Below are 72,089 nucleotides of genomic sequence, written 5' to 3'. Positions count from 1 at the left end.
CAGACCAGCCCCCACTCCTTCGTTTCCTTACCTCACCATCACGAGCCACCTAGTACCAAGTCTATATCATCCTTAGGAATAGGGCTTAAGTGGTCTGATTCTTGTGCTTTACCTTTGATGTTACATAACATCCTGGATTTATGAGAGAGGAAGGAACTTCTCTGTTGAGTACGATCTATGTTAGGTAGATACTATGATAATTTTGCATATGCCGAGTGAAGCCATGTAGTGTTTTACTGTTTAATCATTTCGTGTTTTAACTACATTAAATCAAACCTACACATAAATTAGACAAAAGCTTCATGTTCTTGATGTCCTTTTTCTTACTATATCTTGACAGTTTGGGAGACACAACTGACATTCTTTGGAGTTCTATGCCTTTTGTAAACATGACACAAACATTGGTGGCTCCAAATCTGACATATTTCAAAAATTCAGATTATCTCATATGAAGAAAACTTTAAGGAAATTAGGAAAATCATACGGCTAAAATAATAATGTAGAGTGCCTTTTGTACAAAATGCTAGGCCTTAATTTAAAAATATAGAGAAGTCATAATGTGAAAGACATTAAATCCTGAGCTGAGTATGGAGAAATGTATCAAATTCTATATTTCTTCCTCTTGTAGCTAGAAAATGGAATATTTGGAATAACCAAAAGGAACTCCATAAAGTTGCCATTTTTAATCCTAACATGTGTTTCATCTCATGTAATATTTATGTAGCAGATTCGGTCAACGTTCTGTCCATTTGCCCTGAGAACAGCTCACCCTATTTGTATGTGCCAGCTTCATTTGGAAGAGCCACTTCACCTAAGTGATGTGTCTGCCATTAACCTACACCCAGGGAGATTCCTTAACCAATGACTAATAGCTATGGGAGTGGACGTATTCCAATTCCCTTGACCAATAGTGTGTCCTAATCCCTTAGATTAAACTTCACTCACTACAATAGCTGTCTTAATAATTCACTCCAATTAGCTGCCTTTCCTTCCCTCTATTACCTGCTTACTAGCATCCCAGTATCCCTGTACCTCCAAATAAGCCATGTATGCAAATTCTTATATCAGATCTGCTTTCTCAGGACACCAAAAAGAATATTAAGGTTATGGTCCAATTTTGGAAGATCACAGTGAATACTTTTTTCTCCTTCATTTTACCATTTATGGTGGAAGACAGCATTCAATGAGAAGGGATACTGGAACACCATGCCAGTTCCAATGTCCTTCGAAGAAACATTTTGTCATAATGGAATTGTTCTTCTTGTTAGTAGTCACATTGAGAAATTACACATACTAAATTTAGACACCAAGTCCCAACTTCTGATGGGAGGTTTTGGATCTGGTTGGATTACATGTCACCATCTTTAGCTCTATAAGAGAAACATAACCAGCAAGACTGTCAAGTGATAGTCTTTATTAGTCACTCAGTCAGCCTTCCTCTTAGAAGTAAAAGCAAGTTATTTATTAAACATTCACTTGACCAATAATGGCTTAAGAAAAATATTCTTTGAAGGGGAAAAAGGTTTCATAAAACTCCAAAATTGTTTAAGATCAAAATCTTTTAAAAAAAACCCTCCAATTCTTTTTGCTCTTCCTTCTTCTGTTAATGAGAGCACTTCATCATAGAGTTTACTTGTGACAAAACATTGCCATTGTGAAAGTACTCTGTAGTGGGCTGCAGCTTATGTCTCTGCATATACACATTTATTTGTAATAAATAAATTTCTAAATGCCAGTAACAGTTACATTTGAAAAATGTGATGAAGCTAGCTAGCTATCGTACATCCCCCTCTTCTCTAGTCTCTTACATTTTTGTTTCAGGAGCAAATATTATACATAGTAATGATGGATGATGGACATCTTGGTGATATCTAGTGTTCTGTCTGTATTGTATTGTATCTAACTGTAGGGAAAAAAATAAGCATTACAGAGGAAGAGTGAACTTGATATAAAGAGAGAGAAAGAGAGAGAGAGAGAGAAATTATGCTTTGAAAAACATGAATGTCCTTTTTTGAGATGCACACTAGAATTCTCATACTCATCTAATGTGTGGAACTGTGTTGCTCAATATAGTAAATATTTCAACTGGTATTAATTTTTAAAAATCAAAAATTCAGCGAGTCAGTAGACTAGTTACATTTTAAGTGCTTGGTAGACATATGAGGCCAGTGGCTATGATATTGGACAGACCCCATATGTAGAATATTTCCATTGTGACAGAAAGCACTGTTGGACAGTGCTGATCTAGAAAGTGTAGCTCTTTGTTATCTTATGCCAACAGATGTAATTGCAAGTTATCATCTGATGAAGCATATGGAAATTCTTCTGTCCTCTACTTCCATTTCCTTTCTTTTGCAGTGACTTGAAATAGAAGGGGGAAAAATCCTATAAAACTACAAAAGAAGAGAGAAAAAAACAAAGGACCATTGTAAAAAATAAGATGCTTTGACGAATTTGAAGCAGATGTTATGCTGGGAGCAAGTGTGTGCTGTAGTACCACCTGTGCCCACTTAATTCCATCCAAAATCACTTCCTCCACTGTTACCATGAAAAAAGGCAGAGATTCAAAGATTTGAGAATATTTGGTGGGGAGCAAGGGTGGTAGGGAGAAAGTGAGAGGAAGGCCTCTTGTTCAGATGCAGATGCAATCTACAAATGGGGTAATGATTTATGACCAGTGGATGCTCTTGGATTGTGGTCTAAGACATGGTTTCTCTGTCCCAGAACCCACCATGCAAAGAGGTTCCATATGTACATGTTTCAAGTAAGAAATCGTATCAGCTACTTCTAATTTACATGCACACATGCACACGCACACAAAAGATTTGGTTAAAGTTATGCTATAGTAGCAACACCAGCTTTAAATGAAAATTCTTAAGGATCATTCCTTTATCCCTCCAATGTATACTTAATTGTCTCTCCATGGTTCTGGGTCCATCTCAGATGACATTGCTTAACCCTTTCTTTTCAAGGCTTGCTCGTTTTTCTAGCACAATTCTTACCTGATTATTCCAGGTAAACGCTGACAGTTTTAACTAAGTGGTTCTGAATACTATAGATATTCTATTTCTGAACCCATGGAGACAGTGAATTATCTGGTGAGGAATTTGAACTTTCTCTTCAAAAACAAATTGCCTGAAAAGGGATACATACCTCAGAATATGCCATCATTTTTCTTCTGGAAAAGTTACTAGCTCCCATTAATGGGTGTAAATCATAAAATCTAACTGCACCGAGAAAGAAACCATTTTGGAGTTGATGTGGATAACCCAGTATTTTACCAAGCTTCTGACAGAAGAATCTTTCTGGAAATTGACTAGGAAATGTCAGCTGACTGAAAACACAGCCCATCTAAAGGCTCAAATAGACAGTGAGTGCAGTCCCAGCTCTATGATTTGCTAGTGTCTTTGATTGTTCTCTTGGCTTGGCATAATTCTTCTCTCTTTGCAGAAGAGGGCTCATTTTTCACATTCTCTCAGCTCAAGTTTTCCCTTCTGACCCATCCAGAGAAACATGAGATCATTGGCTTCGTTTTCTATTTGATTCTGATAGAGAGAAAATGAACTCTTCATGTGAACATTTCAAGATGAACTTTTGAATATGAGGCATAGATTTTTTTTTTTAGTTCCTTCATTTATTCACTTAGTCTTCTGCTTATTCGTTCACAAATACGTGCCAGGTGCTTTGCTATAAATTGCTACAGGGAAAGATAGACATATTCTCTCTTTCTTAAAGATTACATTCTAGTAAAACCAGGGGTATTACACTCATATTAGTGTTGCAACAAATTGCCAGAAATTTAGTGGCTTCAAAGTACACAAGTTTATTATCTTACAATTCTGTAGTTTCAGAAGGCTGACATGATAACACTGGGCTGAAATCAAAATGTGTTTCTTCCTGGAGAAAATAATCAATTTATTCCTCTGGAATAAAAATGAAGAATAAAAGGAAAGGAAAAAAATCCTTTCCTTGCTTTTGCCAGCTTTAGAAGTCACCTGCATTCCTTCCTCCACCATCAAAGCCATCCTTCTTATGTCATCTCTCTCTCTGACCCTTTTTTTGTTATCACATCTCCCCCTGACCACAGCAGGGAAAGGACATCTGCTTTTGAGGACTTCTATGAATAGATTGGATCCACCATGTTACCGTTCTATCTCAAAATTCAATAAATAGCCTGGCTGGCACAGTGGCTCAAGTGGTAGAGCACCTGCCTGGCATGCCTGAGGCCCTAAGTTCAAACCCCACTACTGCCAAAGAAACCAAAAAAGTTTAATAAGCTTAATCATATTTGCAAAATTCCTTTCCACTACATGAGATAATTTATTCACAGGTTCTGAGGATTAGGCTATAGACATCTTTTGAGGACCATTATTCTGCCTTCTGTGTCAAGTAAAAAATATACATAAAATGAAGTTGATACATATTATGCATACTGCAAAAGAAATGAGGAAAGTACTGTGAGAGAAAATGGGAGTGGTGCACCACTCAGATGGTGTAGCCAGGAGGGTATATCTGAGAGGGTGACACTCACTGAGGAATGACAAAGAGGAATCTCCATTCATTCAGTCAGTGGGGTTTGACTTGGCGCCACTATCTTTTCATGGTTTGGTCTCTGCTTTTGGTTGATTAGCTCTGAATTAGGCATCTAATTTAGGCTGAACTGAGCAGAGTCTTTCCCTGAGATCTTTAAACTTGGTTTCTGAGGAAAGTATCTCCATTCCTCTATGTGTCAAAACCTGGAAATAGAAGTCTTGGAATAAATTTCTTGCTTTAGAGAGGACCTTGATAAAAAACAAAAAGAGGGCATAGAGTTAAACAGAGACAAAAGACAGCAATAGTCTTTGGCTAAAAGTAAAATTACTAATCGTATTATGGAGAATGATTTTAGTTGTTAGAAACCTATCATTCTTAAGCAAGAGTGAAATTTATTGGATGATTCATGATATCTTGAGAAGAGTAGGAAGGGAAGCAGCCAGCTTGGAGTTCAGGCTTCCACCACAGAGAACCAAAGAGCTCTATTTTACTTTTCTGCTTACGTCAGTTAGATTTTGGTATTACTAACAGGTAAAACCAAAAGAATCCTAAATCATACAATTAGAAACTTTATTTTGAGGAAACGTGGCATACTCAGGATCTCCATGGGAACAGATAAGCACTTTTTGAATTCGAGTATAATGTTATCACTGGAGTTTAATTTTAAATACCATTTCCTATCATAGTGCAAGAGTTGGTTTTTATCATTTGCCCAATGAAAATACATCTGTGATCTCTGCAAGCTAGCCGTTCACTTTTGCTTTTTAAAAAATATGAATTACAGCATACATATACTATATATTTGCAAATGTGTAATTTAAAGATTAGTAATGAATAATACTAAAGCAAGCACACTTACTTCTAGTGTAAGAACCAGAACAATTCCAGTGTCTTTGTACTCTTTACATGTATTTCCTTTCTCTGTTCCAAAAGTAACCACTCTCTGGTCTGCTAATCATAGTCTTATTTTTCTTTAAAATATTACTATATATATATATTTCTAAGAATTATGTTTTTTTAATTTTCCAGCTTTTTCAGCTTACATAAGTGGACTTTCAAGGAATAGATTCTTCTACTTGCTTTTGTTGTTCAAAATTGAATTTTGAGACTCATACACATTGCTCTGTATTGGCAAAATTTGTTCGTTTTTCACTACTTTATACTTGCCATTTATGCTAGTACAATAATTTACTTGTAAATTATTAAGAATTTTACTCTTGATAGAAAATTTCATAGTTTCTGAGTTTTTGATATTACAAACAATGTCACCTGAGGCACATGTATGAGCTTCTCTGGGGTCCATACCTGGGGATGCATTAGCTGGGTAGTAGGTAAAGAGTAACTTTAGTTTTAAAGGTAATTATAAGTGGATTTTTAAAGTAGCTCCACTATGTAATAATTCAACCACTGGTGCACAGAAGATAACATCATTTTTGCATGTTACTGGGAAAGGCATAATTTTTCTTCTGTAAAACATGTTCACATGAGTTCATTACATATTTGGGGAATTAAATTATTTTTTAATTTGTGTTGCAATATTTCACTGAAATAGTGAGTTACCTTTTCTTATTCTTAATTTTTAAAAAATAAACAGAAGTTCTTAATTTTAATGTAGTATAATTTGTTCCTTTTCTTTAGAGTTTGCACTTTTTGTGTTATGCTTAAGAAGTCATTTCTACACTAGTGTCATGGATTTGTTCTACTATATTTCACAAAAATGTTTTGAAGTTTTGCTTCACGTTAATCCAGTTGGAACTGATTTGAGGCGATGATGTAAGGTAGAGCTACAACTTAAATTTTCCAGTGGGCAGCCAGTTATTCTGCTGTCTGATGAGTTATTCGTTCTTTCTTCCCTGGTATGTACTGCAGTTCTGTGAAAGACTGGATCGCCACATAAGGGGAGTTCTGGAGCTACCTTTGTAATCTTCTGTCAGTTATCTGTGTTTCTTTCTCTGCACCACCACTTTGTCATGCCTGGAATTTTACAGAAAGTTTTGGCATCTTGTAGGACTGGTTTCTTTAATAGTGTCTCATTATTATTGGCCATTTGCCATCTCTTATAAACTTCAGAATTACTAGCCAAGTTCTATAGAAATTCCTCTTGAGATCCCAACTAAAACTGTACTGAATCTAGAGACTGATTTGGGGAGAATTGTCATAGTTAAAATGTTGTCTTCCTATCTATGAAGGTAATTGTTTCTTATATTTATTTGAACTTCTTTATGGCTTTAAGATTTTATTTTTTATTTTATTTTATTTTTTTTTCATTTTTCTTTTATTATTCATATGTGCATACAAGGCTTGGTTTATTTCTCCCCCCTGCCCCCACCCCCTCCCTTACCACCCACTCCACCCCCTCCCGCTCCCCCCCTCAATACCCAGCAGAAACTATTTTGCCCTTATCTCTAATTTTGTTGTAGAGAGAGTATAAGCAATAATAGGAAGGAACAAGGGGTTTTGCTGGTTGAGATAAGGATAGCTATACAGGGCATTGACTCACATTGATTTCCTGTGCGTGGGTGTTACCTTCTAGGTTAATTCTTTTTAATCTAACCTTTTCTCCAGTTCCCTCATAAAGGTCTTAGACATGTCATGTTCCATTTCTTTCCTGAACTTTACTTTTCTGTTGATATCTCAAATTGTATCTCCCTTAAATTATATGCTTTATGTTTGTTTTTAGTATATAAAATGTGATTGCTTTTTGTTTGTTAATCTTATATTTAGCAAATTTGGTTAATTCTTTTAAAATCTAATAAATTAGAGAATTTAAGTTTTTATTTGTACACTCTTAGAACACAAAAATAAAAAATAGATAAGAATTAGAAGAAACACAGTATTTAAAATTTTTTCTCAAATGGCTGTTTAGCGTATCATCTATTAAATAGAATAATTTTCTCCATTTCTAATCCTTATTCTTTTTTAAAAAATTATATATCTTACTGGATAATTCAATAAATTTTTTGAAATAAAATATTTTAATATTTTACTATTAAGTGGATGTTTGGTATAGGTTTATCATAGACATCTTTTGTCAGATTAGGAACCTTCCTGAAGGGGGTAGGGGATAGGGGACAGAGATGACCCAAACCATGAATGCACATATGAATAAATAAATAAATAAACCAAAAAAAAAAAGTCCTGAGAGACTTCTTTTTTTATAATTTTTTTCTTTTATTCATATGTGCATACAATGAAGCCTGAATTTGATTATTCTGCATCTATGTGATTTTTTTCTATTGTATTCATTTAATGCAATAAGCTTTGAAAATATAGTTTTCACTGTTGAGCTAAACTTGCATTCCTGGAATAAATCAAACTTAGTCATCAGGTATTGTCTCTTTAATAAAATGCTAGATTAAGTTTGACAATATGTTGCTTAGGTTTTTAATAAGTGTTTGTGTGTGAGATGATCTGTGTATTTTCTTTCATTTTTCTTTCTTGGTTTTGATGATAAGTTTGTGCATATCTTTATAATATAAGTCTGGGTTGTTTTACTCAACTATTGCTGAGGTAGTAACTCCAGTGCCTTGATAGCTTGCAGTATTATTGATTTTTTTCTTATGCTGCATGTAATATTGTAATTATTGTCTCTGCTCTGCTCAGTTTGGCTCTCTCCATGTGCTTGTTTCTTCTAGAACCCATGCAGAAGGGCAGGTCATATTTGGTACCTGCAGTTTTCATGACTGAGGATAGGAACCTGAGGAAGAATGAGATAACCCAAATGTGCCAAACATCATGTATTTCCATGGACTATGGCCCAAAACAAGTCACATGGACAAGTTCTACGTCAGTGAGACTGGGACATGACACACTGTCCCTCGGAAGCTTCCCAGTGATGAAGTAGGAATGAGTAACTGTTAACAGCCTATCATAGTTATCCTTGGTCACAATGTTTTCCTTGTACCTACTGACCAAGACATCCAAAACTCTCATTTAACTATGGCAGTAGTATCTAGAGATTCTACATCATATCTGGATTTAATGTCTCTTACTTCTGGGACCTGAGTTCAAACAGCTCAACTTATATGCTTCCATTCCCACCCCATGACCTATGATGTCAAAATAGAGTCAGTACAACCCAAACTCCTCCATTAGGAACGAGAAGAATGGGAAGTACATCATTGTTGCTAGCTCACAGCAATTCTGAAATTTCTCTGGGAAAATGTGGTAAGGCCTCCTACTCTGAGGGTAGCAAATATTTCTTGATTAATCTCTGGTCATGGTCCCATGGTTCTTTAACCCACTGTTCTCCTAGAATCTAAACTGTTCTCTTTGGATCATTCTTAACATCCCATCATTTCCCCAGCCATATTTAAAGAGGAATTTTTCAGTCTGCTTCCTGCCAATCAAATATTGACAGTCCAGCTGTATGGAACAGTCACAGTCTCTTTTAATTCAAGCTGTTGGCCCTTTTGGGAACAAATATCTCTAAAACACTTTTTAAAAAATGATTCTGTTCATTGTGAAAACAGCGCATACTATTTTCTTTTTGAGACCTAACTATAAATGTAACTATAGGTCCTTTAAGCTTATCAGGATCCTATTTTATTTTTCCTTAGTCTTAATTCCTGAACCATTTTGTCCATTTGATAAGGGCTTTTGGGGAGTCATCATAATCTAATCAGAGACCTTAACACAGCTGTCACAGCCAGGACTTCAATGGGGGTTTGTGTCCAAGCTGTAGTTTTAATGACTACAGTCTTTCCTCTTGGCTGTGTGCAAATTCTGGAGATGAATAATAGTTGTAACTTTCTACCCTTCAATTGTTGAAATTTTAGGATATTTTTTTCTCTATTCCACCCCTCCAAAAACTTGAAAAAACAAAATATACCTAATGAACTTGTGGCTTATACAGAAAAGTTTTGAGACAAAGAACCTTTAGTCCAGGGCGTATGTGTATATGTGTCTTTGTGTTTACTATTTATTCAGTTTAAATTTTAAACTTATTTTTGTAACATATAATGTATGTTCTATGCTACAATTCTAGTTTTTATGATAGTTAGGCTCCCCTTTCATTGCTAATAATACTTATTTGTGCTGCTTCTTTTTCTTAAAAGTCTTGGAGAAGTCTGTCAGTTTTAATAATCTTGCCTAAATATTAATTTTACATTTTACTTCTAATCTGTTTGTATAACTTTGCTTTCAGTTACATTAATGTTGTGCTTATTGTCACAATTTCCTTTCTTTTACTGTCTTTGAATTAATTTTCTTATCCTTATCTTATTTCTTAATTTGTATGGCTTGCATTTTCAATCTTTCTTTTTTATTAACATATACATAAGTGCCATCCTAGCTGCATCTCATTCTGTAATATGCAGTTTAAAAATCATTTAGTTTTTAAAAAATTTTTCATTAAGGTTTCTCCTTTAATCCATAAATTATTTAGACTTGTATGTAAATGTACAAATGTGTTTAAGTTATCTTTTTTATTGGCTTATATTTCAGTTGTGTTGTTCAGAGAATGTGTTTGTAATAGGTCCATTGAATTATGTTGAGTCTTGATTTGTGGCAAAGTACGAAATCAGTTTTTGTAAATGTTTCATTGTGAGCACATAAAGAACAAACACCCACAAAAGACGTGTTATAAAAATGTTTACTTTTTCCTTCTTAATTACCTTAAATTGGAAATAACTGGGTACAACAGGAAAACACATAAAGAGGAAAGAATATTTATACAAGGGAACACTAATAACACTCAGCAAATAATAAGGAATCACATATAATGCAACATCATGAATGAATCTCAAAAGCATGTTGCTGGAGGAGGCTCACTTGAGAGTGTGTAAAATGTGAGAAAAAGTAGGATTCCATTTGTGGGCAGTTCTAGAAGTGACAAAACCAGTGTGTCGTGGATACAAAGTCAGGGATGGGGAGGTGTGGATTGAGTGGAGAAGAGCATGACAGAATTTTCTAGAAAGATGTTCCATATCTTGATAGGAGTTTGAATTGTACTTGTAAAAGCCCATCAAATTGTTCACTTAGGATTCATACCTTCTTGCAGTATCTGAAAATATCTTTTTAAAACTGTTGCTTTTGAACTTCAATTTAGCTAGAAACTTATTTATTTTGTTATGCTTTTTTTACCCTTAAATTTTTCCTTAAACATATAAAATAGGCTTATTTTACATCGGGTATATGCTAATTCTATTATCTATGGTCTTTGGTCTTTGGGAATCTAGTGATAGGAATTTTTTTTGTACTTATTTTCTCAGTGTTTTTTTTTGTTCTTGTTGTTGTTGTTTGGTTTATTTGTTTGTCTTTTGTTTGGGGCAGGTACTCTTGAACCAGGCTTCCTTCCCTTTTTGCTTTAGATAGTTCTCAGGTCGAGACTTGACTTTTGCCCAGGGCTGGCCTTGGACTTTGATTCGCCTGCCTCCCCCTCCCATGTAGCTGGGATAATAGGCATGAGCCACCGTGCCTGACTTATTCAGTGTATTTTGCCTTATATATGTGCTGTAATTTTTGTTTGCCAGTTAGTATTCCTTAAAATGATAATTCTTTCTTTTCTTTTTTAAAATTTGCAGTATGGGATTTGAACTCAGGACCTTGTGTTTGCTAGGCAAGTGCTTTACCACTTGAACCACACACTCAGCCCTTTTTTGCTTTAGTTTATTTTTCAGCTGGGGTCTCACGTTTTTTGCCTGGGGATGACAGGTGTGCACCCACCATGTGTGCACAGCCCCAGCCTAGGAGAATTTTTTTTCCCTGGATTATTTGTGTTTGTCTATATTTGGCATCTGTGGACATTACTTATGTGGGACATTGAAATTATTTTCTTGCTTGAAGGTATCAGAAATGGTCTCGAACATGAAGACATGTAATCTTGTAGCTGAAAATTCTCAGGAGAGGCGTTTATCTTTTTCTAGTTAGCAAAAATCTGAAGCCAAGACTGGCAGTTATCTTCTCTGCCTCCTGTTACAGCACAGGTTTTTCCTAGTTCAGCCTTCAGGGGTCTGAGCTTGAAGTGCAGCTCTCTGGTGTGACCTTACAGGCTTCATCTTCTGCTTGCCATACGCTTGGCCCATTAAACCCAGGCAATGGGCCACCAGGGATTGGCAATATTTGAGGGAAATGACTGCCTTTAGAACAACTCTTTCCTTGGATTTAGACATTTAATGCATGCTGTCCCTTCGTGAACTGGGCTTTGTTATCAACATATAGTAATGACAGAAACTTCTGTCACGAGAGACTTATTTTCATTTGAATACCAAGTAATTCCCTTTTCTCTAAGTTTTGGAAAAAAATGCCTATATAAGGCATCTATGGCAACTTGTTACCACTCGCTTCTTTATTTAATTTTTTCATTGCATATCAGACATAGTATATATGAAAAACTAACAACTATGTCTGTTAGTAGTGATACATTACTTTTACTCCATCTTCCATCTCATTGGCAGAATCCAAAGGTTGCTGGGGAAAGCAGTGACCACCTTATCCTCCCCCCACCCTCTCACACATCCCCCGCCATCAAAGCCACCCCCTCAGCCACTAAAAATACACAGAAATCCAATTAAAAACCATGTGCTTGCTCTGCAAACACAGCTTTGCGATAAATCTCTTGGCCTCCCCTTTCAACCAGATTGTCATCCCTAAATATTCTAAATCTTCCTTTATAAAAATTTTGGAGCCTACACAGTTGTTTCTGTTTCTGCCTCTAAGTTCTCTGAAATCTTGGTTGTTGGATTACCCTTCGTTATTGATTTTGGATGCGTTATTCTTGCTTCCATGGGAATCTTCAGTCACATTCTCTTGATCCACCACAGACTTTTCTCTCAGCTTTTCAGTTCTTTCTGTGCAGTTTCTTCCACCTCCAGGGCTGCTGTCATTCCACAGATCTTACCTAATTTTAACAAAAGATATTTGAGTTAGATTTCTTTGTATCTTGTCAAAATTGACTTTCCTTCTATTCATATAGAACAACTTTGATTTTACCACACTCTTTCTTCGAAATCTAGGGATCACCACTGCAAATGTTTGAGTGACAGGAGAATTGAAGCAAAAAGTAACCATCAGTGAGTTTTTCTTCACTGTTCAAACAAACAAACAAATCGCTTGTGCAAGGTTCAAACAAACAAACAGACTGCTTTTGCCCCAGCGACCCAGGCTGGGACTTTGGTCCTTGGAGTCTGGTCTTAAGAGAATGTGGGTTTGTCAGGACAGCGTTGCTGAATTCTCTTTCACTTAACCAGGGACCAAGAACTTTCCATGAAGGATGAGGCACAGCAAACAGAGCTGAGACTTTGAGTTTCTTTCTCCTAATTTTATGTATTGTGCTATTTTCTGTGTATTTGCATCATAACTAAATAAAAATAAGTGCTCTTTAAAACAAAACAAAAATGTTAAAACAATTTTTTAAACAAAAATTATTTTGCCTAATTCTGATACTGTCTGGTTACTGTCTTCTTGGTAGTATAGTATTTGTCATGGGGCATCTGTTTCCATAACTTATCTTTGGCCTTTTTGATGAAATTTGGTGTGACTGTTATCTGTGAACACAGAGTTAGACTTCCTTTTTATCCCAACCTAAGGGTCATTTAGCTGGTTTTATTCGTTTTTTGGTTTTTTTGTTGGTACTGACATTTGAACTTAAGGCCTTGCACTTTCTAGGCAAGCATTCTGCCCACTTGAGCCACTCCGCCAGCCGTTTTATGCTTGAGTTATTTTTTGGATAGGGTCTTGTGTTATTTAGCTTGTGGGCTATGGACTGTGATCTTCCTACTTATGCCTCCCATGTAGCTGGGATTATAATACATGCCACCATAACTGGCTGGTTGGTTAAGATGGAGGTCTCACTAACTTTATACCCAGGCTGTCCTTGAACTATGATCCTCTAGATCTCCACTTCTCAAGTAGGTGGGATTACAGACACGTACCACAGTGCTAGGTCAACATAGGTGTTAATAGAGATTTTTCTTCATTCTCATTTATTGCCTTATGGATATGTTCTTGAATTTTTTTAGAAATATTTCTTTTTCTTTCTTACTTTTTTGAATTGACAATTTTTATAGCATTTTTTTTCTCTAATTGTTTTGAATTTAGAGATTCTGATTTCTAGGACTTTAGTAATATTGACAATTCAAATGTGTTGCATTGTCACTCCCAGTATCTATCTACATCCCCTCACCTTATTTATTCCCATTTCTTTCTCCACACTTTTTGTGGTCACCCTGTAGAGCAGGTGTGCATCACCGACCCAAAACAGGGTTTGGACATCCAGGCTGGTGATGCTGCACACCCACCAACATGATTGAGAAGGGTTTTTACATCCTTGGCTGCATGGAGACAGTAGCCTGGACTCTCTAGTTGGCCCAAATGGGCTTGAGAGTAGGGAAAGGAGCCTTGCCCTGCTTTTGCCGTGATTAAAGCACTGTGCTGGAGTTTGGGTTCTTATATGCGGGCACAGCCTTGGGTGGTACGGACTTTCTGAAGGCACCAAATGAGGGACAATCCGAGTTTCTTTCTTCCTTCCTTCCTTTTTCCTTCTTTCCTTCCTTCTTTCTTCTTTCATTCTTTCTTCCCCTTCCCTCCCTCCCTTCTCTCCTTCCTTCCTTCCTTTCTTCCTTCCTTCCTTCCCTCCCTCCCTCCTTCCTTACAACTTGGTCCAAGCCTCCAGCCTGGAGTTTTCTTATCAGCTGGTTCAGTTGAGAAGCAGGACTGAGGACATGCTGAGGCCATCAGCAGCCACGCACCTAAAACGAAGTTAGAGTCTTTATTACAATTCCTCCCATGCTAAGAACATATGAAGTATTAGTTCCAGATTGCTAACTACTTTTTAAAATATATTTCAAGCAACTTTTGATTTAAACAGGTGTGTGATTGGCTCCTTTGTTCACTGCCACTTCTTATGTCTAAAAGTCTTGTCTTCTTAATGAAACCTAGTTTTGCTAGGATTATATAGGTCTGTGTCTAAAACAATTTTCTCTAGAAACTTTAATTTTATATTCTCTTCTAGTTTCTGCTTTGGCTATGAGAACTCAAACTGATTTCATTCCCTTTTTCACATATCCAAGCCACCTCTCCCCCTCATGGTAACTTTATTCTTTTTTTAAATGGACAAGTATAATTGTACATATCGGTTACAGTGTGACGTTTTGATACAGGTATACATTGTGGAAAGGTCAAGTCAGGCTAATTAACATATCTATCACTCTTATACTTACCATTTCTTTAGGACCAGAATGTTCAGAATGTACTGTTTTATTAATTGTGAAATTCATAGTACATTGTTTTATATATACACATAAATAAAACATATAGTATATATCCATATATGTAGATAGATAGATACAGATATAGATATAGTTATTCCAGTCCCCTTGCTGTGTGATAGATCACTAGAATATATTCCTCCTGTCTAACTGAAACTGTATTCTTTGATCAACATTTCCTTCTTTTGGCCCTCTCCCACCCCCAGCCTCTGGTAACCACCATTCTACTCTCTGTTTTTTTGAGTTTGACACTTTTAAGATTACACATGTAAATGAGATCAAATAATATTTTTCTGGAAGCTTCTGTCCTGTGTTCTAAAGTTTCCCTCTCTGTTTTTACTTTTTTAAATTGTTGTAATTTGTATTTTCTTTTTTTATTTATTTTTTATTATCATATTACTGTTTCCTGGGGGTACATTGTGACATTTACAAAAGGTCTTACAATATATCATAGTTGAATTTACCTCTTCCATCATTCTCCTTTATTCCTCCCTCCCTCATTCCTGGAATAGTTTCAGCAGATCTCATTTTTCCATTTTCATACATGTGTACACAATGTTTGTACCATTTTCTGTTCCTTTTCCCCACATCTTCCCCCTGCACTGGTACCAACCCCCAGACAGGAACTGTTCTGCCCTCCTGTTCGCCAAAAGATTTTGTAAAAGTAAAATAATGACATTTTTGTTTGTTTAAGATATTACACAGGGTATTTCATTGTAACATTCCCATGTATATATGTATTATATCCTGAATTGGTTCATCCCCTCTTTATTTCTCCTTTCTACCTTAGTCTCTTTCTTATTGTGATTTCAACAGGTTTAAAAATTCTGTATTCATTCTTGTATAGAAAGTACATCAACCATATTCACCTTCTTAACTTCCTTCTTTTACCCTCCCTCTCCCATTAGTGACCTCCCCTTAGCATGACCTGTTTTTCATAATATTGCTTGTATTTGTAATTTATCCTGCTTGGCAGTCAATGAGACTTTCTAGCCTGCAGTCTCTGTTCTTTAGTTCTAATTTTACTGTTCACTAACTTGCTCTTCATCTTTATTGATTCTACTATTCAGTTATTTACTGATGTTTCAGTTTAGATATTAATGCTTTTTATTTTTATACTTGTAACATCTCTTGGAATCTATCTGAATATATCCAACATATTTATTTTAAATCTCTTCCCCTTGTTTGTGTGTTTTATCAGGTTCATTTCCTCAAGAATTAGTTCTTCTAGCTCATTCATCTCTTCTGTGATGTAGGAACTTGTAAAATGTTTGTGAACATTTTGATTGCTCATGCTCACTTTTCTGTTCAAAAATATCTCCTTGCTCCTTTGAGGATTCTGCTTTTGATACAGAAGCATATTTTCCAGGGTTTGTGACTGTGAATTGGATTCACTTCCAGGTGGGATACAACTATAACACATTTTGTGTATGAATGTGCCTCATTTTTACTGACTCTTCAGCTGTTTGGAGCATTGTCCTGACTCTGGGCCTAGCACCTTCATCACCTGCTTTAGTCTGAAGGTGAGTGCCTACCTCAGTACTTAACTCAAGTGAGGGTGAAGGATAGAAGCCAGAATGCCACACTGTTCCACACATGTTTCCTTGACTGTTTACTCTTACGGTGATCCCATGACAACTCCTGCTCTTTATTTTGTAGTCTACATAAACTACAAAAATATCTGTTTTCTCTCACTTCTACAGATATGGGCCCCTCATCCTAAACAACCTTCACTGCCCACATTTCAGCCTTTAAGTTTCCGTGTAGAATTTTGCTAGAAAAAAAGCAAATGAGTTCTTAAAAATCTCTTCAAACATGACTCTATGCTTTGGACATTGCCACATTCTCATTAATGGTGATACTAATGCATGTCAAGTAAGTAGTTTGTGAGAGGCTATTATTAAGAAAAAATACCTTTCATTAATACAGGAAGGGGATTTAAATAAACCTAAGGGTAATGACTTGCATGTATAAAAATAATTTCTTTTCATAGTAAAACTAACCTTGACTTCTTATATACCTTGATCTTGTGTTGTGATATTTGTAAACTTAGATGTGGTTTGGGTCCCAGGTGAGCTTTGAAAGAATCTGACTGACTGCAACCTTTCTATCTTAATAAAGTTTTAGTAATAGGCCACACAAGTTCAGATAAGGCTCAGCAGCCACATGTGATAGAGAGCAAATACTGGTGTGGCTAAGACTTAGACCTTCCCTGACATGTGAGAAGTCATGCTCTGTTCAGTTTGCAGGATTCTGCAGTGCACCATAAGCAACATTGGACAGGGAGGCGATTTTCTATTATTTGACTGGGGTGGGTGGAATAATTTTAATTGCTAAGAAATTGCATTTTCATTGTAAAGCAGTTCAAGTTATAGCAGATTCATAATGCAGCTATTGTAAAAATGACATTTCAGTGACATTTCTGTGAGGAGAACATGGTGATTTTGCAAATGACATGGTGAGGGCATAGCAGTTATACGAATAACACATTTTCACAATACGTGTGCTGGGAGCATAAATAATGATGATGGCGATAGTATTAATAATAATGCCATTCCGTGAGAGAAAACCTTTTATCTCTGCAATTCTAAAGTTCTTTGGCTCAACCTATCCACTTTACACACCACTCAAATCTTGACTCTGATGGAAGGGAACGGAGGAACCAGTGGTTGCCCAACTGTGTGACAGATCAATGGTAAACACAGACTCAAAACTCTATTTTCTTTTAAAAAGTCTTTTGGGATGACTCACCAGAATGCATATCATGCAGGTACTGGAAATGATACTATTCTGATTTTATTGTAGATATATTTCCATCAGTTTTTTAGGCAGAATGTAGGTGAGCAATTAGCATTTTCTCTCTTCACATGCATAAAAGAAAATGTAGCATTGTTTTATTTCTGGATGAACTGACTTGCTCATTTCAAATATGTTTATAGAATACTCTAATAAGTTAACAGGTAAGCTACTTTTGTTAGCCTGGGGGCATATTATTCCCACAGTGGGTATGTCATCATCATTTTATTTTCACAATGTCATTATCATGTCATTAATATAGAAATTTCCCATTTCTTCCTCTACTTGTATTTTAAGAGAAAAATAGCTCCTTAGCAACTATATTGTCAGTGATTGGAAATAAGACCTGGAGTGATGGCTGTCAGGAAGAATAACCCAGGTAGTCAGAATTCTGCTGTGAGGGTCATTGATATAATTTATTAAACACCCGTCAAGCCAGAGAGAAAATTTGCATTTATTTACATACCCTTTGACCAAATGTCTTAGCCACTTATTTTGTTGATTTCATCTCACTGTATAAGAATGAGATAGCTTACTGTAATTTAAGAATTTGGGGCCAAAGCCTAATTACATTGATATATTTAGATTGGTGTATCTGACCTCATGCACAACAGGTTGAAGCCGAGGCTCTCCCCATGCTCAAGGGCAGTGAAATATAGTGTCAAAGGTCACATTCAGAAATTCAAATTGGGACTCATTTGAAAGATGTTTGCCTATAGCCAGTCATTTACATTGTTATGTATTAATCTGGCATTGGAAACTTACTTTGTTATTGGTTTTGGTCTTTTGGAAGAGCAAGTAGACTTATGTGATTTTTAAAATTTTTAAATTTATTTTAATTATTTATTTTGGCAGTAGTGGATTTGAGGTCAGGGCTTCACACTTGTTAGGAAGGCACTCTACTTCTTGACACCCCTCCAGCCCTTTTTTGCTCTGGTTAGTGTGGAGAAAAGGTCTCACATTTTGTCCAGGCTGACCTGGACCACAAGCCTCCATTTTATACTTCCTGCTGTCACTGGGATGACAGGTGCATGTTACCTTCCCAGCTTTTCTTCTGTTGGGATGGGGTCTTGCTAACTTTTTATACCCTGAGCAGGCATGGAACCATGATTCTCTCAATCTCAGTCTCTCAAGTAGCTAGGATTACAGGTGTGAGCCACCAGTGCCCAGATGAATTTTTATTTTTTAAAAAGAATGTTTCTTTGCTTTTTCAATCAAGTCTCTTTACTCTTTTATAAATTCAAGTTTCTTTACTAGGAAAGACTATGATTCCAAGCAGATTTTATTGCTGATTTATTGCCACCCCAATTACCAAAGAGTTACTGAATTCTTCCATGTCATAGGTTATGATTTATCTCTTGTTTGGATCCCTTGGTCCCCTGATGTCAAGCTTTCAGTCAGAATTCTATGTAGCAACTTCTTCTCTTCCACAGGTTTCAGGCTCCTTCATTCTGCCAACACAGGATGCCCACACCTCTTGTCAGGGTTCACTCAGATGACTAAATGGCAAGGTGGCTCAATGCATGTTAAAGCTGCGTGCAAATTTCCCACAAAACATTGACATTGTAACATCTGCATAGGAGTTGTCACCATGTTAATAACAATAAGTAATATGGCCATTTTTCTCCCCTTGCTTCAGCTAAGAGCCAATATAGGAAGGATTTGACTACATTTTCTTCTGCTCCTCCCTCCCCGTTTGGTAAAAGGCTGTTTGCAAAACAAAAAAGATGACAAAAAGAAAGAAAGAGAGAGAGAGAGAGAGAGAGAGGCAAAAATATTTAAAGATTTAAAGGTAAACACTCACTGTGATGACCAGATAAGACTCAGAGTGGAACTGGAGTTACGTTGAGCTTTGGTTGAGGAAAATGGTCAGACTGACACTGCATAAAATCTCCACCTAATCTTTAGACTTTCAATAGGGCTATTAAAATGAATGATGATAAGTCATAGCCAAAACAAATGACAGGGTCACATCTCATTGAAAACTTCTGTCCTACTGCCAGTTAGAGAGAAAGAAGGAGAAACAGGTGAACATGTGATTTCAGGACAATTGAAATGGTCACTTCAAACAATATAGACCTTATGGAGATAAAATCTCCTCACAGCTGAAACTAACAAGTTGTACTGGTAGACCTACGGCTGCCATCTTGGGTGTTGCTAAACCTGTGTGGGATTGCTAGCATAGCATCTTCTTACCACTAACCCAATCGCTCCTTTCTAGGGATACTTTGGGGAAGACCCAGATATTCAGTCACACTTTCTGCTGGAAGGGATGTCTAATGACATCTAATGCAGACATTTTAAGCTTGTTTCTGAGCATCCTTGGAATTCAGTAGAGGTAACACAAGTACCATAGAGAGTGCTGAGTGTGTGGCTCTCCAGACCGCACTCCCACACCTGAATATGGCTCCTGTGAATTCTTAGCTAACATTTGTCTGTAAAAGAATTCTACTGCATATATTTGTGAAATCCAACTTCAGTCCTACTCCTCATTTCACAGAAACCTAGATAAGAGGGGAAATGATTTACCCAAGTTCATGGCCTTGTGGCTAGATTCAGGTAATTAATAAAATGGGAAGTATTTTCCTAATTGAGAGAGAAATAACAAATCTTAGATTGAATTTTGCAACTGGAGAAATAACGGATTGCATAGTGGTTAAAAAAAAACATAATTTTTTTTTAAAAGATTGGAATTCATCTGCCATCTCTATTTCTTAGGCAGAAAATGTGGTTTTTCTGCTAGGAATCTTGGTTAGGTCATCTATATGAAACTGCCTGTCCTGGAAACAGATTTATCAGTACAAATAGCACTGTGGATAGCAGAACCATTTCCCATCATTCACACTTTTTGCCAGAAGAGCTCATTTTGGCACCAGGAAAAGAATTCTGGCTTTGGCGATATGTTGGCTATGATTCAGGATCCCATGGTGCAGATCCCAGAGGATGAGCCATCCAGGGTTCAAAGACTGCTGGACAAAGAATGGAGGGTCTCAATATGAGCTCTGAGTCCTGAACCCATGGTATGCGGAAAGCTGTCCCCTACCAAGCTGCTCATGTCTCTTTCTTTTACTCTAGATCCCTGATGTGGCCATAGCATGTTGGTGACTTCATTTTGTACAGACCCCTCCTCTCTGTTTTCTGGCTTCCTTTATTCTTTCAGGGACAGCAGCTGCTGCCAGCCAGTCCATAGCACCATTTGGAGATACCCTGGGGAACAGCTAGAACTCTCCCAAGGGCTGATTTTACACCATTGAGTTTGCCCTCAAATATTTCCTGTTTCATGTAATATATGTAAAATATATAAAGGAATTGCCACTTAGAACTGGAAGTCCTAAAATTGACCAAATATTGTCAAAACTTGTGAGAAGTGTTTGCACTATTTGCTGTCAGTCTATTAAATCAATTTGTGGGGGTGAGTATTTCTTATATTAACGTATTATGTTTTTCTGAAGCTCAAATTGAGGTCACAGATTAGATTCACTCACTGAAAAATGCAGTTTTCTTGTGGAGGAAGAGGAAATATTCTTGCTTCTGTTCAGATTCTGAATTCTTTTTCTCTACCTAACCCTCCTCCTCACTCCTTCACCTCCCACCTTTTAAAGCTAAGAGATCTTTAGCTGAAGATTTCAGATAAAGGTGCTATGCCTTTAAAACAAGCAAAGCAAATAGGTTTTGAAAACCCAATAGGATCTTGGTCCATTATAGCATTTAATCTGCATTATGTCTCACTTCCTAATCGCTACTTCCAGTCCAATTGTGAGCAGAGAGGGTGGGCAAGTGTGACATTTCAGACAAGTGCCAGTAAAACAAGTTTGTCTTACAGCTGGTGAACCCCAAACACACATTCACAGTGCCTTATGGCTGTATTCAATCAGATGATTCCATAAACTAAAAATAATCACCCCTAATACTAATACATCCTCTCCTTCATTGTTGCTGGTCGCTATGGCGCTTCATTCGACTGTGAAGAATTCACCGCCATTATTACCCTCAGTGTCTCTCTCTGAAATGTGATCTAATTGCAGAATCCACACCTGTTCCACAGTTCAATAGAATTCAGCTTTGATGGAGGCAGACTTTCAAATAACACACATACGCGCACACACACACTTGTGCACACACACACACAGAGACAATTACCCAGGAGTTCAGTTGGGGCCAAAAATAAATAAATTAATAAAGAGGGTGAGTTTATCAGAAAATAATATTATGGAGAGGAGGAAGGGAAAAAGGGCTGTGTTTTGTGGTCACTGGAAGATTGCTGATGGGTGCATAAATAAGGCATGCTGGAACATCTGTTCTTTGTTGTGCATTCAGCTTTTTAATGTGTTCAAAGAGCAGCTCTGACGCATCGCTGACTACCACTCTCCATCCGAGCAACATTTTACCAGAAAATAATAAACCTTCCTGGTGGGGTGCAGGGAGCCAAAGCATTCGGGCAATGCCATTAATTTGGAAATATCTCTTTTTCTGGGATTTTAAAATCTCTCTCTCTCTCTCTTGGAACATTGCACAAATTTGGGACCCAGCCTTGCATTCCTATCAGACTAAACATTAAATCAATCTGAATGTCTATTCAATCTTCTTTTTTTTAAAGTCAGCAGAGGACGGGGATGTAGTCAAGTCAAAGTTTATACACACACCCCTGCCCCCCCGCCCTGTTCTTGATTCTATTAATGTTAGCTTTGATCTATTGGGATTATTTTTTAACATGTTCCAGTATTTATTTGTACTGATAAAATTCAGAGGCAGCTGAGGCCCCTGACAGTTGAACAATATTGGCTGGTTATTTTGATACAGTGTGGTAGGCAGCAAAAGATTAAAAAATGGAGCATCCTAAACTGAGGAAAACCAGCTTGAATTCTAAAATAAAATTTTAGCAGCATGAATTTCTCTTGCCATAGGCTATGAGGCTACTATGAATTTCAGATACATTTCCTGAGCTGTCAATGAGGTGGAAAGATGAGATTGACATTACGAAGATTTGTTGCGGCTCCATTCAGGGTAATTGCAATGGAAGATCTAGAGATGTTAAACCACCACCCAAGAAGAGCTGTTTACGTGCATACAGTATAGAAACAGCTCACCAGACAACTGTAGGACTGGGATGGGAATTTCTTTATATTACTTTATTGGGCTTTTGCATCTCCCCCTTTTTTAGGTCACAGCCCAGAAGCACTGCAATCCCAGATAGCTGCTGGATGTCGTTTCCATAATGAGCTAGACCTAGTCTTGTAGAAGGGAAACAGGATCATTTGGATATTGGGCTGCTATGGAAATTCTCTCTTTCCAACAATCTCCCTGTATAATCTGGGTGCCTAACTCTGTTCGTGTTCTAGTCTCAGCCAGTCCCTTTCCAAGGACACTAACCATTTAACCTACATCAAATGGAGCAGGTCAACAGCAGCTTCTGTTTTTGTGAATCGTTGTGGATAGTGGATCTTTCAGAGCTTGAGTTTATAATATCAGAAGGGAGATGTTTATGGTTAGGTGATTGAGTTTTTTTTTTTTTTAATTATCCTTTTCATGGTACTCTTTTTGAATAATTTGGGGATTTACAATGTTCAGTACCCAGATAACATCATCTAAGGACACTGGTTTTTGTCACAGGCTGAAACTAATAATGTTTTATTTGAATATATCTTTGTTGCTTAAGAATCCCATAGAATGATAACTTTCCAAGTGGTCACCTAAAGGGACTGTCCCCAAGGCAGTGCTTTACTTTCAGTACCACAGCATAATTTATGGACAGCTATAGAAAACTTAGAAAACTTAAGAACATTTAATTATCTTAAAATTGGAAGGGGAACTTTGCAGGTATATGGTTAGGATATATCATATACAAACTTATTGAACATAACAATTTTAGTTAGTGCATTTTCACCAGTATCAACAGTTAAAACCTATCCTACTTATTGAACAACTTGTTTTGTTGTTTTTTTAATAACAACTTTTAACTCCCAACCCCTAAATGTGATATACTGAATGATTTTTTTTCACATTATTGTTTCAGGTAAAGTCATACTTAATTTATTCTCATCAAATAATTTCATGCCACATTTGGATGAACTCTTAAATTTGATTTTGGGTACATCAGCCAAATAAGTGGGAGGAAGATGTGGCATTTTCTATTATGCTAATTCTTTCTTTCTTTTTGTTCAATACTGGGGATCGAACGCTGGGGTTTTGCATTTGATAGGCAAATCCTCTACCACTGAGCTACACCCCCAGCCAATTTTGCTTTTTCTTGGTCAAATTTTCAAGAATAAAGATCAAAGTAAGGCCTTATGATGTGATATTGAATGTATGCACGGAAACCAGTCTCTTGACTTTTCACCATCTTCCAAAAAACTTCCCTCTTATAGCACTGTATTAAGTTCCCCCTAGATATTGAAGAACTATTATTCAGTATTTGGCGATGCAATCCACTGACAGCTCTCAACTTGTCCCAAGTCAAAAAGAACTACTTTGATCAAGATATTGCTACATTCTTTGGGGCAGCCCAAAATCCAATACTGATCACTTTGGGCCTGTAAAAGTCTAGCCCTTTCACTCTATCTCTAGACAATTTGGAAGGGCTATTCTAATTCAAGAGCTACCAACAGTGTTGACTTTGTTATATCACTCTGTCCAGCTTGCTTCCTTCCCTCTAAATTTTTGTCATGCTAATCTATTTCAGAATCTCTTCCCTTTTTTTTTTTTTCATTTTTTTTTTTTATTCATATGTGCATACAAGGCTTGGTTCATTTCTCCCCCCTGCCCCCACCCCCTCCCTTACCACCCACTCCACCCCCTCCCGCTCCCCCCCCTCAATACCCAGCAGAAACTATTTTGCCCTTATCTCTAATTTTGTTGTAGAGAGAGTATAAGCAATAATAGGAAGGAACAAGGGGTTTTGCTGGTTGAGATAAGGATAGCTATACAGGGCATTGACTCACATTGATTTCCTGTGCGTGGCTGTTACCTTCTAGGTTAATTCTTTTTGATCTAACCTTTTCTCTAGTTCCTGGTCCCCTTTTCCTATTGGCCTCAGTTGCTTTAAGGTATCTGCTTTAGTTTCTCTGCATTAAGGGCAACAAATGCTAGCTAGTTTTTTAGGTGTCTTACCTATCCTCACCCCTCCCTTGTGTGCTCTCGCTTTTATCATGTGCTCATAGTCCAATCCCCTTGTGTTTGCCCTTGATCTAATGTCCACATATGAGGGAGAACATACGATTTTTGGTCTTTTGGGCCAGGCTAACCTCACTCAGAATGATGTTCTCCAATTCCATCCATTTACCAGCGAATGATAACATTTCGTTCTTCTTCATGGCTGCATAAAATTCCATTGTGTATAGATACCACATTTTCTTAATCCATTCGTCAGTGCTGGGGCATCTTGGCTGTTTCCATAACTTGGCTATTGTGAATAGTGCCGCAATAAACATGGATGTGCAGGTGCCTCTGGAGTAACAGTCTTTTGGGTATATCCCCAAGAGTGGTATTGCTGGATCAAATGGTAGATCGATGTCTAGCTTTTTAAGAAGCCTCCAAATTTTTTTCCAGAGTGGTTGTACTAGTCTACATTCCCACCAACAGTGTAAGAGGGTTCCTTTTTCCCCGCATCCTCGCCAACACCTGTTGTTGGTGGTGTTGCTGATGATGGCTATTCTAACAGGGGTGAGGTGGAATCTTAGTGTGGTTTTAATTTGCATTTCCTTTATTGCTAGAGATGGTGAGCATTTTTTCATGTGTTTTCTGGCCATTTGAATTTCTTCTTTTGAGAAAGTTCTGTTTAGTTCACCTGCCCATTTCTTTATTGGTTCATTAGTTTTGGGAGAATTTAGTTTTTTAAGTTCCCTGTATATTCTGGTTATCAGTCCTTTGTCTGATGTATAGTTGGCAAATATTTTCTCCCACTCTGTGGGTATTCTCTTCAGTTTAGAGACCATTTCTTTTGATGAACAGAAGCTTTTTAGTTTTATGAGGTCCCATTTATCTATGCTATCTCTTAGTTGCTGTGCTGCTGGGGTTTCATTGAGAAAGTTCTTACCTATACCTACTAACTCCAGAGTATTTCCTACTCTTTCTTGTATCAACTTAAGAGTTTGGGGTCTGATATTAAGATCCTTGATCCATTTTGAGTTAATCTTGGTATAGGGTGATATACATGGATCTAGTTTCAGTTTTTTGCAGACTGCTAACCAGTTTTCCCAGCAGTTTTTGTTGAAGAGGCTGCTATTTCTCCATCGTATATTTTTAGCTCCTTTGTCAAAGATAAGTTGCTCATAGTTGTGTGGCTTCATATCTGGATCCTCTATTCTGTTCCACTGGTCTTCATGTCTGTTTTTGTGCCAGTACCATGCTGTTTTTATTATTATTGCTTTGTAATATAGTTTGAAGTCAGGTATTGTGATACCTCCTGCATTGTTCTTTTGACTGAGTATTGCCTTGGCTATTCGTGGCCTCTTGTGTTTCCATATAAATTTAACAGTAGATTTTTCAATCTCTTTGATGAATGTCATTGGAATTTTGATGGGAATTGCATTAAACATGTAGATTACTTTTGGGAGTATAGACATTTTTACTATGTTGATTCTACCAATCCATGAGCATGGGAGATCTCTCCACTTTCTATAGTCTTCCTCAATCTCTTTCTTCAGAAGTGTATAGTTTTCCTTGTAGAGGTCTTTCACATCTTTTGTTAGGTTTACACCTAGGTATTTGATTTTTTTTGAGGCTATTGTAAATGGAATTGTTTTCATACATTCTTTTTCCGTTTGCTCATTGTTAGTGTATAGAAATGCTAATGATTTTTCTATGTTGATTTTATATCCTGCTACCTTGCTATAGCTATTGATGATGTCTAGAAGCTTCTGAGTAGAGTTTTTTGGGTCTTTAAGGTATAGGATCATGTCGTCTGCAAATAGGGATATTTTGACAGTTTCTTTACCTATTTGTATTCCTTTTATTCCTTCTTCTTGCCTAATTGCTCTGGCTAGGAATTCCAGTACTATGTTGAATAGGAGTGGAGATAGTGGGCATCCTTGTCTGGTTCCTGATTTTAGAGGGAATGGTTTTAATTTTTCTCCGTTAAGTATAATGCTGGCTGTAGGTTTGTCATATATAGCTTTTATAATGTTGAGGAACTTTCCTTCTATTCCTAGTTTTCAGAATCTCTTCCCTTGAAAGGAGACTATCCCCTACCTGCAACACTTTTGAATCCATTTTCCAACAACCACCACTCTGATAACCTTTAATGACTATGATAAAATATTATCTTACGTTTGTGTACAAAGTATATTTGTTTACTATTATATTACTACTTACATGAGCTTGTTTTCATTATTTGATAGATTTTTTGATCTGTGAAATTATTTGGATGTCTTGAGTTGGGGTGAAATACATTATAATTTTCCTCATCAAGTTTATAAAAATATTGTTTAACTTAAATACCTTCACACAACAACAGAGCTTAAGGAAAAATGAAAGTTGTTAAGTGGGGTATAGATTCGCTCTAGGTTATATCAGTCAGAATGCTGTCAGCAGCATACAATAGAAGATTCAACCCAACATGACTAACGCAATAAGGAAAATGTGTTCTCTCAACTGGTAAGAAGTTCAGAGGTAAGAAAGTTCTAGAGCTTGATCACTCAATCATTTAATAATGCCATCAAGTTATACAGGCTTTCTTCTGTCTTTCCATTCTTTCATTTTCAGTATAAAAGTTTCAGTATAAAAGTTAACACTCCACAAAGTCTTACCAAAGCCAGGAGCTGATGGCTTACACCTACAATCCTAGCTACTCAGGAGACAGAGTCAGAAGGATTACAGGGCAAATAATTTGTGACATGCCTATCTTGCAAAAGAAAAAAAAAATCACAAAAAAGGGCTGGTGAAGTAGCTCAAGGTGTAGGTCCCGAGTTCAAACCCAGTACAACAACAACAACAACAACAAAATCTTCTTATGGGCAGGGGGCATGGTACTTCCTTGAATCCATCTTTAAGAACAAGGGAAATCTTTCTCAAAAAACTCCCTTTGTAGACTTCACTCATACACTAACAAGCTTTTTTTCATTTTGAAACAATAAGTAGCAGCAGGGATAAAATTACCATGACTGGATTAAATTAATCAGTACTCACCTCTTGGATCCGGGGCGGGTCTGTCCTTCCAGAAGCATATGGCTGCCAAATACCTGACTGGAACTGGGATTCTGCTAATGAAGACAAAGAAGAGAACCAATAATGTTAGAAGACACTATGGACTTTTCTTGTTGAGGATTCCTACCCCCGATCTAACTTAGGTTTAAATCTAAAAGCGTGATTTAGGAGTAAGATTGCTTTATACCTTCTTTATAAATCAATATTTTGAAATATGTTTAGTGTGTGTGTGGTATAAATGCACAGATATAGATGTAAGTATAAAGCCATGTACCAAAGCCATGGGTGGATGGATGTTGATGACACTTCAAGGATACAAACAATAATCTGGTTAAAAAATGGCAATTTCAGTTAAATTTCATTTTTGGTGTCACAGGTATTTAAAAAAAAAGTTCTTGTTGAATAAAAAATAATTTCTTCATTTTATTGAATTCCAACAAATGACTTTCAAGTTGCTGGCATATTTTATATGCAAGGTTAAATATTTGTTTATAACTTAGATATTTGTACATATGTACATATATGTATATATACCTATTTCCTTACTACAAAATAATTCATCTTAAATACAGAAGTCTTTGGATGTCTGGAAGACACAGGTTATTATTTTCCTGGAAAGTTCATAGACAGCCAAGGAAATTAGAAATGGCCCTAATTCAAATGTTCAGGGATGACCTTTTTCTATGCCCATCAGGTATTTTTCCTAGCAAAATGTTTATACACATTGGATATATTTAGTAGTCTATGGCTCCTAGAATTGTGTAGGGTAGCAATATGGTATCTACCATTATATTTTAAAACTTAACAGTATACCACAATTCACTTCTTAAGTGTGTCAATGATGGTCCACAATATGATTTAGGATGGCTAAACAGCATTCCACTATATGGAAGTCAGAATCAAGTAAAACATTATTATTAACATTTAGTTTTAAGAATTTTATTTTAGCCATTATAAATCAGTTGTAAGCACATTCGGGTAGCTATCCTTATTCAGAGCTTAGATCATTTCTTTAAGTAAAATTCTTTATAAGGAATTGCTAGATTAAAGAACATACACATTTTAAAGAAATGTGATTCAAATTTCTTGTGATAAATTCTTCCTGATAAATTTTTCTCTGCCTGCAAATAGTCTCAGCAGTAGAGATAGATCATTTTTAAAATTTCCTTGGAGAAATATCGATTTTGAGTCCTTTGCCCATGTTTGCTTATGCTTTTTATTGTTTTTTGAGATTTTGTTCTTATATATTCTAGATGCTATTCCCTTATAAATACGGAGTTTGTAAATATTTTCTTCCATTCTATGGGTTGCCTTTTTGCTCTGTTAATGGTATCCTTCAATGCTCACAATTAAAAAATTTTTTGGTATGCCGAATTGTACATATTTTCTTTTGAAGTAGGGACATCCACTTGAATTTTGAAGTTGCCACAAATGATGGACATTATAAGTATATTGGAGAACACAGAATGAGGGACTCACATGTGATCCTTGAGTTAGGGAAAGTGACAGAAAGATAACGGAAACAATGGGGGAAGAAAATGAGATAGCCAAACAGTAGGAAGTAGAAAGGAACACATTTTTTGTAGGAAGCAGGAAAAGAAATAATATGGAGCAGTAACGGGGAGCTTGAAAGGTACAGGGGTATCTGGAGACAAAAGTAGGTGTGGAGAGACTTGGAGATGTAGAAGCAAAGGGACTGATAGGCGTGCATATAGGTTTTACACATAATAGAACTGTCATAACTTGCTGATGGATATAAAAGATGAGAGAAAAAGAGGATTCAAAAATGGTCAGGAAAAAAGAATGCTTGGTGTTAGCTACATACAGCTTCAAATGACACCAGTGGAAGGGACTGGGTAGGAGGAAAGGCATGTGGCATAGGTCCAGATGAGGACTTGCTGGATGATGGTGCATGGTCAGAGCAGCTTGGAATTTGGTGGTCACTGCAGTAAAAAAGGATCTAAGGCATAGCAGGGGTAATCCTGGAGGATGGTAGCAAATGTTCCCAGCATTAATCACAATATTTCGCTCTGCTGAAGTAGCAGCTTCTGGGAATCTGCTTCCTAGACTGTATAAGGCTATTTGGGCATAGTTTTCATTCAGTGGAATAGTGGTGTTTATAGCAGCAACGGGTCATGGTTTGGAAAATTTCTAGGTGTTCATTATGCTAAAACAACTGCATAAAATACTAGAAGGACTCTTGTCTGTCCTTCTAAATTACCATCCACAAAAGGCAGACATTTCACAGAGACTTATACTTTAAAAATGATGGCACAGCCAAAGCCAAAACTTTATTCATATGCAACTGTTTTATTAGACAAGCATGCCATGTTGATTGCAATAATAAAGTGCCTTAATTTTTAGCCTACTGTTTCCTTAAGTGTATTCTGAGCACCAGCTCTTGTCTTTCCCTTAGGACAAGTCCTATGACTTTTTAAATCATCTTAGAAAATCAAATATCTGCCATACCCTTCAAGTCACAAAATTTGTTGGGGTTTACAATTAACATCTCTATTCTAGTGTACAAGAATAGAGACCACCACCAACCACCACCAACATCAGTACTATGATTTTAACTACTGCTACTTCTACTACTACTAATAAAATAAGGTTGTAAGGAGAGGAAAGGCCTAACAGAAATGTAGAAAAAAATTTCTATCTTGACAAATTCTCTTGTGATAATATAGCTTCTATGCTGTTTGTCCAGTTTAAAAACTGACACCTTGAGAATGCTTTTTTTTAGGATTCATTGGAGATACCCTCCCCTCACATCTTCTTGACTGAGTCTTTGCTTCAGTCATTGTTTTGACAAACACAAGATTCAGGATTAACCTTGTAGCATCTTATCTCCAGTATACTATGCATTTTTTTTGTTTTGTTTTGCTTTCTGTGCTTGGGATTTTCTGATGTTTCTGTGTATGACAACTCTAAGAACCCACCTGAAACACACATGAGAGTGTGAAGAGTTGATGTGTTATAGATCTTTGGTTTTCTCTTGTGTGGACAATTTTGAGACACACTCTACCACAACTGGGAGTTGTATCCCAGTTGCTACAGTCATAGGCTTTTCCTCCTTTCCTGTTGTTTCACACCTATTCACTATTTGTCTTTTCATTCACTTTCCAAAATGAGCTCCCTGTCTGCAAGTTCTTGTTTCAGGCTCCATGTCTGGAGATGATCCCTTCAAAATATACCACCAGTTCCCCTGACACACATTTCCCTTGAAATGAGTAAATACATCTTCCCAACAGATCCGTAGCTACTTCCTCAGCCTCTCGTCATCCAATAGTGTACCTCCAATTTCTTTCTTCTCAAGTCTCTTCACCCACTACAGAGTCTTCTTAGATAGTGTCTAAGACGACCTCAACTCCAGCTTGTTTTCTTTGCAAAAACCCATTTTTGGTTATAGAAAACTCACAAAAGTTAAGCAACAAAATAAAAACTAAAAATTCTGGGAATGCAGGCTGATTGAAATACACCCATCTTCCTTTAGTTTACCATCAGCCAGCCTTCATATGTTAGATTTTTCAGGATGATGAAGACACAAAGTTATTGAGACAGCCAGGCTTAACGGATTCATGTTAAGCTCTCTATGTGGTTTGCCTAAAACCTGTCCCACTTGGAAGGCAGGGTAGGATTTACAGTACCCCAATAACTTTCTCCAAAATATTATCTTCTTACTTAACCTTTTTTGCCTTATCTTCACCAACTTTTTTCATATAATAAAGGCTAGTATTGAACTGAGAACTTCAGAAGTGGTTATCAAATGCTACCTTCACATGTTCTACATAGGCATATGACATGTTGATTTGAAAATATAATCTTTGTGGTCTTGGGATCTCAGCCATCAGTAGCTCAAATTTAGTGTTGTTACATAGAGAAAGGACAATAATGTTGGGTACTCTGAGTCTTCAAGATCTGTCACTGGGTATAGAATTGTTTGATTGTAATTAACATTGTAATGTATTTGGAATAGCTGCAAAACTGGAGAGCATCCAGTGCTTAGAGAAGAGTGAGAAAGATGTCAAAACATTAAACTTCAGGGTACCCACAATTTTATGAAATAACTGATCACAAGTAGATACTGAATTAATGATACATGGAGGTTTTTTCAGCACTCAAGTCCTTGGTTTAGTTCTTTGTTGGTAATTGAAAATATAATCATTCCCTTATGTAAAGCTGTTTTCACAAACTTACTGTAACTCTTTTTGTATTTTGGGACCTCAAAAGCGAGAAAAAAGTGATCAAACTGATGAAGAGAGAATGGGGAAATAAATAGAGTAATTATGAGCTAGAGTAACAAATACTACTTAGGCATACAGCAATTATTTTTGCAAAATCCACAATTTATGGAAAGAAATCTCAATGTTTACATATTGATCAGCTTTTATTCATACCAAAAGAGAATACTTTGTAATAGAAATTTCTCGCTGGTTTGGAAAAAAGTGTATTCCACAGAAGTGTTAGATTACTGTTTCATCTCATCATCTCTTATTTTTACCACAACAAAACAGCTTGTTTGAAGGCAAACATTGTGCTATATAAATCTCTTTGTGAATGAATGAGCCGAAAAAGGAGAGAATTGTCTAGGTTCTGTTTACTATCTGGCTGTTTGTGAGAATCCATTATCTGAAATGAAAGTGGATTTGGGTAACTCTTGCACCACAGTCACTGACAAAGATTTATACAGTTTGGCACAATGAGTCAAATTCTCTTTGAATGTTGACAGTGATTAATGTTGTCCCTCTCTTAGTGGAAGCATTTGTTATCTTATCCATGTTTTGTGTAAGGTGGTCTTTGGTTTACAGAATCATGGAACTGAAAAATAAACTTAGAGAACATTTCACCACTCACTTATTATGAATGAGAAGACTGAGACCAAAGATTAAATGAGATACATTGAGCTAGTGGCAAAGAATTGCCTAAAACTCATATGCCTTTTCTGCTATCCCATGCTGTGAAAGATTATAACAATTATCTCTACTTATAAACCTAAAACAGGCATTGTAGCATGCTCTCTAACATAGACATGCAAGTTAAAATATGGTAGAGTGTTCAAGTTGTATGTAAAACATAGGGCTTTTCGCTTTCAAAACAACAAAGGATGTTGGCTGTTGGTTTTTAATTTATTCTTTCCCTCCCTCCCTCTCTTCCTTTTTTCCTCTCTCCCTCCTTCCCTTCCTTCCTTCTTTTCATTTTGTTGAGACAGAGTCTCACTATATAGACCAGGCTGGCCTCAAACTCACAATTCTCCTGCCTCCCAAGTACTAGGATTTCAGGAGTATGCCATCATGCGTAGCTTTACATGATTTTTTGATTTAGAGTTATTTCCCTTGTCACTCAGATTTGAGTAAACCAATAATGTTTATAAACAAGTCTTTGTTCTTGCTAGTTATCCATAAGTATCACCAAAAGCTGATGGTCTGGAATGTTCATATAAATATCTGGGGCACAGCTGTAGAAGAGAGATTATTAGCCATGGTGAGTATAACTGAAAGGAATGTCTTCCGTCCTTCCATCTCAATTTTCGATTCTGAATAAGAATTTTTTTATTCTGATCACTTTCCCATTGGAGTTATGGTAACTCTTCTACCAAAAAATATGATGTCGTAAGTTATAAAAAAAGATATCAAAGTTCTTGCATGTAGCTATAGAGGGCTGAGAATCTTTGTTGTTTGAAGAGACCTTTGTCTACCAACAGCCTGAAAGCATGGTCTGTTCTTCAGAGAACCAATAAAGGGAAATTGATGATGAACCCATAACAAAGAACAGCAGTATGTTAGATGGAGGGAGAGGAAGATTACGTGGTACATATGGAAAGTTTCTTTCCATTGTCATGTGCAAGCGCATGCTGCCATTTCTGAAAGGTATAGCTTCATCTTGGGTGGGTTATATGTGAAGGTAGGCAGTTACCTCCTGAATGATATAAATGGTGAAATGACATTGCCATCACATCTTGAGGAAGGCCAGGCTTGAGCGCCATAATGTACTCAGGAATGAGTGAGGAAGCCCTTCATAAGGGTATTTTAGACCAAATAAAGCAGGCCTTGGGGAGCATAAGTTTTGAGTTAGAACAACTACCTTTTTTCTGAAAAGGAGGAGAACCACCTACCCATGATAGGCGGACCTCTTGTGGAAAGATGTAAAGTGTTCCTGAAAGGAGGGTATAGTTGCAGAGGAAGACATTAGAAGGACTCTGCTTTCTGAGGGGACATAAATCTAGGAATTAGGGAATGTTCACTGAAACTCCATGAAAGGCTTAAACTTTGTTCTTTATCTTTAAACCAATGGTTCTCAGCCATGAGTGGTTTTGCCCCCTATGTGGCGATGTTTGATGGTGTTTTTTTGTTGTCACAACTTGGGGGAAGATTGCTGCTGGCATCTAGTGTATATAGGCTAGGGATGCTGCTCAGAATACCACAATGCTCAGGACAACTCCGAATAGCAAAGAGTTACCCAGCCTCAAGTGGTTTTTTTTAATTGTTTTATTATTCATATGTGCATACAAGGCTTGGGTCATTTCTCCCCCTGCCCCCACCCCCTCCCTTACCACCCACTCCGCCCCCTCCCTCTCCCCCCCACCCCCTCAATACCCAGCAGAAACTATTTTGCCCTTATCTCTAATTTTGTTGAAGAGAGAGTATAGGCAATAATAGGAAGGAACAAGTGTTCCTGGTTGCAGCCTCAAGTGTTAATAGTGCAAGGCTGGGAAAGCCTACCTTAGATGAAGAATAGCCATATTATGCATTCTAATTTAAGTTGTCAGTCCATCAGTGCAGTATGTTCTGCACATGGTGCCTTGTGCTCATAGTGCTATGGAAGATGATAAGGAAGAAGCAGCATAGGGAAATACAGTGTTTCTCACATTACTCTCCTCTGAGGTCTATCCCCTTGGAGAATTATGATATTGAGGAGGTGAAAACTCCCAGTTTCCCTTATGGCATCCCCTTAGAGGCAGCATCACCAGCATTGTGGCTGTACCCTCCTTGTGGACCCTATCCCACCCCACCCCAAGACCTGATTACCAGCCTTGGTGCTCTCATTCCTGAGCACTAAAACCATGGTACCCTTCCTCTCTAATCTTAGGTTGTAGTGAGTTCAAATTTTCTCTCTGGTTCCCTTAACTCTTGGGGTAGTAGCTACTTCCTGTGTTTAGCATTATTTCTAGGCCTTCTTTTTGCCCTTTTAGTCTTCAATGAGTGTTCAATCAACCACTTGCATTAAATCTACCCTGTATGAATATTCTGCATGGGTCTATTTTCCTGACTGAATCCTCACAAATATACCAATGGTATAAAGGGCAGAATCAGCTCACATCTCTGACTCATATGCATTGTAGCCCATAATAATGAAGCTTCTGGTCAACAGATGAAAGAAATGGAGAGCTGATATTTCGCTAGTGAAGGTTTAGAGTGGAGAAACCACCTTGAAAATGGAGACAAAATTAGAATTTGATGAAAAATCAATCCCACAGCAAGTTATTCATGTAAGTCTCCAAATTTAACCAAATATCAATACCTCATTGACCTGAGGCATATTCATTGTTTTTAAGCCTTTGACTGACAGTCCTACTTATGGATAAAGGGAAATTGGAAAAACCAATGATTTATGCCCTAGAAATATGATCATAGTATATTATTTACATTTATGAAAATGTTACAATGAAACCCATTGTTTTGTATAATTAATATATGTCAAGAAAAAAAAACAGATAAAAAGAGAGTTTCTTTTTTGAGCACTTTGGTTACCACTGACAACATGTATCCTCCTTAAGTTACGTCTTACTATGCCCACCATGTCTACCAGCTTGAAAAAGTCATCCTGTTCCCTTTATGAGTTACTGTTGAGTCCCACACTATAGCATCTTTCCTCTGTTGGTGGTGATATTGCTTGAACACAAACACAGAGCTTTATGGGTTAATACCAGCAAGACTGTGCAGGGGAAGAAGTTAGGAAATGGCTCAAGTTCTGCATGACCAAGTGAGATAGCTGAAACACCTGGCCTAGTTGCAATGACCCTAAAGAGTCAGATGAGCCATTTAAAACCAGTATTCTAGTCTTCAAAGACCTTTCAGTTTCACATGGGAGACTGAGAAGTGAAAAAAAGCACACTATAATGCTACATGCTGAATACCAGCATAAGGATGTATTTACCTGGTGCTGTGGGAGGATAAAGAAATGGCATATTAAATAGTTCTAGGAAGTAAGTTCAAAATTCAAGGTGGAAATAATGTTTGGGCTGAGTCTTGATGAATGGGAATTTTTCAGAAAGACAAAATTGCAAGGAAGGAAGATAAATTCCAGAATAAGAAACAGCAAAGGCAGGGTGAGAGATAACAGATGTACATTATGGACATTTCATGGAATTCAGTATGAATCATAAAGTGTGTGGACTTTGTCTTGAATAAAATAGCATCTAAGATGGGAAATAAATGATCATATTTACATTTACACATAACCATTGTTTTAAAATTATGTATGGAGTGAAAAACACAATACAAAGTTATGAAGTTTACTTAAGCAAGGAAAATGGGAGCCTGAACTACTCACAAATAGAGAAAAGTTGTTGTTGTTTTTTTTAACTAGCAAAATGGTAGAAAATGCAGAATTTGGTGACTGGTTGAATGCAAGCCTTAAGGGAAAGTTGGGAGAGTGGGGAGGAAGATTTTGTAAATGGGGATTCCAGAGTCACCAATTAAGAATACAAGAGAATGGAGGAGAGATAAAATCACTGAGAGGCCTATGGAATGTTCTCATACAGCTATTCTATTTCAGCTAGAAGTATAGTTTTAGAGCATAAGAAAAAGGGTCAAATTCTTCACATACATTTTAAAACAATTAGCATTTAAATGTTAATTGAAACTTTGGACATGAATAAGATTGATTTTATATATATATATATATATATATATATATATATATATATATATATATATACACAGAGAGAGAGAGAGAGAATAGAATGCTGGGACCTTTGACCTAACATTTGGGTAGAAAGAAAAGGAGAAAATGGAAAGTACTTGAAAAATAAAGAGCAAGGAAGAGGAGAATAGAGAAGAATGGAGCCATGAAAATTAAGCAGAAGAAGTTTATAAATGAAGTGGTCAGTGCTACCTAATGCAGCAGAAAGTCATAGCATGTTGATGTGACCTCCCAATTGACAGGACAGAGTTCATATTGGGTGTTGCAGTAGAGTGATAAAACGTGAAAACTTGAGATGAGTAAAGAACAAAAAGAAAAGAGATAAAGCTAACATAGACTAGTTTTTCATGGCAATAGAATGGAAATTTGACAGTGAGGGAGAGCAGGATAAACAGTAGTAGTTGGAGGTCAATGTGATACTAGAAGAGATGGAATGGAGCTAAACAATAGGTTTATTTTTTTAGAAGAAATAACAGGTGGAGAGGAACAATGTAGAAGCAGAAACAAAGTAAAGGGCTTCTGAGGACACAGGAAGGTAACTGCTGTGGATGAAAATTATCTCTTACTCTGAACTGGGAGGGAAAAATAAGTTTTCTCTAAATATAAAGTAATCAAGTAGCCCCTTTTTCAATGGGAAGAAGATATGACGCAACACCTGAGAAAACAAATTACTGCCAATACTCATGATAACATGCCAAGAAAGTGGGAGCCTGCCCAGCCTACAGGCTACAAAGCTCTTTGCAGCCAGTAATGGATCCTGGTACACAAAGAAGGGGAGTTTCTAACATGAAAGCCGTCCTGAAGCACACAACTGACCCTTGACCAGTTGCACCCTCAGCCCCCACACAGTACCATCATGTACACTATCAACTACAAGAAACTCCAGCTAGTTTTCTTTCTGAATGGTGCTGGGGATCAACCCCAGTGTCTGAGCACATGAGTTAATGTATGGCTACTGAGCTATACTTCTAGTCCAATAGTGAGAAATTGTACTGCACATTAATTCTGTCACTATCCAGCCCTTTCTGAACATTGAGAATACTCCAACTGAGGGCTGGTAGAGTGGCTCAAGCAGTAAGAGCACCTGCCTAGCAAGCATGAGGCCCTGAGTTCAAAGCCCAGTTCCCCCCTTCTATCCCTCCCCTAAAAAAGAGAATACTGCAACCAAAAGACTAAAACCTCCAATGAATGACCTGGCCTCAGATGTACAAATCCCAATGTAGACACACATGAAATATGAAAATATAAGGAAACATGACTTCTCTGAAAGTCAACAATTCAACAATCATGGACTCTAGTGATAGTAAAGTGGTTGAAATCTCAGACAGAGAATTCCAAAGAATTATTTTAAGAATGAAGAATGAATTTAAAGAGAATATGAACAAATCCCCAAGTGAATTCAAAGAGGATACAAACAAGCACCTGAGTAGATTCAAAGAGAATATAAATAAACAGCTGAGTGAAATAAGGAAGATAGTGGAGGATATGAAAGAGGAATTCAATAAATTCACAGAAATCCTGAAAAGCAATCAAATTGAATTAAATAAAAGGCTCAATAAGTCAGATAAAAATTTCAATTGAAAGACTCTTCAATAGACTGGATCAATTCAAAGACAGAAAAATCAGGGCTTGAAGACAAATTAGATGGATTAGAATATTCAGACAATGATAAGGAAAAAAATAAGAAAGTATGAATGGAACATGAAAGACCTCTGGGACACTATTAATAGATGAAACCTATGAATCATGGACATAGAAGAAGAAGAGGTAGAAGTAAGCTAAAGGCAAAGAAAACATATTCAATAAAATAATAGCAAAAAATTACCTAAATCTTGAGAAAGACATGGTAATCCAGGCTTTTAGAGCACCAAACAGGCAGGATCAGAAAAGAAACTCTGCACATCACATTACAGTTAAAACATTAAAAACAAGGAAACATTAAGAACGAGGAAAGAATATTAAAAGCTGCAAGAGAGAAATACCAAATCACTTATAAAGGTAAACCCATCAAAATAATGGCAGATTCCTCAACAGAAGCTTTAAAAGCAAGAGGGCATGGAATGAGGCATTTCAAGACCTCAAAGGAAATAACTACCAACCTAGATTACTATATCTAACAAAGCTATACTTTATAATTGAAGGAGAAGTTTAAAAATCCTTCCGTGATAGAAAAAACTAAAGGAATTCATGACAAGTAACCCAGCACTGAAGAATATAGTTAAAGGAATCCTATTCACAAAGGAGGAAGATAAACAACCATGAAAGCACAAGAAAGAATAAATCTCACTAGATGAATAGATAATCAAGTTAGGATTAGGAAATAATCAAACATTACAAAAACAACAAAATGATAGGAATTAGTACATACATTTTAGTAAGAGTTCTGAATGTTAATGGTCTCAGTTCTCCAAACAAAAGACATAGTCTGATGGACTGTATTAAAAAAAAAAAGACCTAACCATTTGTTGCCTATAAAAAAATAGCAAAGACAAACATAGACATAAATTGAAAGGTTGGAAAATGATATTCTAAGCAAATGGAGCCTGAAAGCAAGCAGAGGTCATTGTACTCTTATCTGGGAAAGTAGACTTCAAGTCAGAAGAGACAAAAAATGTCAATTCATAGATAAAGGAAAAAATCTGTAATGAGGAGATAACAATTTTAAACATGTACACACCAAACACTGACATACCCAATTTCATAAAACAAACATTACTGGACATAAAAGCACAGATAGACCTCACCACATGATTAGTGGGAGACTTCAGCATATCACTCTTACCATTAGATAGTTCATCTAGGCAAAAAAAATCAACAAAGAAACTTCAGAAGTAAGTATTATAACTCAAATGAAGTTAACAGAATATTCTACCAAATAGCAACATAGTACACATTCTTTTCAGGATTCCACAAAACATTATCCAATATAGATCATATTTTAGGACATAAAGCAAGTCTTAACATATACCAAGAAAATGAAATAACCTCTTGTATTTTATCAGTTTGCAATGGATTAGGATCAGGAATCAACAGTAAGAGAAACTTCAGAAAATACATGAACACATGGACACTGAATAATGCACTTTTGAATGATTAGTGGGTCATTAAAGAAATTAGGGGAAAATAAGAAAATTCCTAGAATCAAGTGAAAATGAAAATATGGCTTACTACAATGTTTGGAACATAGCAAAGGCAGTGCTAAGAAGAAAGCTTATACTCATAAGTGCTTACATTAAAACTCAGAGATAGCTCAAATAAATAACCTAATAACGCACCTCAAGCTTTCAGAACAAAGAAAAAAAAAAAAAAAGAACAAACCAACCCTCCAAATCAGGAAATGGAAAGGAACAATAAAAGTTAGAGCAAAAAGTAATGAAATGAAGACTGATGGAACAGTACAAAGAATCAATTAAACCAAGAGTTGGTTCTTTAAAAAGAAAAACAGGATTTATAAATCCTTTGCCAAGCTAACCAAAAGAAAGATGGATAAAATCCAAATTAAAGCTAGAGATGAAAAAAAGGGATACCACAACAAATACCAATGAAATTCAGAGAATCATTAGGGAATATTTTGAAAACTTATTTTCCAATAAACTGGAAAATCTAGAAGAAATGGATAAGTTTCTAGACACCTATGACCTATCAGAATTGAACCATGAGAATACAAGCAGTTTAAATAGAGCTATAGTGAGCAATGAGATTGAAGTAGTAATAGAGTCTCTCAAAGCCCAGGGCTGATGAGTTCACTGTTGAATTTTATCAGACCTTTAAAGAAGAACAACACAAATGCTTTTCAAACTATTCCCTAAAACAGAAAAGGAATACTAGCAAACTCATTCTATGAAGCCAGTATTACCCCAATACCAAAACCAAGTGAGAATACAACAAAAACAAAAAGAAAATTATAGTCCAATTTTATTGATGCAAAACTCTGTAGAATACTTGAAACCAAATTCAATAACACATTAAAAAGATGATATATTATGATTGAGTTGGTTTCATTCTAGGGCTATGAAGATGGTTATTCATCAATAAACATAACATAGCACATTAACAGAACGAAGGACCAAAATCACATGATAAGCTCTACAGAAGAAAAAAAGCCTTTGAACTTAGTGGAATAAGGTAGGAGACTGGCTGGGATTGGTATCAAATGCCTCTGGGATCACCTGGAAGTCCACGGCTTATGGCTGTCTGTCTGAATACTGGATCTGCATTGGCACCCAAGATCTAGACCACATCAGAGAGATCATTTCAGACTCTGAGACCCCTATGCTTATTTACATATTCTTGTTTTCCAGGTAAAGATGGTGTCTAAAGCACAGAAGCCTCCATATTCCAATTAAAATGTGAAAAGCAACAAAGAATTAAAAAATCTTATATCTGTTCTGGAAGCTAGATAAGGATACCTTTCCTATGCAGGAAATGTCAGGTACATGACACCATGTTTTGCACGTGGGACCCTATTTAAAAGACAGTTATTGAGAAAGTAATATGGCTTTGAGAGAGAAAAAAAAGTAGAGCAAATCCTGAAGACATTTTAATAATACCCCAAAACAGAGGGTCCATGTGTCTCCTTCTCCTTGAAGGACCTACAGAGCCTGAGGGCAGCCACTTGTGTTTTTACCTTACGACCACTGATGGGGTTTGGAGTAGGGGGCACTTGGTAAAGTCAAAAGGCTTTTTCAGCCTACTTTGTAGTAATAACCAAAGAGGTGGGGAGGAGGTAGGCGAGAAAAGAAGAAAAGGGAAAGGAAAAATATTAGGACAGGCCATTTCATATCTAACCCTGGCATAATGACCTTGCCAGAAACAGAGAAAGCTACACCCCAGCTCATGTAAAGTTAAAGCCAGTCTCCCATTAATGTGTTCAAAGACTGAATGGGAAAAATAGTATACAGCATAATTCATAAGAGAGAAACAGTAGAAAAAAATATGATGGAATCCACTAAAAATCTATTCACTCTGTTTGCAGAGAAATAATGGGCCTGATAAAATAGCCATCATTCAAGGATGAATAAACAGGCAAAATAAAGCCTCATTATGAGGCAAGTGAAAAATTTTGTAACTTTAAGAAATGAAAATATAGCACTCAAGAGGCAGAGGAAGAGCATACTTTGAAAAAGATTTACTGCAGGAAATGGGAATAAATTTCAAACAGCATATGCTTTGTGATCTAAATAACATTCAAGGATCCCATGAAGCAAGAGATAAAAACGAGATAAGAACACAGGGAGGAGAGGAGGAAACTGGCTGAGGAACTGGAATATGGAGATAAAGGTAAACAAAGGGAAAATGTTATGAAACCGAATATGAAACATCAAAATTGAAAATACATTAGAATCAATAAACCACTTAATTGGCACAGCTTATAACCAAATCAGTAATAGAAATAACAAATTTGAGGCATTCTTCCAGAATTAAAGAAAATGAGATAAAAACACTGAGAAAGGAGATGATAGATTTAGAGGGCAAGAAAGTGGCAATTCAACATGGGTAAAATGAACATCCCCAAAGAAGACACCTGAGCAATTAGAAAAATAGCAATAATCCTTGATTGCCTAGAAAACAACTTTCTAGGCAAAGTTATTTTGCCTAGAAAATAACTGAGGAAATTCATATGCATTAGATAAAATTAACACAAAGAAACCAATTCCTATAGACACCCAGAATTTTAATTTCAAAGAGGAGTCCTGAAGATAGGAAAAAATAAAACATAATTTAAAAAACCACAAACAATAACAGGTTAGCAACAATGGAAGAAAAACTCAGGACCCGATGATAATAGAACAGTATAAATGACGGTTCAGTTTTGGGGAAAATGAAGACCCAAGACTGCTGTGACTGGATATGTCACTCACATTTGAATCCAATAGGAAAAACATTCTCTAATACAAAGCCTAAGAAAGTAACTCAACCAAGTTCTCTTCATGAGAAAAAAAAAGAAAAGTTTTCCAGACAACCATGAAATGACCCCAATAAAAACACCTCCGGGATAAGGAAAGTGTGCTATAAAATTGAGTGGCAGAAAGCACTGAAATAGTTTCATGTGAGGTCAAGTCTAAGTTGTTGTAAAGATGTCATAACTACAACAGAGTTTGCAAAACTGATGAATACTTCTGGAAAGAGAAGATATAGGATGTAAACAGTTTAACAAATAAGAATTTGGTTCTCAGTTCCCAGACAGTATAACAAATGCAATAGGCAAGAATGGCACCCTGATGTCTTCATTGCTTGTGTGGAAGAGTGGTAGACACTGACTCCCCTTGACACAGACGGAGAAAGAGTTGTTTATTGTTTAAAGATAACCTTAGCAGAATTAAAGTAGGATGTGTATCTTTACATTAGGAGAGTGAAAGGGGAAAAGAAAATAAATGTGAGTCAGAGACAAGTATCAAAGGAAGTAGCAAAGAAGGTAAGCACAAGCCAGCTGGAGTAAGCACGAGCATGCAATTTATTACGAATATAATGGTATATGAAATGGCAAAAGTTGGGTCATGACACATCAACAATAGTTTTCTACCAATGATATCTACAAAAGAGTAAACCATTACTGGGGACATGGCTCAAGTGGTAGAGTGCCTGCCTAGCAAATGCAAGGCCCTGAGTTCAACCTCTCCCCTTGACCCCCAAAAGAAAAGTAATAGTAAATTAGGATCTAATAGTATAATCTATTGAGTTGATTTTTAAAATGCACAAGGGAATCCGTAACCTTAAGTAGATAATATATTTTCTTTTGAAATATTCGTGAAATGAAATTTTATGTACATTAGATCACAAAGAAAACAGGGAATTTTCTTAAAAGCAGATCTACACAGACTATATTCTTTGATCAAAATGCAGCAAAATTAATAGTGGAATAATAATAATAAAATTTTTTCTCCCACTTTTTTTTTTTTTTTTGCAGTACTGAAGCTTGAACTCAGGGCCTACACCTTGAGCCACTCCACCAGCCCAATTTTTTGTGATGGGTTTTTCGAGATAGGGTCTTGTGAACTATTTGCCCAGGCTGGCTTCTAACCACGATCCTCCTGATCTCTGTCTCCTGAGTAGCTGGGATTACAGACATGAGCCACCCATGCCCAGTCACTTCAGCATTCTCTCTTGACAGTGACAACACAGAACGATGTTCTGTATAATTCTAGGTCAAGCTGGAGATTAAAAGGGTAATTACAAAATACCTAGAAAATTACAAAAATAAAAACACTGTATTTAAACCTAGGATACTTAGTCAAAGGCATAATCAGGAAAATTCATAAAATGTACTTTTATTATTTTTAAATAATATAAGAAACATGCAAATTAAACCAGTAACTTGAGAAACTGTGCAAAACAAGACAAACTTAACAACAACAACAAAAAAGAAATAATCACAGATGAAAGCAGAAATTTAAATTTAGTAAACAAAAAGGAATAAATAAGTTTGAGAGTGGATCTTTGGAAAAAGGCAAATAGTAAATAGAAAAAAAGAATCAAACATAGAGACCTCTATTTTTTTTTCCTTTTTCTTTTATTATTCATATGTGCATACAAGGCTTGGTTCATTTCTCCACCCGCCCCCACCCCCTCCCTTACCACCCACTCTGCCCCCTCCCTCCCCCCCCAATACCCAGCAGAAACTATTTTGCCTTTATTTCTGATTTTCTTGTAGAGAGAGTATAAGCAATAAGAGGAAGGGACAAGGGTTTTTGCTGGTTGAGATAAGGATAGCTATACAGAGCATTGACTCACATTGATTTCCTATGCGTGGGTGTTACCTTCTAGGTTAATTCTTTTTGATCTAACCTTTTCTCTAGTTCCTGGTCCCCTTTTCCTATTGGCCTCAGTTGCTTTAAGGTATCTGCTTTAGTTTCTCTGCGTTAAGGGCAACAAATGCTAGCTAGTTTTTTAGGTGTCTTACCTATCCTCACCCCTCTCTTGTGTGCTCTCGCTTTTATCATGTGCTCATAGTCTAATCCCATTGTTGTGTTTGCCCTTGACCTAATGTCCACATATGAGGGAGAACATACGATTTTTGGTCTTTTGGGCCAGGCTAACTTCACTCAGAATGATGTTCTCCAATTCCATCCATTTACCAGCAAATGATAACATTTCATTCTTCTTCATGGCTGCATAAAATTCCATTGTGTATAGATACCACATTTTCTTAATCCATTCGTCAGTGGTGGGGCATCTTGGCTGTTTCCATAACTTAGCTATTGTGAATAGTGCCTCAATAAACATGGGTGTGCAGGTGCCTCTGGAGTAACCTGTGTCACAGTCTTTTGGGTATATCCCCAAGAGTGGTATTGCTGGATCAAATGGTAGATCAATGTTTAGCTTTTTAAGTAGCCTCCAAATTTTTTTCCAGAGTGGTTGTACTAGTCTACATTCCCACCAACAGTGTAAGAGGGTTCCTTTTTCTCCGCATCCTGGCCAACACCTGTTGTGGTGGTGTTGCTGATGATGGCTATTCTAACAGGAGTGAGGTGGAATCTTAGTGTGATTTTAATTTGCATTTCCTTTATTGCTAGAGATGGTGAGCATTTTTTCATGTATTTTTTGGCCATTTGAATTTCTTCTTTTGAGAAAGTTCTGTTTAGTTCACTTGCCCATTTCTTTATTGGTTCATTAGTTTTGGGAGAATTTAGTTTTTTAAGTTCCCTGTATATTCTGGTTATCAGTCCTTTGTCTGATGTATAGTTGGCAAATATTTTCTCCCACTCTGTGGGTGTTCTCTTCAGTTTAGAGACCATTTCTTTTGATGAACAGAAGCTTTTTAGTTTTATGAGGTCCCATTTATCTATGCTATCTCTTAGTTGCTGTGCTGCTGGGGTTTCATTGAGAAAGTTCTTACCTATACCTACTAACTCCAGAGTATTTCCTACTCTTTCTTGTATCAACTTAAGAGTTTGGGGTCTGATATTAAGATCCTTGATCCATTTTGAGTTAATCTTGGTATAGGGTGATATACATGGATCTAGTTTCAGTTTTTTGCAGACTGCTAACCAGTTTTCCCAGCAGTTTTTGTTGAAGAGGCTGCTATTTCTCCATCATATATTTTTAGCTCCTTTGTCAAAGACAAGTTGCTTATAGTTGTGTGGCTTCATATCTGGATCCTCTATTCTGTTCCACTGGTCTTCATGTCTGTTTTTGTGCCAGTACCATGCTGTTTTTATTGTTATTGCTTTGTAATATAGTTTGAAATCAGGTATTGTGATACCTCCTGCATTGTTCTTTTGACTGAGTATTGCCTTGGCTATTCGTGGCCTCTTGTGTTTCCATATAAATTTAAGAGTAGATTTTTCAATCTCTTTAATGAATGTCATTGGAATTTTGATGGGAATTGCATTAAACATGTAGATTACTTTTGGGAGTATCGACATTTTTACTATGTTGATTCTACCAATCCATGAGCATGGGAGATCTCTCCACTTTCTATAGTCTTCCTCAATCTCTTTCTTCAGAAGTGTATAGTTTTCCTTGTAGAAGACCTCTATTTATTTTAATCAAGGATAAATAGGAGATAAAAATTAGGGATAAAAAAGGAGGCATCATCTCGGATATGAAAACAGTTGATAATCTTGGTGTAAGACTCACTCTCATTCATATCACATATGATTATTAACTGGTAAAGAAACAGAAAACTTTCTCAAAAAGAGATTGAAACGCAAATAGTATTTCAGATTGTAAAGAACAGATAATTCTCTAGCTAATTCTCAATTCTTTGAGGACATTAAAACATGTGGAGTGAGGTCAAATATTCCAATTCAAATGCTAGTGGTAAAATCCTAACACCAAAAATGGACAGAATTTGCAAAAAAGGTGAAAAAGACAAATTAGTCTCACAAATATAGATGCCAGTATCTATAATGTAATACTAAATTTATCCAGCTATTTATGAGATAATACAAGGAAACTTCTAACAGGTTTTGTTCCAATAATGCAAAAGTAATTCAATATTGTGAATTCATCAATATATCACAGAAAAAATGGAGTGATTATCACAATGTATATAAAACAAAATGAAAAATGCAGTATTCATTTCTAGTAAAATTCTTGATAAATAGAGCTAGAATAGAAATAAGTCTTCTTTCTCAAGTTGATGTAAAATATTTACCTCAGTACATGATACCGAATAATAAAATTCTAGGCACATTCACTTTAAAAGAAAAAAATGAAGTATTAACCCATGAAATAAGAGAAGGCAAAGGAAAAAAATTAGTTATTAAAGAATAGGGCAAATGTTATTTACTAGCATTATGATTATCTATCCCAGAGTCTCAAACACAGGAAAAAGCAATTGACGAACTACTAACAGCCTTAATAAGAGATTAAGGCTTGGTGACCAATCATAAGCCAAATCTATAAAACTCAACCAGCAACAATTAACCAGAGGATTTAATTTAAACATCCCACTAATAACAAAATAAATTATCTGAAAATATATTTAAGAAGAAATGTTTAGGAGCCACAGGAAGAAAACTACAAAAATCTATTATGGACTTAAAAGAAGACATGAATAAATAGGGAGAAACACTATACTTTGATCCATTTCATTTACTGAGAACTTGTAGGGCTGTCAGTTTTGAATGGGGCCCAGAGAACATAATCTAGTACCTGTAATGAATACAGATGCAGAAATCCCAAGCAAAACAAAATAAAATCAAGTCCAGTAGCATATAAAAAGCAACACATATAAATCAAATAGCATTTATCATAAGAATGAAAAGATTGATCAACCTGAGTGCAAAAAACTTGTCTGTTTTGTTCTCATTTTTATTCTCTGATTTATCATAGTTTATGGCATATAGTAGGTGCTCAATAAATATGTCTTGGCTGAATATATATAATATTTTAATTTATTTTGCTACATTAATAGATTAAAGGAGAAAATCCATACCATATCTTAATGATGTCAAAAATATTTGATAAATCTGATATCCACTTTTAATCAGATTCCAGGAAAACTAGAAATTGAGTTACCTCTTTTATTTTATTATAGCTTTCTATCACAAAATCATAGCTAGTGTTATCCTTAGCAATGAAATAATAGATTCAGGAGCAAGAAAAATGTGCTTCTTATCCCCTTGACTTGTTCAAACATTACTGGAAGTTGTAATCAATGAAATGATAAGGAAAAAATGAGAGCTGTGAACTTGGGAAAGAGACAAAATAGTCATTATTCACAGATGATATCATCAGCAAGCCAGAGAACAAGTGACAACTGGTAATGTTATCTGTGTCACCTCAAAATTTGTTTGTTGAAACTTTAGTCCCCACTGTGATGGTATTTGGAGAAGGGTCTTTGGGACACAATTAGGTCACAAATCATGGAGCCTTCATGATTGCTTTAGTGCCTTTATAAGAGACAAGGGAAAGCTTCCTCCTTCTCTTTCCCCACCGTGAAAGGAGCAGTAAGAAGGCAGCCAGGAAGTGGACCCACACCAGAGCCAGACTGTCCTGGCACCTTGCTCTCAGGCTTCCAGCCTCCAAACTGTGAGAAATAAACATTCATTGCTTAAGCTGCTCAGTATGTGACATTTCATTACAGCAGATCAAGTAAACTGAGACAGATAAACGAGGTTAGTTCCAAGATCAGCACCCACAAATCAATGGCATTTCCATGTCCTAGCAATAACTAAATAGGGCTTTAAAAATTGAGCCATTCACAATATTATCAGAAGAATTAAATTCTGAGAAATGAATGACAAATATGGAAAACCTGGATGAAAAAAATTACAAAACTTAATGGAAACCTGAATAAATAGAGTCTATGTTCCTGGACTGATATCATTGAAGGAAAACTTCATATGAATGAAGAAACTATGAAGTATGTTTTAAAATTTAAAAGTCTAGAAATAATATTTTTTAACTTTACATAAGAAAAAAAATACCCTGAAACTGTAGCCTGAGCTTCCTCACAACATGGCAGCCTCATGCTCCTCACATAACAGGACTGCTGCAAGGTGAGTGTTCCTAGATCCTTTTGTGGTTCTTAAGCATGATGATTGGTGTTTCATACTATTTTGTAACATGTGCTTTCCTCAAATCATGTCATGATATTGCTACATTATCTATCTGATACAAATTTGCTTATGCTTAGATAGCAAGGCATGGCTCACAAAATGCATATCACATTTTTTATGTTTTTCAAAAGATGAATATCCCAAAAGAACAGAGTCAAAACTGAATGACCCACTATGGCTCCACCTCTAAAGCCAACAGAATCATTTCTGCCATGCTATTGGTCAACCAATCAATAAAGTTGGTTCAGATTCAAGCACAATGCATATGGACCTTGCCTCTCATAGGCAGAATGTCAGAGAACTTAATATTGTTTTAAAATTGCCATACTCTCTCACTCCTAGACCATATATTGAAGTAGGAACATCTCTTAGTCTGACTACCATTTTGGTCACTTACTGTTAAGACTGTGAGTATTTAGTAAATTAACACATATAAGACAATTGGTGTATACAAAGCTAAATGGTTACTAAAAGTAAACCTCATTGTTTTAGCTAAAAATAAAAAGTCATTCATTTGTTAAAATAATTATATCATTACCCTTTCCTATGGCCATAATGAAGACATCTTGACAGCTGAGCTGCAGACCAGGAAATTTCAAGAAATAAACAGGAGGTAAATTCATGTGATGTGTACCTGTGGAGGAGTAATAAAATTCCAGGTCTTCTTCACTTTCTTAGAAAGTACAAAACATGTAATTGTCTGTCCAAAAGTTCTCCCCAGTTTATTTCCAAATGAGCAAAGTCTAGGTTCCTGTTTTTAGTGTAGTCTGGTTTCAATCAACAAAACAACAACAACAACAAATGTCTTAGAGTCAAATATTATGTCCCCTTTCCCTTTCTAGTTCTTATTTTGAGGACATTGTGGTATATAACTAGGATATTCAGCATTTATATAGAAACCCTTCTCAGGATTCACCATACAATGCTCTTTGCTCATTCTTAGATGGTGAGCAAGTGCTCATAAAATGCATATCATATCATTATGTTATGTTTAAACATTTTTATTTCTCCAGAGAATTTAAAATATACAAACATGTGACTCTGTGAGGAAATGATCCAAAAAAGATTATAAATACAGCTATAAATGTCAAAGTTCCTAAAACATTTCACTGGCTCTATCTTCAGAAGAAAGTGTTTACCCAGAGCGCACGCCAGCATGTTTTATTATTGTTATTGTGGACATTAAATGTTACAAACGCAATCTGTTTGACATGCACATAAACGATGGTCTCCACAAACCTCTAAGAATCACCTCTAACTCTGTGAAGCTGATCCGGAAGAAAAATTCAGTAGGGCAAGGCACAGCAACATGCCTTATTGCCTGCAGCAAACAGAATGGCTGTTCTTAGGACAGGGTTAGGAACTTACCTTCAGGTTTTAGCTTACTGAACGTTTAGTTTTAAAAATTTTGTTCTTTTACTTGTTGGATTTTTTGGAAAGCATTATAATAAGTGGCTAACCAGAGTTTGATTTCTTGTTTGACCTACTCAGTATAATCAAGAGTTCTTCTCTCTAAAAAAGAGAGAGAGAGAGAGAGAAGGAAGAAAGCAAAAAGAGAGAATAAGGAAAGACTAAGAAAAGAAGAGGAAAGGAGGGAGACAGGAGAAGGAAAGAAAATGCTTTCTAGGATTGATTTGTCCTATCCAGAGTGCAGGCTTGTTGATTTCTCTTACTAGATTGTATCTGGTCAGGCCTATGCTTCTTTCTAAAGGAAATTGCCTACTCTCAGTTCCTGATGCTTTCTCTGTTTTGCATAAAGATAATCCCTGCCCCCGAACATACACCTGAACTCCAATATCTCTAGAGTTGCACTGTCCAGTAGAAATTTAGCATGAAGTCAGGCTCAGTGGCATTTTTGGTCCCAGCTACTCAGGAGGCTGAAGCAGGAGGATCACTTGAGTCCAGGAGTTCAAGGACAGTCTGGGCAACTTAACAAGAGTCCACGCCCCTACCCATCTCAAAAACAAAATACATGAAGCACAAATGTAAGACACACATATTCAACTTTATATTTTCTAGTAGTTAAACTGAGAAAAATTTAAAAGGAACAGGGAATTAAGTTTAATGATATATTTTATTTATCCAAAATATTATCAATGTCATCAATGCAACAATTTTTACGTTATATTTTGAAAGTATCTTTCCAAATTTGTGTTTCAAAGTGTGTTTTATACTTCCAGCACATCTCAATTCAAATGGGCCTCATGTCCAATAGACCTTATCCTCTTTTTTGCTTCCTCTTTGTCCTTGAAATAACCTCTCTTGACTTGGTCTAACTTAGTTGGGTTCTGCTTCTTAAAACCAAGGCTGAATACAACCACATGGGGAGGGTGTGGTCACAGTGTCTTCTTTACTCATGTCCTGCTTTCCAGGAATTATTTGGTATGGTTCAACTTTTTATTCATCTATGCGCTTTTGGAGATGCTTGGGATTATTTGTGTTTTATGGGATGATAGAGTTTAATTTTATTTCTCCCCTTCCTTTTGGACATTGCATTTTTGCTTGCAAAAACACTGGTAGAATGCAATTTTTCATCAGGTAATTCAGAGTTTCTGTGAACAATGTCCTTTGAGACTATTATGAACGTGGTTAACATTAAACTATCCTAGCGAGGTACTGTCTTTGATACTGCATAATTCCATTAATTTAAATCCAAGTAAAGATCAAATTTTCCAATTCATCTAAGCCATTTATTAGCCTTAGCTTTCTTGGTGATTAACTTTGACGACAATAGCATTTCACGCAATGTACCGAACATAAAACTCAGCTTCTTTCATTGCAGTGGGGTTATCTTTTGGTAAATATTTTACTTGAGAGCAGTTTGGAGAAGCCACAAGTTTTCAAGTTAATGACCTAAGCCTCAGTTTACTTGTTAATTAAACAAAAGAATTTCTTGAGTGTAAAATGTGCTGAAAACCACATACCTTAATAATGGTTATGACTGGCATGTATATGCAAAATGACATGAGTACAGAAGCCTCTACCATACATAGAACACAATCTCTGGATTCTAATGTCTTTTCTTACATATCATTGTTTTTCAATCTTCTCACTTTGGGGTTCTCTCCCAAAATTATATTAGGAAATTCAAATCAAATTGAAAGTTTTGTTTTTCAAATCAAAATTAAAGAAGTACTCTGTTGATGCTACAGGACTCCAAATAACTGGGAGACCTACTTTTAGGCAGAGTATAAATAACATGCTTGAGAAAAGAAATCTATGAATAGTTCTTTGAGTGAAAGAATGGTGTAGCCAAATTCACTCCATTGAGGTAACATTAAACAAGATGAGTTCATCTTATTTCATATAAAGGAGTGACCAAATTAAGCATGAGAGAAATGTGACAAGATTTTCAATCACGATTTTTTTTTTTCTAGCTTGAATTTTTACTTTTCTGTGCTGCTGGAAATAGAATTCTCAAAAGAGCCACCCTCTCTTTCATGAGCCTTATTCCAATCAATTTGTTCTAGAATCTATTAGTGTTTCCTGATTCTTTGGTGCTTTTATCAGATTTCTGGTCAGGTCAGATAGGAAGAAGGAAATAGTAAGGTTGGTAGTATGCAGGATTAAAAACTAAGTCAGCACTTCACAAACTTTATAATAAATTCCCAAGGATTTTATTAAAATGCAAATTGTGTGTTGGAACCTGAAATTATACATTTCTGTCACATTCCCATGTGATGCCCAAGTTGCTGGAGTTTTGGAGCATGTTTTGAGAAGCGAGGATCTAGGCTACCTGTGGGTTTCTGTTGCTGCTTTTGAGACTGAATGTTACCTTACTCTATCTGGAAAAATAAACTGAGTTTCTTCTCTAGAATAATAAAGTCTTTGAACGTAGGAATTTGTCTGTTGTTCTTGTGCTCCTAATTCCTGGAACGTTGTAGGGTTTGAAGATACTTAAATGTTACCAATTGTTGTCAAATGAATGAAAAAATGAAATTCGGGGTCAATTTTAGAATAGGAGCTCTTAAGGGTTTTTTAATGCCTCAGATCCTTTTCCCTTTGGCATCAGATAAAATCTGTGGACCCCTTCTTGCCATATTTTTAAATGCATAAAATAAAATGTATAGGGTTTACAAAAGAACCCAATTATATGGAATTATAGTTATCAGAATATATAAAAGTCAAATGTGTGATGTAATAATGTATGTGCTTTTTAAAAACAAAACCTAGCAGTGGATCTAATAATTACTATAATTTTGAAGAAGTAATGAATATAAACAATGTTTTTAGATATCTGCAACAACTGTAATTTGATCAGAAAATATCTGTGATTTCTCTTCATGACAGACAGGTACTGCTAACAGTTCTACTGGTTGTTGCCTATATTAATAATTGAAGGACATACTAAATTTCAGTTGGAGTTGAATAAAAATAATGTAATTGTTTTCACATTCACATTCACAGACATCCTGAATTTTATCCCTGACCTTCTTGGAGTCTGTGAATCCAGTTCAGGAACCTAATTTTAGATAGTGCATGAGATTTGTTTTTCAAGCTTCTCCAGTATTGACTGAAAATTGTTTTATTAAAAGGAAAAAAGTACCACTATGCTTACGATTATTTTATTTTATCCAGTGAAGTGATTTTTTTTAAATGCAGAACTTCAAGTTGCAAAAATCTGGACTAGCTCTTTCCAGTGATTATTTTTCTTCCCTTTAATTCATGTCTATGACAATGACAAAAGTATAATGAATACCTTTCTTCACTGAATAAACAACTCACAAATGCAACTTTGTAAAGTGCATTCCCATGAAAGGGATCCATAAACCTGGTAAGCACATGGAGACCCGTCAAGAATGTTTGAACTACATCTTCATTTGTTACTCATGAACACTTCACGTGGCCCTGTAAATGAATTATATGCTGCCTCATTGACAAGAAATGTAACAGACTACACATTCGAGAGACGGAACAGGACTTGTGGGATTGTTTTATTGAACAATTTCACAGGTGTTAACAGTAGCGGTGGGCTGGAGAGTTTCAACCAAGAGAAGGTAACTCTGACTGAGAGGGATTCCTCAAACACCTGTTGGCAACTTATATACTTTTCCTTCTTTCCTCTGCAATAATTGGGCAGACCACCTGAATGGAATTTCCCTTCAAAAGTCAGGAATTGAAGGGACAAGAGAAAAGAAGGGAAAAAGGAGGAACATTCAAATTTGGCACAGAGCCAATGAAAGTGTAACCTCCCCCCACAGAGCAGGGGCACTCAGTCTTGGTGCCTCAGGGCAGGATAGAGGAGTAAATGAGCTTCCTTTGGTTCAGATACAATTAATAAAAATTGAATTATCAAGCTCTTAGGCAGGTAAATGCTTAATAATCAACTCTGTGAGTGGGGAAGGGGTGGAAGCACTGATCTGTAGCAGTTGCCAATTTCTGTGATATAAATGGTCCATTTTGAGCTATGGAGATGACACTGAACGGGGGTCTGGGAAGACATGGGCAGTGTATCCTCCATCCTGGCTCCAGCACAGCACTATTTTGTAGCAGCGGGTTCCCACCTCTTTAGGTGGTCCTCCACCTGCCCCTGCCACCTCTTACTCCACTTCCTTGGTCCCGGTGGCACTGGCTTTAGTGACTTCTGCTTACCGCCTCTCTGGGGTACTGACTTTGGCACAAAGCTAGAGTGAGGAATGTGCTGGCTATTTTAAGGTATGATCAAAGACTTGCATTCATTGTGAAGAAAACAGGATTTGGCAGAAAAAAGAAAGGATTGTGCCTGGGATGCAGCGTCAACAGGAAGTGTGACTTGTGTCACCTGATTGGCTGCAACCTGCCTCTGTTTCCATCTGTCAAAAACAGCTGGAGGGTCACAACAGTGAAAGATGAAAATAACTTCAAAAGGCAACAGGGCCACACGAAGAAACATTTCTGTTACTGCTTCTCCACTACTAACTGAGACATTCAGCAAGGGCTGGATACTATTTCTGTCTTTCACACTCTTCTTTTGCTAATTTTGAGTGGGCTTCTGAGATGGGATATAAATGTGCAGGCGATGTGGAAACTGTGCAGAGATTTATACTAAACATTATATATATTTACGGTCAATTTTAATGAGGCAATATTAGTGACCATCCAGTTGCTTAAAATAAAAGGTTTAAGAACATATGACTTAAAACTTGTCTTTTTGCTTCAAAATGTATATTCACTAGTAGTAACGCTTAGAAAACAAGTAAAAGATTTTCTTTGGTTCTTCCAAACCATGACTGCAAGCCCAACTGAGTTCCACCTGGTTACCAGGTGCAAGCCAGCTTCCCACCCTGCCTGGTGCGTGCTTACCTGCTGTGTGACTTCTAGAGACCCTTTGGTGGGGAGGGAGAAATGAAGCCAGTTACTGTGTCTTTTCTGTAGCCAACAGCTTCCCTCTCCACCTCAGTCCTTAGGAAAGTTACTGTCTACACCCTGGTGACGTTAACAGACGATTCCTAACAGGAAGTCTGGGGACTTGGCCCGGTCTCACTTCCTCTTTGCATTTCATTCTTGCTTCAGTGGTTGCCTCCTGTCCTGCCTCTTTCCAGAGAACTAAGAGAGGTAAAAAATCAAGTAGTAGATGTGAACACTCACTTAAGGAACACTTTAACACACTTCAAAAGGACTGAAGACAAATAATAAATCAGGTTTAATAGTGATAATAAGAATTCTAGAAGCCATCTCCTGCCACACGGTGGTAATTCCTTCTCAGATGGTCTGAAGTCAGTCTGAAGGTGGAGACATACAGACTATTATGAATTTTTAGGCAAAAGAAGCTACAATGACAAGCGAAGTCTCTGGCATACTGTGTCTAGGCCTGGCACTGACCTCCGTGCCTTGGATGCCTGGCCTGGGTTGACATCTCCTCATCTTCTAAGATTCTTTGGAGACACTATCTTTCAGTAAATTCAGTACTGTCTGCTGCTATTTCTTTAAGTGTACCCCTCTGGTCCTTTCATCCCATGCAGTGACCACAGTATTTTGTTCACTTATCCACTTAGACCATATGTTCCTTGAGGGGAGAGAATACCACCTGTTCATCTGTGGCCCCAATCCTATTTTTTGCCATGTATATAGTAAGTGCAAAAAAAAAGTTTTGTGACTGAATGAATGCTAAGTGGATTCTATAATAAATGGAAATAATTAAGTTCATAGAAGAAAGAGATGTTAGGCAGAATCTTAAAGAATAGTGTTTTACAATACTTCTACACAGAAATGAGGAAATAAATGAAATATATGTACAGGGTGACATTTTATTTTGTTTAGCTAAGTTCTGACTTTAACAGGATAAACAGATAAGTAGGAAAATAGAAGAGCCAACTGACAGAGAGGGCGATTGGTGGACAGGTCATTTAAAGCCACTTTGCAAAGGAATTTGGTCATGAAGGGGAGCTACTGACACTGTGTTAAGTCTGCACACACCATGCATCTCAAAAGCTTGAGAGTTTGCTAGCTTAGCTTGCAAACTCACAAACCACAGGAGAGTTGTGGCCACAGTGCAAAGGAGTGAAGAACAACTTTGGTTCTGAGTTTCATTTGGGGACTGCCTCCTTCAGTTGTGCTTCTGATGGCAAAAATGCACTGGCATGACCTTCCAGGCCACATTTCTCTACCCATTGAAAGATAAAATTCACCTCATGTAAGTATGTTCACATTTTCATGAAATGATCAATAATATCCTAAAATGTTCCTGTTTTCACTTTTTGTTAAATTTCATCTTTCATGAAAATCATGTGTAGTTTCTTCATCAGCAAGCTGGTGGACAGAATGGCTTGGTACTTCAAAAAATCCCTTATGTCCTAGATTCTTTGTTCTGTCACACACTTTGGAGAAGGTGACTCCATTTTCTCCTATGTGTACACGCGTGTGCGCGCACACACACACACACACACACACACACACCCCTTTTGCCATTAATGATATATCTGTAGTACCACTTACAGCAGGTCTACCATGCATCTTTTAAATCCACACTTTTCATAGGTCTCATTCTTATGGATAAAGAAGTCCACAAGAAACCATTTCTCTTGGGGAGCTACACATACTCACCCTGATTTGAACATTGGTATGGAAATGCCATGTAAATATGTACAATTTTATGTGTGAATTTAAAAAAATAAGTATTTTAAAAATATGACAAAAGCAATGAAAACAGAGAAGAGAGGAGAAAAAAAAAAGAGAAAAAAGAAAGAGAAAAGGAGTCAATTCTAGTCTCAGAAACAGCTAGCTAAAAACCCTGTCATTCCTTGAGAAGACAGTGTGTGTGACCCTCTCCTGTCCCTCCTCTGTCCTTTAAGAATGCCTGTCCCTTTCTATTTAATTTATTACCTTAAGGAATTTGCTATTTTTCTCCCAAGGGGAGAGAAAAAAACCCTCACTCTTCAAGATGTTACTTTGTTTACTCCAATTAATTATTTAAGAGGATTCTTTAAGCCCTCACCACTCAACCTTTACAATTTCACACAGAAACAAAGATAATTCAGAAAGCTGAGAATCTTTATGCAAATTGAAATTGTTCTGAGCTGCAAAGGGCACTTCTTGGCTTCAGCCAAGGGAGGATTGGGCACCAGGGCATAATGGCACTTGGTAACTGGTGATGGGGGGATTTGGCCACAAACATGGAGCCATTTGTTGAACATGTAAACAAATATTAATAATACAGCATTAATTTATTGCCTCTGCAGATTATTCCTAATACAGACTTGCTGGCTTGTACATGTATAATACATAAACACATCCATGAAAGTTTAATGCCTTCAGAAGAGAACATTCACCCACAACATTGCCAGTTGACACATCTTCACTCTTCTTAACACTGCTTCCTGCAGGAGTCAACATGATGTCAAGGTGACAGAATTCAGAATGACATGGGGGGAATGGTCAAAAATGAACTTTTCGAAACTTTTGTGTCAGTTAGATGTTTGGATGGACATTCAGTAATGACCAACAATGTGGTTTTATTTTTAAAAACTGAAAGCTGAATCACCAGCAGGAGACAGAAGAAACTGTCGCTGCTCCAAGGGCAAATTTCAAGGAATTCAAAAAGCCATTATGAAGAGTCTTGGTAGAAAATAGGATTTTTTTGGCTGAATGTGTTTTATATCATTTAACAAAGTATATTCAGACTTAAGGAAAAAGTCTTCAACTCAAACATTCCTTTTTAAAGTAACACTAGGGCTGGGGATGTAGCTCAGTGGTTGACCATGTGTCTAGGAGGTATAAGGCCCTGGGTTTGATACCCAGTACTGCAAAAACAATAAATCGATGAATTTATAAATAAAATCCTTGTAAAAATGGGAGACAAATAAAAGAAGAAGGATGTTTTTTAGGATCTGAGCCCTGGAGTTTTGGGCACACTATCCGTCCTCTGTTAGAGCAGTTGAGCTAAAGTCTCTCTTACCTGGTTCTCAGATTTTAAGTATAATAAAGTCTCAATTCCTTGGGAGAGAAATGAGGAACACAGAACGACAATATAATTTCCTTTTCACCCATTACTATTGGAAACTAGCCCCACTTGTAGTATGTTTAGATTTTTCATGTTTTAACAACAACAACAACAAAAAGGCATTTGAACACATTTTGGTTTTTGAGTGTCTGTGTGTCAGTGGCAGAGGGAGTTGGAACCAGTCGTTATCCGTCATCCACCCTTAAACCATCTCTGAAATTTCTGCTCCTCTCTGGATAGTGGATGTTCAGTTGTTTCTGCAGCACTCAGCTCGGCTCTAATAACAACTCAATTATGGCCCTGTGGCCTTTTTTGTAACGTTTATTTTCAGGTCTGCCATGTGTTGGGCTTGCATAACAGCCGGGCTGACTGTCACTCTGTGGCTCCAAAGGCGGTGGTAGTGAGTGAGATCTGGGCTCCTGCAAACTGTGATGGAATTGGCTGGGTTTCATCAGACAAGCTCAGATGATGGTCCTTTGTCCAGAGCACGCAAGCAAGAGACAGAAAGCCTGATACATGACCTCTCTCCTAAGCACATGGAAAGGACAATTTATGATGATGTTTTAGATTGAAGTTCAACTCCTCTACCTTAAAACTCTGTTGTTAGGGAGGAAGCCCGCTTTTCTGAGGATTTTCTTGGAACCAATATTTGGAACTTACTGCTCCAGTAAAGCAGTTTATGGCTGAAACTGATATTTGAATAACATCAGAGCACTACATCTTCCTTTGGATCAATTCCGATCACTTTCCCCTAGAATCTAGCTCCATGATCTCTTTACAGAGGTTTCAGGATCATCAGCTTACAGATAGGTATGTTACCTATATTCATCAATAACTAACAAGTTAATAGACATTACATCTTTTTACCTAACAATGTGTTTAGTAATTGTACTTATCAAGAGTTTTTATCATATCAAAAAGATATGTGAAATATAGGTCTTTGGAAAGTGTAATGATAATTTGTCACTTTTCCTTTCAATATCTGAATAGCTAGCAAGAAGCACAGCCATCTTTAAATAAACATACTCAGACTGAAACTGTTGAAAGCCATCAATGAAACACCCCAACTTGTTGATCAGGGATGTATAACTGAGGTCCTGAAAAGGAAATGGAGTTGCATGACTTAAATTCAAGAAATATGTTGAGTTGGGTAATTCTCCAGGATAGACAATGCCTACATTCCACCTCCAACATGTGGGATAGGCCTCTCCCTTACGTGGGAATTCTTCATTTGTCTTTCACTCCAAAACTCACTCCGTACTAAACTCCACACAATTTAAGATGCGCAGTGCTGGATTGGAGATCATTTTACAATGGTTACTAGATTATACTGCTTTCTGCTCAACACCCTCCAAGGCTTCCTTACCTCACTTACTAGATGGCCCCTGCCATTTTCCCTAAACACGTGCCTCTCGCTCCTCCCCATTTGCTGAACTCCCCCCAGTGTTGCTCTCCCATTCTTCAGACATACTGAGATAAGTTCCTCCCCATCACTTCTTTTTATATTCCTTTTTAAATTAACATATAATATTTGTGCTTATGCATGGGACACAGTGTTGTAATTCTACGCTTGAATATAATAATATGTCAGAACCAAATCAGGGTAATTGGCATTTCCATCTTCTCTAATATTAACATTCCTCTGGGTTGAGAACCTTTCAAATCTTCTATTTTGTTGAAATGTATCATTAATTGTTATTTTGAAATGTACAAGTAATTGTTATAGCTATGGTTATACCTATTGTGCTATATGATATTAGACAGCTCCCTCACACACACACAACTGTGTTTGGTACAAGCTGGAATGTCCCCTCTCTGCTTCTTTGCCTGGCTCATGTCATTTTCCTGGGGATTTCTTCCTTGACAACCTTTCCAATCTGGGCTCCACTCCCATCCCTGCTTCATCTTCCCATTGCACCTGCTTCATTTCCCCATAGCACTTGTATCCATCAGGGTCCTCCAGAGAAACAGAAATTTCAATAAATAAATATGTAAGTTTATTTTAAAGAATTGGCTTATGTAATCGGGGGGGATGGCAAGTTTGCAATCTGTAGGGCAGTTGAGCAGTCTGAACACTTAGGCAGAGTTTCTATGCTAGTATATTGAAGCAGAGTTCCTTTCTTTCTGGAGAAACCTCAATTTTTGTTCTAATGCCTTTGACTAATTGAATGAGGCCCATCCATATTATCAAAGGCATTTTTTTTAATTTTACAACTGATTGTATATACTAATTATCTCTATAAACTCCTTCTTATCAACATCTAGACTAACATTTTCACCAATCAGCTGTGCACCATTACCTATAGTCAAGTTGTTGGGTAAGATTAAACCATCATAGTACCTATGACTTTGTGGCATAATTATTAGTTTATAATTATTCTAATTTACCAGAATACAAGGAAATGAGAGCTAAAACATGGTTTGGTTCACACAAGACAAGAACCTGACTTAGTCACTCATCCAGAGCTTATTGTTACTGTTACTGTCATAAGTACTAGAATACGGTTTTGAAGCAAACTATGCTTGAAATATAGCATATCAAGATACTACTCATAAACTTACATTAAAATATAATTTCAAAACTTGAGGGCTAATTTTTTAGTTCTGCTTTTTTTTGTTTGTTTGTTTTTGGCAGTGCTGAGAATCAAACCCAGAGCCTTGTATGTGCTGGGCAAGTTCTCTACCACTGAGCACCAAGCCATATCCTCAGGCCTATATTAAGATTTGTATTTGGATTAAGAAGTCCAAAGAACTTCATACCCATCTTCACGAAATGACATTTTTTCTCTCTCTTATTTTGATACAGAGTGGGAGGAAATGGAAGTGGCAAATGTCAAGGGATACTAGAGTTTTAGGCTGAGCACCTGACAGAATGGAGGATAATATACCCTGGGGACGTCAGGTGACTTGTAAGCAACACAATTTTGAAGTTGTAACATGGGTTTGCCAAGACAAAGAGAAAGTCAGGCTTGCCAGATAGCAGAAAGACATAAGTTTATTTGATCTTAGTAATTATTAAAAATTGGCCCTACGTTCTTCCAGACTTTGAGATTTAAGAGTATGACTAAAGTTTTGGACTCAAGAAATCTTATGGAGCCAGGCACTGGTGGCTCACCTCTGAATCCTAGCTACTTGGGAGGCAGACATTAGCAGGATCACGGTTCAAGGCTAGCCCAGGCAAATAGTTCTCAAGATCTTATCTTGAAAATACCCAATATAAGAAAGGGCTGGTAGAGTGGCTCATGTGATAGAACACCTGCCTAATAAGCATGAGGCCCTGGGTTGAAACCCCAGTACCACTACCAAAACAAAAAAGAAATCTTATGGATATTTTTCAGGTAGTCATGTGAGAGATGTAAGGATTTTAAAATGCCTTCATATTTAACTTTATAGTCCTCAGTCATAACCGTTTACAAAGATCTTTCTCACACTGATCATTCTGTTTGACAAAATGATGACTTCGAGGTAAGCAGAACTGATGACATTATCCTATCTGTTTCACTAGATTGGAAACTGAGACCCAGAGGAAGTTGCCCAGTGGAGATCACACAGCTAGGAAGTGGGTACAGTGGGTTTCCAGCCTGGATCTCAGGAACTTTCTAAACTTCACCACTTTGCTTCTTTTGTAGTGAGGCTAAAATCCCTAATGTCTAGGCCTTTTGGTTGTTTCGGACTAGATGAGTTGGTCATTCTGTTGCCTGGGCCAAATGTCTCTCCAGTGATGTCTCCCACAATTTTCTGGGGCATAAGAATATTTCTTTGCCTAAAAGTCATCTTTCTTTTCCCTAGTAGTGGAGTTTATAAGGACCTGCAAGTGCTCTACTTGTTGAACCATTCCCCCAGTCTTTTTGCTTTACTTTGTTTTCCAGATAGGGTCCCATGTTTTTGTCCCCTCTATCCTCCTGTCCCTGCCTCCCAAGTAGCTGAGATTACAAGTGTGTACCATCACACCCAACCTTTTTTGTCTAAAAGTCTTATAACAAAATAGGGAAAGCTTTATTCTAGTAGAATGTATTGACCAAAATGTATTTGACTAAGGATTTGTGCAAAGGCTTAATTATGTGGTATTCAGTGAAAATTGTTCAGAAGACTAAAAATATAGAAGTGATCAAAAGAGCCCATGTTAGGAGACTGGTGTGTCCTGACTCCAGATAATTTTTTAACCACTTAAGAAAGAGGTTAAAGAAAAAAATGACATGACCAGAGGAGGATGGTCAAGACACATTCTAAAATTAAAATTAAAAATTATCAAAAGTAGGATCCCACTTTTTAAGAAAATGTGTAGAAAAAAAAAGATGGGAAAGCTACACAAAATATTAAGAGTAGATATCCCTAGGATGTAGACTTATGAATGATTTTGTTAATGTGTAGTTTTTATACTTTTTATTTTAACTTTATATTACTTTTTATAAAAAGAAAAGGCAGAAGCTATTAAAAATCACAGACATTTGATTTAATAGGTCCTAATTGATTATGAGGCAATTTGTTCTGTATGATTTTATGTATTTTTAATGGGCATTTTGTCTTCTGGTACTGACTTAAGGTAAAGAATTTTGAAACCTCTAGATCTTTAAACTGACTTTTTATAAAGCCCTAATGAACCGTCTTCAACAATCTCATTTAACATGCTGGGAGCTCGCTATTTGCAGAGTTAGTGAGATGATTGTCCAGTGCAATAGGACAACTGAATTCTCTTTTTATTTTTATTGTAATCATGATCTTGGGATAGTGTAGCTTCCACCCATCAAGGAGAACAACCCTTGGAGAGGTGCCTGCCTGTAGTTCTGAAGTGACTATGCCCTAATGGAGTTCAATAGGTTTGAACACGAATGGTCAACTCAACACTCATGGGATCTTCTACCCTCAGCTCATAGGTAAGAGAACAATGGCCAGGAAGGAGAAATGATACATTCAAAGTATATACCCAGTTAATGTCAAAGCCAGGACTCAATTTCAGATCTTCTAACCCATAGCCCAGTGTCTTTCCTAGGATCAGGGTTCAAGTACCATAAAATATATAATCTTGAGAAAGTTGTTTAACCTCCCTGAGGCTTCACAGTCTTTGCAAAGAGCATACAGTTATATCTACTTGTATAATTGTGGAAGAAATTGAATAAGATAATTTAAATAAACACCCTTCTACTGTATCTGGAACATAGTAGTGCTGAATGAATCCTGGTTTTTATTATGACTAGCATTAGTTATCTAAGGTCCAGCTCACAGTTGGATTTATGGGGCAGGGTTTAGAAGCAAGGTTAGAGATTGTTTGGGAATTCTTTGGATGATGACAGCATTTGGAACCAAGGAAGCAGATAAGGAGGTTGACAGAGGGCATCAAAAGAGAAGGGAAACACATTAAGTGAAGAACCTTTAAAACTAGATAAAAAGTTTAGGAGATAAAAGAGTAAACAGTTACAGGGACAGAAAAACTCAGATGATGGAGTGTCACTGAAACTGTGGGAGCACTGGTTTACCATTTTCACTGTTCATTTTTGAACACTCTTATTAGGAGAGAAGTAGAATCTAGATACAAAAAGAACATTAGGGAGCAAGACCAAGCACAGTGTTCCATAGCTGTAATGCCAGCTCCTCAGGAGGTGGAGTCCAGCCTGAGTAAAAGCATGAAACCCTATCTGAAAAACAAACTAAAAAGCAAAAGAGCTGGAGTGTGGCTCAAGTAGTAGAGTGCTTGCCTAGCAAGTGCAAGGCCTTGAGTTCAATTCCCAATATCACAGGGGGAAAAAAAGTTAGGGAGGATGTGTGTTAGTGTAGTTCTTCAATAAATTTGGTTGTTGATGTCTTTGACAAAGGAGCTAAAAATATACGATGGAGAAATAACAGCCTCTTCAACAAAAACTGCTGGGAAAACTGGTTAGCAGTCTGCAAAAAACTGAAACTAGATCCATGTATATCACCCTGTACCAAGATTAACTCAAAATGGATCAAGGATCTTAATATCAGACCCCAAACTCTTAAGTTGATACAGGAAAGAGTAGGAACTACTCTGGAGTTAGTGGGTATAGGTAAGAACTTTCTCAATGAAACCCCAGCAGCACAGCAACTAAGAGATAGCATAGATAAATGGGACCTCATAAAACTAAAAAGCTTCTGTTCATCAAAAGAAATGGTCTCTAAACTGAAGAGAGTACCCACAGAGTGGGAGAAAATATTTGCCAGCTACACATCAGACAAAGGACTGATAACCAGAATATATAGGGAACTTAAAAAACTAAATTCTCCCAAAACTAATGAACCAATAAAGAAATGGGCAAGTGAACTAAACAGAACTTTCTCAAAAGAAGAAATTCAAATGGCCAAAAAACACATGAAAAAATGCTCACCATCTCTAGCAATAAAGGAAATGCAAATTAAAACCACACTAAGATTCCACCTCACCCCTGTTAGAATAGCCATCATCAGCAACACCACCACAACAGGTGTTGGCGAGGATGCGGGGAAAAAGGAACCCTCTTACACTGTTGGTGGGAATGTAAACTAGTACAACCACTCTGGAAAAAAATTTGGAGGCTACTTAAAAAGCTAAACATTGATCTACCATTTGATCCAGCAATACCACTCTTGGGGATATACCCAAAAGACTGTGACACAGGTTACTCCAGAGGCACCTGCACACCCATGTTTATTGTGGGACTATTCATAATAGCCAAGTTATGGAAACAGCCAAGATGCCCCACCACTGACGAATGGATTAAGAAAATGTGGTATCTATACACAATGGAATTTTATGCAGCCATGAAGAAGAACGAAATGTTATCATTCGCTGGTAAATGGATGGAATTGGAGAACATCATTCTGAGTGAGGTTAGCCTGGCCCAAAAGACCAAAAATCGTATGTTCTCCCTCATATGTGGACATTAGATCAAGGGCAAACACAACAAGGGGATTGGACTTTGAGCACATGATAAAAGCGAGAGCACACAAGGGAGGGGTGAGGATAGGTAAGACACCTAAAAAACTAGCTAGCATTTGTTGTCTTTAACGCAGAAAAACTAAAGCAAATACCTTAAAAGCAACTGAGGCCAATAGGAAAAGGGGACCAGGAACTAGAGAAAAGGTTAGATCAAAAAGAATTAACCTAGAAGGTAACACATATGCACAGGAAATTAATGTGAGTCAACTCCCTGTATAGCTATCCTTATCTCAACCAGCAAAAACCCTTGTTCCTTCCTATTATGGCTTATACTCTCTCTACAACAAAATTAGAAATAAGGGCAAAATAGTTTCTGCTGGGTATTGAGGGGGTGGGGGGGGAGAGGGAGGGAGCAGAGTGGTTGATAAGGGAGGGGGTTGGGGCAGAGGGGAGAAATGACCCAAGCCTTGTATGCACATATGTATAATAAAACAATAAAAGCAATAAAATAAAATTTGGTTGTTGAAGAAGGACCAGAGCAAGGTGGTAATTTAAGATGGTTGTAGGGTTGAGGGAAGGTGTTACTTTTAGACTGGGGAAGATCTGAGCATGTATATTGGCAAGAAAAGTGTGATTTAATGGAGAGAGGGAATGGAGGATTCCTTCTAGCTGAAGCTAGAAGGAATCACAGTCACAGGATAAAGTGGAACGAGTCCTGGCACAAAGTAGAACTGTCTCTTCCTCTGTATTAAGGGTACAGTGATTTTGAAGGGAAGAGGAAAGAAACTTAGAAGTCTCATCATATCCTCTCAGTCTTTTGGGCACACTTAGCAGTCAAGGTATTTCAAATAATGAGTCAGGGACTGGGGTGGGAATACTAGAGAGAGATAAAGGGATTGAAACAAGCACTATGGCAATTTTTTGCCAGTCACTTGGGGAGAGATGCAAGTATGTTGGAACAGGCTCAAGTCCTACCTGAGGTCACAAAGTATGACAGTGTGGTAGTCCCCAACACTGGTTTGACAGACCACATGACTGGATTGTCTGGGATTGACCCATCACACTATCACCAAGAATGAGATGTTGGGACTACAGGGCACAAGATGGTCCAGGATAGGTGGAGAGGGAAATTGTGTCAGCACTGTGGCAGTGGAGTAGAAAGGAGCAGGGCTCAGTGGGCCTGGTGGTAGGTGCTGGAGAGGGTGTTAGTGAGGAAGCAAGTTAATCGGAGTGGTGTGGCACACATTGGAGGGTTTGGAACTGAGGAGACTCAGAAATTGAAGCAAAGGTTTCAACAGTCACCAGTGTTACCAAGTAAGATTGGATGGCAGCAGAAGGCTATGAGCAAAGGGCTCCTTAGCTCGGTGCGTGGTCCCCTGAGCTTGGGGTCCTGAAACACTGTAGTTTGGTCCCCACCTGCACATCCTTGCACAGCCTGGTGATCTCCACTGGGTGGTATTTTTTAGTCCTGATAATCTTGTTGATCTCATGAGACTCCATGCTTGGGGGTGTCCCTGCAGGGAGTGAATGTGCCTACCTGCATTTTCCCTGACTTGTTTATTCATTCACCACCCAGACTCCCAAATAATGTCAAGCCTCCCCCATTGTGCCAGCCTGTGCCTCTCATGTGGAGAGGCGTGGGATGTGCTACCCATTTTGCAGTCTTTGTGCACATCAAAACAAACAAACAGAGACCCAAACACACCCAGGCAGGCTTATTGTCAGAGAATTAGCTCCCAGGCTGGCACAGCCAGACGCATTCAGATAAGAATAGCTAAAAATAAATCCTCCCAGTCAAACTGGTCGCAGGCCAGGGCTATGGGATGACTTCTAGCCACCACCATATTCTGTACACATGTTCTGTTCTCTGTAAAGACTTGATTTCACATTTTTAAAGGGAACCGGAGATAAAAGGAAGATGAATTAAAATTGCCTTTTTTTCTCACTGAAACCTGAGGTAGTTGAGGATGCATTTGGTTGAAAAGTCAGACAGCGTGGCTGAAAATTCAAGAGCACCTGTTTATGATTATTTTTTGCCTCCAGGTAAATAGAAATTTGATCTGTTGCTGCTGGAGGCTTTCTTTTCTGAACATTAACCACCCGCATCCGTTGGAAGGCATTCCTCTCCTAGGTCAAGCCTGGGGTTCCTGCTTCTGTGAATGTCTGGCCCTCCTCTGTGACCTTGAAAGCTACCTAGGAACTCTCCTTGACATTTGCTGCTAGTTTAACATAATAATCATCCTTGAGGATTACCACAGTAATTATGGAAAGAAAAATCATTTTCATCTTGTTGCTAACTTGGGTAGATTCAAAGCTGGTGCCTACTTCTTCCTTCTTCAGGAAGATCTGAGTCAAACATTGTGACATTGAAGGTGGGTGCCAGTGACTCATGCCTGTCACCCTAGCTACTCGAGAGGCTGAGATCTGGAGGATCACAGGTCTAGGCAAGCCTGGGCAAAAAAAATTTGTTAGACTCCTTCCCAGTGGAAAAACAGCTGGGTGTGGTGGTATGTGCCTGTTGTCCCAATTATGGTGGAAAACATAAAATAAGAGGAACACGGTCTAGATTACCCTGGGCAAAAGTGACCAAAGTAAAAAGGGATGGGATATGACTCAAGTGCTAGGGTGCCTATGTAGCAAGCTCAAGGCCTTGAGTTCAAACCCCAGTCCTGCTTAAATAAATACATAAATAAATAAAACATTTACATTGAATTTGCCAGTTTCAAGTGATTATAACTATTATTTTGACACTCTCATGTCAGTGACCCTGCAAGGGAACAACATGTAGAATCAGGAGCAAGATGAATGTGTTTTAGCTGTTGACTCAGAAAATACAGATGAGCCTAGCTCACAGCAGATCTGTTCTCTTTCTCTGTGAAGTTTTACAAGCTGTAAGCCTCCCTGATTGTCTAAAAAATAAAGGATGGTTATGATGGCAAGAAGCCTTGATCCATTTCATGGACCAATAAATGAAAGTATTTTTCCAAATCTACATTTCTAAATCAAAAAATCAAAAACTTGCTTCGTCTTTACATTCCCAACCACTAACCTAGGAGACTTCATTTTATTCTGAAATGAGTTGTAACACCATGCAGGAGAGTGGCATTATATCAAGGGACAGTATTTTTGAGATTAGATAGATTTTAACCACTGAATAATCCTGAGCAAGCAACTTAACCTCTCTGACGCCCTGAAAATGATCATAACATTTTCCATCTTGCAGGGCTGCTCTGAGGATTAAATGACTAATATGTACAAAATAATTAGTAAAATGCATGGCTGATAGCAGGAAGAGGAAGTAATAATAATGAGCTCTGGCTGTGTATAAGGCACAGTGCTAAATTCTTTCTAAACAATAAGTCTCTTATTCCTCACAACCAACCTATGACATAGGACCTATTATGAAGATTCATTTTTCACACAGAGAGACAAAGATGTCTGGCATGCTAGAGGTGAGAGAAGAGGTGTAAGAATAAACCATGTGTTTGAGAATAAAAATAAAATACGCTGATGGTGACAGTGGTGGTGGCAGTCGTCTATAGCATTTGTTGAATGCTTAGTAAGTACCAGGTCTTGAGTCGGTTTTTTAATAATCATTATCTCTTTCATACTTTAAACTAAAGGATGAGATAAAGTACAATCATTAGCTCCATTGTATACTAAAGGAAACAGAAATATAGGGAATTTTTAAAACGTAACCCAGGGTTACACAGCTGTTCAGTGACAAGATTGTGACTTAAATGAAACCATTTCTGGCGTCAGAGTCTGTGCTCTTAAGCAGTGATTCTCAAAGTGTGACTCCAGAATCACCTGGAAATTGAAAGAAAGGCAAATTCTCTGGCCCCACCCAGGGCCTACTAAATCAGGAGCTCTGGGAGTCAAGTCCAGCAAGCTGCACTTAAACACACCTGCCAGGGCTGTTGATACCTGCTCAAGGTAAGGAACAAGTGCTAGACTGTCGCTCCTCTTCACAGGGCACTTCAGGCCTGGTACACCTTGTCTGCAGGACGGACTTGCTTTTAGCCTTTGCATCTGGCTATCTGCAGAATAAAATCTCAGCCTCCCACTTCTGCTTCATTATTTACTGCCCCTCTTTTTAGTGTGATGTCAGGGATAAAAGATTCTTTAGAGGTAGAATGATTTAAGTGGGCTTGCTTTCCTTCATTTATAGAACTGTTGTCATATACCGTCCATCCTCAGTGACCAGCAAGCTGACGCCTCACACCTTGCTAGCTGTGTTTGAGCAGCCAAGTTAACCTGTTTGTGCCTCAGTATCCCCTGCCTGTACATGGAGGTAATTGCATCACCTGCCTTGAATGGATATAAAGATTAAATACAACAATCCACATGTAAAGTAGGAGCTCTGGGCTTACTTAGCACATTTAACTGCTCAATGCACTCCAGAGGCTGAGGGAGGAGGGTGAAGAGTTGGAGGCCAGCCTGGGCTACACAGAGAGTTCCAGGCCAGCCTGGCCCACCTAGGGACACCCTGTCTCAACCACAAAAAACAAAACAAAACAAACATTAACTATTTGTATTTAAAACAAGAATTTCTGAAGGAATTGGGCATGGTTGTAAAAGATCTATTTAGAATCAGGAAAATTTTTACATTCTAATCTACAGAGACAGAAAAAGACAGTGGGCCACAAAAGCACCTTGATTCCTGGAGTCCTGAAAACTGGATACAAAGGAACTAACTTTGGTGGAGAAGATGGTGATTTGTCTACCTTTTCATTCAGTAAGGACCACGGGCTGCTTAAACAGGCTGCCAGCAAATCAGTAAATGTGGACTTAACTGCTCAGAGTCACTAATGAATGATAAAGAAATGGATATTCTTTCAAATGCATTTTTTTCCTTTTAATTTCACTAGGGCAACCTCCCTCTACACAACCTATTAGTTATAACACCTGAGTGGAAATCCACAAGCAAGCATAATGGGTCTGCCCATCAGCCAGCCCTTCCCCTCCAACACCCAGCACTTCCCACTCCTATTAAAGATAGGGAAAGCTGAATGCACTCCCCAACCTGCGCACAGGGAGCCAAGTCTGTCCCTGTGCCCAAGGGACTGCTAGAGAGAAAGATGGCATCTCATGCCCAACTTACTCCCCCTAACTTTTTTTTATTAACCCCAGGGTACCACACACCCTGTCCATTACAGGAAGCCCAAGTGATGGTGTCTTAGTTGTTAGTGCTGCAGTGGGGGCGGGAACAACAGGGTTTTATTGTCTCACAGTTCTGGAAGCTGGAAGTCCAAGTTCAAAGTGTCCATCAGGCTTGGCTCCTTGTGCAGGTTCAGGAGGAGAATCTGGTCCAGCCTCTACCCTCGCTTCTGGTGGTGTGCTGGGAATCTTAGCTTTGACTTTTGCCACATCACCTCAATCTCTGCCTTGGTTTTCACATGGTGGTCTCTCCATGTGAGTACCTATGTCCAAATTTCTCCTTTTTTTTTTTTTTAAGGGCTCCTATCATATTGGATTAGAGGCCACCTTACTCCAGTATGACTTCATCTTAGCTAATTAACATCCACAATAAACCCTGTTTCCAAAGAAGGTCACTTTCTGATGTACTCACTCAGTAAGTGAGTCTTAGGGAAGATAAAGTTCAACTGATAACAGATGGGCAATGGAAGTCTAGATCTACCAAGAAGATAGTTCTGTTCTCTTCAAATTGGCCCAGAGTTGTGTATCACAAACTACAGTGCACCACAAATGGTAGCATGTATACTAGTCACTTGGGGATCTTGCTACAAGGCTGATTTGGATTAAGTCCATCTGGGTAGAATGGAGATTCTGTATTTCTTGCCAGTACCTAGAGATGCTGCTATTGCTACTTTGAGTAGCAGGGTCCCAGAGCAATTTTGGGATACTTTGTTATTATTTCCTGTTTCTCATGTCTACTATACTTCTTCCCAAGGGCTTATGGGTTACCACCTGCTTGCCTGGAATCATATTTCAGAGGTAATCACAGTTAGGGCATAAAAATGATCAGATTAACAAAATTCAGAGACAAAATTACAGCCATCCATGATTGAACTAGGGGTAGCTGCATGGTATCGGTTGCATAGTCTTTGTTTGGTTCATTTCTGTCATCTTTCAACCTTTCAGAGCTGTGGTCTCAACATAGTCATGGTGATCTCTGTTATCTTTTAATTCTCCCATGATCTTACCCATTATAGACTACTTGAGAATGGTTAACCTTTCCTTGGCACATTCTAATAAATTAATACCTTGACTGGAGGGAAAATATTTGTAGCACATGTTATAAACCGAATATTAACATGCAGAATATGTAAAGAAACTACAAATCAAACTACTCGATATAAAGATTGCCAAAGGTTATGAGACCAAACTCACCTAGGAAAAAACCTCTGTTACCAATAAACATGTGAAAATATTTGTGCTGCCATTAGTAACTAGAGAAATTCAAATTAATACATTAGAGCAAGATCATTTCTCATTTTTTTTTAGAGGAATGAACATTTAGAACATTAATTGATTGCAAAAGTGTGGAGAAGTGGATATTGTGGTTTGTGGACAGGAATATAAATCAGAGGCCAATTTGGCATTACTGCTACATCAAACATGCATAATCCCTACATCTGTGGAATTCCACTTCTTGATATCTACTCAACAGAAACACTTACTTGAACACATAAGGAAGCATGCTTAGGGGCATTAACTGCAGGATTAATTACTAATAATAACAAAAAAGTGTTGACAGTCTCCATGTATATCAGTAGGGAAATAAACTATCGTGTACACATACCACACAGGCATTAAAATGAATAAGAGGAAATAGCATTTCTTGGCTACTTACAATGTAACAGACCCTGTTACAAGTGCTTTTCATATATTAGCTCTTTCATATAGCCACCATTCTTATCCCTATTGTAGAGAGGCAGAAACTAAGGTACAGAAAGGCTAACCACTTTGCTCAAGGTCACTGTACTGGACAGAGATGACATGTGTCTCCAGGTGGTCTAGCTACACAGGATGCATACACTCTATCATTTCAAAGCACCACATCTAGACCACCAGACTGGGATGGTCTCGATGTCCTGACATGTAAAGATCTCTAAGAAGTATTAGTGAATGAGAAAGCAAGTTGCCAAATGAGTCCTAGTCTAATACTATCTACGTGGACAATTCCCAAACCTCAATTTTATGGAGACTTATATATGTATATAAATACA

The 72,089-nt window shown here is 37.3% G+C and overlaps 1 long non-coding RNA gene and 1 other non-coding gene across 2 annotated transcripts; one reads left to right on the top strand and one right to left on the bottom strand.

Annotated features, from left to right (window-relative positions):
* Positions 1 to 12,026: 12,026 nt before the first annotated feature.
* Positions 12,027 to 54,982, bottom strand: LOC141411340 (uncharacterized). Its single transcript, XR_012436104.1, has 4 exons — positions 54,890 to 54,982; positions 27,660 to 27,733; positions 14,127 to 14,222; positions 12,027 to 12,373 (listed from the first exon to the last, which is right to left on the bottom strand). It is a non-coding gene; the product is annotated as an uncharacterized lncRNA (long non-coding RNA).
* LOC141413259 (small nucleolar RNA U13) lies at positions 48,562 to 48,665 on the top strand. The gene has a single exon (XR_012438054.1). It is a non-coding gene; the product is annotated as a small nucleolar RNA U13 (small nucleolar RNA).
* Positions 54,983 to 72,089: the final 17,107 nt, after the last annotated feature.

Source organism: Castor canadensis, chromosome 10, assembly GCF_047511655.1.
Source record: "Castor canadensis chromosome 10, mCasCan1.hap1v2, whole genome shotgun sequence".
In the NCBI taxonomy this organism is placed as follows: Eukaryota; Metazoa; Chordata; class Mammalia; order Rodentia; family Castoridae; genus Castor; species Castor canadensis.
This window is presented reverse-complemented; position numbering and strand designations above follow the sequence as displayed.